This window comes from Equus quagga, chromosome 13 (genome assembly GCF_021613505.1).
Source record: "Equus quagga isolate Etosha38 chromosome 13, UCLA_HA_Equagga_1.0, whole genome shotgun sequence".
NCBI classification, from domain to species: domain Eukaryota; kingdom Metazoa; phylum Chordata; class Mammalia; order Perissodactyla; family Equidae; genus Equus; species Equus quagga.
The window spans coordinates 86626769-86698857 of record NC_060279.1 but is presented as its reverse complement, the minus strand read 5'-3'; the positions used below and the strand labels follow the sequence as shown (position 1 = coordinate 86698857).

The following is a 72089-nucleotide window of genomic DNA, read 5'->3' as shown; positions in this document are numbered from 1 at the left end:
GATTTCTTAAGCTTAGTGTTCTCCAGCTCTGACATGAAGTTACTCTGTTTGTGGCATCCATCTGGACCTCTTTGCATGGCCCCTGTGTGGCTTGTGAGAGCAATTAGAAGAGATGTGAACGGGAAACTCTTGCTGCCTGTTCTGTGATCAATAACAGTATTTTTTGTCTTACTCCCAGGACTTTCATGTTTTCTAGAGCACCCATGAAACTGGCAGGCTAACTTGTTGGTTTGCAAAGGGAGACTATTTTATAGCCCTTGCATTTCTCATTTGGCACTGAGGATGGGATAGTGACTCAGCTGCCTAATCAATAGCCTTTGTGCATTGTCCTAATTTCAGATGGAAGCTAATTTGATGAGGTAGTGGGGGCCTTTTGGAAGAAATAATGTCCTATTGTGGTTTCAATATCAAAATATAATATGAATTGTTGTGTTATATGCTTATAGTTTACCACCCCATATGTGCCAGAGGTGAATATTTCAATCAGGGTAAGGTGCAAGTAAAGATGTTTTAGTGGAACAATCTACCCTTTGATCTGTGTGCCACCAGTGAGTGGGTGAGAATTGGAGTCAAGTGCCACTAATCTGTGATGTACAAAGTTTTTATTCTGTAAGTGATATTCTCTTTGTTGATACATCAGAGGCCTCAGTCTCAATAGCCCTGTCTAAAATGTCACCATCTCTCTGCCAGTAGGGCTGGCTGAGAAAACCTGACCAAATTCAGAGTCCTGTTTTCCAGTGAAACTTTATTGGAACTCTATGGGCATATATACAATCCTCGATCCTTCTAGCAGTGAAGGAAAACGACTGTCTCTTTGGCTCATCACTATCTACAAAAAGGCCCAGATCTAACTAAACTCCTGGGGTATGGAAGACAGCACAAGTCTCTGTGACTCATTTAGAATCTCTGGCAAAAGGAGGCAACATCTACCTAAAAGCCTCCCTTGGCGTATGAACTTGGGGCCCCCAATGCAACCAACAGGTACACTCTTTGATAGCAGTAATTAGCTTGCTAGTGAACTCTCCTCAAAACTGAAGCCTGACTCTTAGAAACCTTGTGAGTCTCTGGATCGATTGTTTAATTTAATTTGGGTATAAGTCATCTTGGACTCCCCTACTAACAAGGTAGGAAGAATCCCAAAAGTCCTGAGTCTCAAGAAAAATGTGTATTCAAGAATGAAGGCAGACTGGCCCTAATGATATTTTGGCTTGGCAAGAATAGGTGGTACCTATTTGTTTGGAGGAAATTTTAAGCTGTCTTCTGCAGCCAAAGGCGCTGGCACTAGGGAACCTCAATCCTCTGAGCCTCCCCTAAATGCGTGGCCCTGTTTCAATGATGGTTTAGGTAAACTGAAACCTCTTCTTTATCCAGTCATGGGTCAATGGGCTCTTAGATTGTTTCCATGTCTTGGTTATTGTGCATAGTGCTGCAATGAACATAGGGGTACATATGTTACTTTGGATTGTTGCTTTCAATTTGTTTGGGTAGATACCTAGTAGTGGGATAGCTGGATCATATGGTGTTTCTACTTTTAGTTTTTTGAGGAATCTCCATACTGTTTTCCATTGTGGCTGCACCAGTTTGCAATCCCACCAGCAGCGTATGAGCATTCTCTTTTCTCCATGTCCTCTTCAACATTGGTTGTTTTTGATCTTGGGAATTACAGCCATTCTGACTGGTGTAAGGTAACATCTCATTGTAGTTTTGATTTGCATTTCCTTAATGATTAGTGATGTTGAGCATCTTTTCTTGTGCCTGTTGGCCTTCTGTATATCTTCCTTGGAAAATGTATGTTCATATCTTCTGCCCATTTTTTGATCGGGTTGTTTTGTTGTTGTTGTTGTTGAGTGTGTGAGTTCTTTGTATACTTTGGATATCAACCCCTTGTCTGATAAATGATTTGTAAATATGTCTACCACTTGGTGGGTTGTCTTTTCATTTTGTTAATGGTTTCTTTTGCTTTGCAGAAGCTTTCTAGTCTGATGTAGTCCCATTTGTTAACTTTTTATTTTGTTTCCCTTACCCAAGTAGACATGGTATTTGAAAAGATATGACTAAGACCAATGTCAAAGAGAGTACGTCCTATATTTTCTTCTAGGAGTTTTATGGTTCCAGTCCTTACATTCAAATCTCTAATGCATTTGGAGTTAATTTTTGTGTATGGTGTAAGATAATGGTCTACTTTCATCCTTTTGCATGTAGCTGTCCAGGTTTCCCAACTATTTATTGAAGAGACTTTCCTTTCTCCATCGTATGTTCTTGGCTCCTTTGACAAAGATTAACTGTCCATAGATGTGTAGCTTTATTTCTGGGCTTTCAATTCTGATCCATGCATCCATTTGTGTGTTTTTGTGCCAGTACCATGCTATTTTGATTAGTATAGCTTTGTAGTATGTTTTGAAGTCAGGGATTGTGATGCCTCAAGCTTTGTGCTTTTTTCTCAGGGTTGCTTTGGTTATTTTGGGTCTTTCGTTGTTCCATACAAGTTTTTGGAGTCTTTGTTCTATTTCTGTGAAGAATGTCATTGGGATTCTGATTGGGATTGCACTGACTCTGTAGATTGCTTTAGGTAATATGGGCATTCTGATTATGTTTATTCTTCTAACCCATGAACATGGAATATCTTTCCATTTATTTATGTCTTCCTCAATTTCTTTCAGTAATGACATAGTTTCCAGTGTACAGGTCTTTCACCTCTTTGGTTAAGTTTATTCCTAGGTATTTTATTCTTTTTGTTTCGATTGTAAATGGGATTACATTCTTGATTTCTTTTTCTGCTAGTTCACTGTTAGCCTAGAGGAATGCAACTGATTTTTTAAAATTGATTTTGTACCCTGCAACTTTGCTGTAGTTGTAGATTATTTTTAGTAGTTTTCTGGCAGATTCTTTAGGATTTTCTATAAATAGAATCATATCATCTGCAAACAGAAAAACTTTCACTTCTTCCTTTCTAATTTAGATTCCTTTATTTCTGTTTCTTGCCTAATTGCTCTGGCCAATACCTCCAGTAGTATGTTGAATAGGAGTGGTGAGAGTGGACACCCTTGTCTTGTTCCTGTTCTCAGAGATGTGGCTTTCTTTTTTTCACCATTAAGTATGATGTTGGCTGTGAGTTTGTCGTATATGGCCTTTATTAGGTTGAGGTACTTTTCTTCAATACCCATTTTATTGAGAGTTTTTTTTTTTATCATAAATGGATGTTGGATCTTCTCAAATGCTTTCTCTGCATCTATTAAGAGATCATGTGATCTTTATTCCTCATTTTGTTAATGTGTTATATCATATTGATTTATGGATGTTGAGCCATCCCTGCATTCCTGGAGTGAATCCCACTTGATCGTAGTGTACACTTCTTTTATGGTATTGCTGTATTCGGTTTGCCAATATTTTGTTGAGGATTTCTGCACCTAAGTTCATCAGTGATATTGGCCTGTAGTTTTCCTTCTTCGTGTTGTCCTTCTCTGGTTTTGGTATCAGGGTAATGTTGGCCTTATAGAATGTGTTAGGAAGTATTCTATCTGCTTCAATTTTTCAGAATAGTTTGAGAAGAACAGGTACTAAATCTTCTTTGAATGTTTGGTAGAATTCTCTAGAGAAGCCATCTGGTCCTGGACTTTTGTTTTTTGGAGGATTTTTTATTACTGTTTCAATCTCTTTACTTGTGATTGGCCTATTCAGATTCTATATTTCTTCTTGATTTAGTTTTGGGATGTTGTAGGAGTCCAAGAATTTATCCATTTAGTCTAGATTGTCCAGTTTGTGGGCATACAGTTTTTCATAGTATTCTCTTATAGTCTTTTGTATTTTGTGATATCTGTTGTGATCTATGTTCCTTCATTTCTAGCTTTATTTGTTTGCACCTTCTTTCTTTCTTTCATAGTGAGTCTGGCTAAGGATTTGTCAATTTTGTTTATCTTCTCAAAGAACAAGCTCTTGGTTTCATTGATCCTTTTACAGTTTTTTGTGTTTCAATTTCATTTATTTCTGCTCTAATTTTTATTATTTCTCAACTTCTGCTGAGTTTGGGCTTTGTTTGTTCTTTTTCTAATTCTGCTAGGTGTATTTTAAGATTGGTTTTTTGACCTTTGTCTTGTTTGTTAACGTGGGCCTGTATTGCTATAAATTTACCTCTTAGGACTGATTTTGCTACATCTCATATGAGTTGGGATGGTGTGTGTTTGTTCTCATTCGTCTCCAGATGTCTTTTGATTTCTCCTTAACTTCTTCATTGGTTGTTCAGTAGCATGTTGTTTATTCTCCAGATTTTTGTTCCTTTCCCAGCTTTTTTCTTGTAGTTAATTTCTAGTTTCACAGCATTATTGTGAGAAAATATGCTATATATGATTTCAATCTTCTTAAATTTATTGAAGTTTGCCTTGTTTCCCAATATATGGTCTATCCTTGAGAATGTTCCATGCGCGCTTGAGAAGAATGTGTATTCTGCTGTTTTGGGATGGAGTGTTCTACATATACCTATTAAGTCCATCTGTTCCAGTTCTTCATTTAATGCCACTATTTCTTTGTTGACTTTTTGTATGATCTACCCATTGTTTTAAGTGGGGTATTGAGGTCCCCTACTATAATTGTGTTGTTATTAATATCTTCTTTTGGGTTTGTTAATAGTTGCTTTATATACTTTGATGCTCCTGTCTTGGGTGCATAAATGTTTATAAGTGTTATCTCTTCTTGGTGGAGTGTCCCTTTTACCATTATATACTGCCCTGCCCTTCTTTGTCTCTCTTTACCTATTTTATCTTGAAATCTCCTTTGTCTGATGTAAATATGGTGACACTTGCTTTCTTTTGTTTGCCATTAACTTGGAGTATCATCTTCCATCCCTTCACTCTGAGCCTGTGTTTGTCTTTGTAGCTGAGATGTGTTTCCTGGAGGCAGCATAATGTTGGGTCTTGTTCTTTAATCCACATTTCCAATCTGTGTCTTTTGCTTGGAGAATTCAATACATTTACATTAGACTGATTATTGATATGTGAGGGTTTAATGTTACCAGCTTATCACTAGTTTTCTGGTTCTTCTGCATTTCTTTAGTTTCTCGTCCCTTGCATTTCAAATTACTAATTTGCATAGGTAGTTTTCTATGGTAGTTTTCTTAGTTTTCTCCTTGTTTTTCATTTGTGTCTATGTTCTAATAGTTTGTTTAGTGATTACCATTAGGTCTGTACAAAGAGATCTCATAGACGAGATAGTCCATTTGTGACATCCTCTTATTTCCTTAGACTAAGCCAATTCCATCTCTTTCCTCTTCCCCTTCTAAGTTGTTATTGTCATAACTTATTCCATCTTGTTTGTGAGTTTCTGCTTAAAATGGCAAGATTACTTTGGTGTTTTCTTTCCCTTTATTTTTAATGTTATAGTTAAGTGTTTACTAACCTGATCTGACAGAGAGAAAAAAAAAAAAGAATCTCTTCACTGTATGATAGGACACAATTGGAAACATTGGTTGTATTACCAAGGCTTTGACTGGGATGTCATATTTGAGAAGAAGATGGATAGACTCAGCTCATGCATAGCTTAAAGCTCAAAGAGCTTTAAGGAACAAAGATTGACTTTATGAAATAAAGCCACTTGGAAATTGGCCTGGTACCTTGTTTACAGGGATCCCAGCCTTTGAACTTATGTAAATAACCATATTGCCGTGAAAGTAAGACTACTAACTTGCTAAGAGTTTCCAAATTCTAGAGGGATCAGCTAGAGAGAAAAAAATAAATGTTTCAATTCTGCTTACTGAGGTATAATTTACCAAATTGCTATAAGTCACAGTTAGCTTAAGATAAAAGAGAAGAATGTTTCCTTAAATCTGGAAAAAACAAAACATTAAAAAAATGAGCAATATTTCCAAGTCATAAAAATTATAATCATTCTCATCAGTTCATTCAGTCTCATGTAATCAACTCTTGATCTTGATCTTCTGTTAGCAGTTTCACAGTCATTAGTTTCTCCATTTGCACTTTGTAACTTCTTACCCAGTTCAATTTTATGATCTGAAAGTTTATCAGAAACCTGTGTTTTAGAGTGTTAGAGTACTCTCCATGTGTCAGAGCCCTTTCCATGAAGCTCTCTGAAGATGAAACCTTTGCAAAAGCATCAGAGTAAAACAATAACTGTCTGTAAATGACAAAAGACTTAAAAATGGCAATTGACAAAGAAACTTGGCTATTTCTGTCACATATAAAATTTTAAGAGAATAATTGGAATTATAACTGATAACCAGGACAGATCAGAATTTTATATAATTTTTAAAACATTTATATCACTAATATTAACCCACACAATATAACTTAAGAAGGTTTATCACCACTTATTTGTCAATGCTTCCATGTAATTTAACATACTAAATAAGCTTAATTAGTTTAATATTGCCCTCTTTATAGAAAGAGAGAATAAATTCTTTGAGAAGTCCCAGGCCTCACTGGAAATTCTCAAAAAAAGAAAGACTTTACTTAGAATTTGAATTTTGGGGAAGTTTGTCAAAAATATCAAATGGTTTAAAAACACTTGGTAAAATAAGAAACAATGCTTAGTTATCTATTTAACCAATGTGACAGCAAAAGATGTTGAAGGAAAACATACCAAGTTAAACAGTTAAAAAACAAACACACCAGTTTTCTTAATAGAGACACCTCAGGTTTTTGAACACAGGACATTATTTTGACCAAGCATTGATTCTGTCTTTTATGTAGACTTACTCCAAAATAAAGAAAAATATTTTATAATCTCTTTCTCAAGAGGAAACTGAAAGTCCAGGAAAATTATCCCTTTATGAGATAGAAAAAAAACTCAATTTTGCATCAGCTTACTTTTGATATTAAAACTTACTCATTTAACTGAATTCATTTTAGTCTTAGCCAACTTGACCATGCACAAAGCTTTTCTTGGAGTTTTACTTCCATAAACCTTCTGTCACTTGCTGTTTACATTAAGAATTTGTCTTATGCCTTCGTTTTTTCTTTCCTAGTACTTCAGGACAAATTTATCTTTCTTAACAAAACAAACAAAAATATTTCAATTCTTTATACCTTCTTTACTGAAAACACACATCTAACTTTCCTTGAATACAAAGATGTTTTCCTTATTAATTTTTAGTAGCTTTAATCCCATATCTCAACTATAATTCTTAACCCTTACAGATCTTAATTTTTAATGAAAACTAAGAAGTAAACAATTATAAACTGTCTTTTAAATTAGTATTCTGTGGCATGGCAAATCTATAAATACTTTTTATAATTTCTAGAAACACACTATATCATAGTACAATTTTTAAATACAATACAAGACATGTTTACTGATAAACCCAAACATCTTTTAGTTTCTCTGTAATAAGAAGCCAAAGGTAGATAAACCTATATTAATAATTAATGTCTAATATTTTTTCTTATTTAGAAATGATCTAGATATTCAACGAATTTTCCATCATTTAATTTAACCAGGCAACACTTCAAAGTTTCAAGTTACCAAAGAGATTATGGGAATTATTTTGAATACATATGCCATAAAATATAATTATTGCTAAAAGTTTATCTATAATCCCTTATTTCACTTACATCTAAATCATTTGCTCCCAATAACTATGTTTAGATTACCCACAAAAACTTCATGAGACATTAGACAAAATTAATTTATCATTTGCTTATTTTTGCTGACAAACTTTGTAACAGAAATAACTTGAGCTTATTTGACCATAAACCCTGCATGTCTGCATCATATTCAATGTTGACAATTTTGAGGACATGCCTATTTCAATCAAACCAACAAACTTAAACAAGTTTTGATTTACCAAAGATTAATTTATATCATTTTAGCTTGAAAAACATTTGGGTTAGTTTCTATTAGATTTAGGAACAATTTATATAAGCACTTACTTTAAGTCAATTAAATAGAGCTCTTAATTTTGGCCATACCCTCTGGAGATAGAAAAACATCTGAGACTTACAACATATACATTTATTGTACACACATACAACTTATACATATATACATATATGAACACACAGGTAGACATAGAGACCCTACAACCTCCAATGTATAAGGTACAATACAAAACTTACCAGTTTATAAAACAATGGGATCCAAATTTCATTTTAGCAACTGGAAGGGTTAAGTTTACCTTTTAAATGGATTTTTCCTTTTTCATTGGCTCATAGCTAAAGTCGCCCCATTTTAGGGAATGCAGCCTAGAGGGCTACAGGCTTCTGTTTCTTTACTGCAAAAAATGAAATTATGCACTGGGGTCAGTGGCACTGAGTCAGGAAAACATCCCAGAAGAGTCCCTGGGTCAGGTGTTCCTGGAAGTTGCTAGACTCATCCACAGGTTCTCCACACTGGCAAAGGGCCAATGAACCATGGATCAAAGGTCCATCTGGACTTCCCTCCTGGATGGTTCACCAAATTGTTGCCAAACCAGGTTCATTTTGCCCGCCACACAATTATGCCAATCACTGAGATGATGAGTTTTCAGCGAGAAAGAGTTTAATCACAAGGCAGCAAAGTGAGGAGTTGGGAAAACCAATCTCAAATCTACCTCTCTAAAAAATGGAGATTAGGGATATTTATGGGATTAAGGGGCAGGGTGGTCTGAAGTGGGAATAGATGGTTGGAGGTAAGGAGAAGTGACGTAACTGATGATCTGTGCAAGCATAGTCAAGCTTCATGGTTCTTCATAGGACACATATTCACAAAATGGCGGCATCACCATGATCTGATGGTGGAGTTTTCAGCTCCTTGACATCAAAGGGTCACTTATTCGTCATCTGCACAAGTCCAGCTGATGACCTAAGTCTTAACCAGCTTAAACTGGACAAGGAGTTGACTCTCAGTTTCTGAAAACTTAAGCACCTGTTACCATAGTGACCCATGTGTCAGAGATATGATCTATACAGTGGGTTTTAGTAATTATCTAACTACTTTTGCAAACAGACAACTAATTGAGTATTGTTAAAGAACTTGACCCCTGGTTTCACGCTCAACCTGTGCCCAAAAATGTTTGGTTTTTTTTTTTTAAATTCTGATTCCCATTAGTCACTATCTTTTACTTAAAACAAAATTTTATTCACCTGATGCCTCACACTGGACCCAGTCCAGCTCAAATAAGACCCAGCCTAACTCCAGACCTAGTCAGATAACCACCAGTAGATCCCCATGTGGAATATGGGGAGAGTGAGGGAGAATTGGGGGAGGGATTCCAGTCAAATGCAGAACCGTGGAAAGCCAATTAGATCAGGAGCTCAATGCAAAGAGAGGAGGGCTCAGAAGTGAGAGGAACTTACCCATCTCCCTGAAAATGGCAAGAAAGGCGGAGAACTCAACAGGGTTCCTTGGTACCACACCTGTCTCCCTCATCCCCAAAGCTATCAAAAGTTTCCTCTGGTCCTGCCACTGCCACTAAATCTGTTAAATAACAAAAACTCAACTGAGTAAAGTTAAAGATTAAATTGGCTTTGTGAATCATGCAGAACACTCTCCAGCAACTAGAGAGGAGCTCCAAAGGGCTATAGAAAAGGAAAGGTTTTTAAAGCCAGAAATGGGGTGGGAAAAAGGAAATTATTAGCAAAGAATGCATTGTTTCAGGCAAGGTCACCATTTGAAAGGGAATAGTATGTGTCTTTCAGGTAGATTACCTCACTAGTGCTGACCAGGTCATTCCAAGTTGACTGGTCAAAGGTTACACTCCAAGAGAGCTTCAAACTGTAATTAGGTCAGGTATTGAGTCTTGATTTGCTGATATGGGGTTTAGCACAAGTGACTCCACTTTGGGTCTGCTGGCTCCTTTTTGACAGGCATGATATTCCAATCTTGCAATGAGTCAACATGGACTCCACTATTAACAACGTCAGAAGGGCCCAAAAAGTCCTGTGTCTCATGGAAAGTGCATATTCAAGAATGAAGGGGGCCAGCCCAGTGGCGTAGTGGTTAAGTTTGTGCACTCTGCTTGGGCAGCCCAGAGTTCGCAGGTTTGGATCCTGGGTGCGGACCTACACACAACTCATCAAGCCATGTTGAGGCAGCATTCCACATACAAAACAGAGGAAGACTGCTACAGATGTTAGCTTAGTGACAATCTTCCTCAAGTGAAAAGAGGAAGACCGGAAACAGATGTTAGCTCAGGGCCAATCTTCCTCACCAAAAAAAAAAAAAAAGAAGAAGAAGAAGAAGAAGAAAAAGAAGAAGAATGAAGGCAGACTGGTCCCAGGGACATCTCAGCTTTACAAGAGTAAGTGGTACCTATCTCTAAGGAAGAAATTTTAAGTTCTACACTGTAGCCAAATCCATGCACTAGGAACCCTCAAGCCTCAAGATTCCCCTAAACGCATGGCCCTGGTTCACTGATGGTTTAGGTCAGCTGAATCCTAATGGTGTCCCCTGGGCCACTGTGGCTGTTTAGTCTCAGTGCCAGCTCTGCAGAACCAAAATGTGATTGCTCCCTTCACTGGCCAGATCTCAGACACCTGGACAGCTGCCAGTGGTCTAGCTGTTTAGTAGGCCACTTAGAAAACTATGCACGGTCAGATTAAGGACACCCCTCTTTTGGGCTGTGGACCATGAAAACAAATTGCAGCGCTAAAATAACTGTCTGGGTCACTCATTTAGATGCCTATGCTAAGGGCCCGTTCTTTGAAAAGACGGACCAGAATGAAGTTGCTGATTATACCTGCCTGATGCAGCGGCTACCTCTGCATGGCACACTCGTGCCTTTTGTTTTGTTTTCTTTCCAGCTTTATTAAGGTATAAATTGACAAAGAAAATTGTAAGATATTTAAAGTGCACCCTTAGTTAAGAAGATCCATAGTCTCAGTGAGCTGGTGGGGTGGGGAAGGACCCTGGATATATGGAGGGCAGGGACTGAAGTATGAAACACCACCACTTCCCACTTTTTTTGAGGGTAAAACTCATAAACCTAACTGGACTGGGCAGAGGCCTTTGGAAAAGATGCTTGGGCTATTCAGACCTGTCCAGGAGTCCTAGCTCAGCCTTGCCCTCCAAGTGGCCCTAAAAACGGGTGCAGAAGCACCCGAGGCTTTCCAATCGCCCATCCCCAACTCCCTCAGTTAAGGTGATCCTAAGATTGCCGGTGGGGGGGCTGTGATGAGTGAGCCTAGGAGCAGAGACTAGTCAGTCCCAATCCTACCCCACTCTGTGAGAAGCGACAGACTCTAACACACGGTCACAGCCTCAGCCCCGAGGATGGGAATTTTGAGAGAGAGATTATGTGGCTCCGGGGCCTTGAGGACCAAGTCTGAAGAAAGGGAGGGAAAGGGAGACATTTCTGTGGAGATCTGACAATTGAATAGGAACTGCTCTCCAAGTAGAAGGTACGTTTTGACTAGTTGGCATGAAAAAGCATGACGTACTGGGGGGTAATCTTCAAGGACTGCTGACGTATAAAAAGGGGAGATGGGAAATGTAACCAGAAAGGGTTCAGGAATCATGATCCACAAAGGCCTTGAATACTAGTCCGAGGGACCTAGGTTTAACCCAGAGAGTAAGGCAAGTCGCCCCCCTTCTCTGGACCTCGGCACAAGGCATAAACCAAGGACTCACTCCCGCCTCCTCCCCCAAACAAAGAGACCTGGCGTCCGCCTACCAGCCAGCGGGCCGCTACCTCACAAGCCAAAACCTGCAGACCTTCTCGGTCTCCAAATGACGTCATACATTCCTACTGACGCATGCGCAGAAACTTGCTCCAGGACTCGCAGAAGGGCAGGCTTCTCCTCCTCCCAATCCTGCCGTTCATTGGCTAGAAACAACTGCTCGTCTTGGCCGTTGCTAGGTATAACGTAGGCGGGTACGACTTTGGTCGCTAAGATACCTCATACTTCCGCTTCCTTCCCCCCAACTCCTTGGCTCCAGCAAGCCTTTCTTGTCCCTTCGACCAATGGCAAATGGGCGGTGGGCGGGACTTCGCTTCTCCGAACCAAAGAAAAGCGGCCTTGCCCTGGCGTAGCGCGGCCAATGACTGTGGAGCTGCCCCTGTAAAGTGGCTCGGGCGCCCCCACGCCCGCCTTTCCTCCCCCCAGCCCTGCCCCTCCCCATCCCGGTTTCAGCACGGCGCTGGCCGCAGTCTGACAGGAACGGACGGAGCCAAGATGGCGGCGGCCGACGGCGATGACTCGCTCTACCCCATCGCGGTGCTCATAGACGAGCTCCGCAACGAGGATGTCCAGGTCCGGAGGCCACGGGGGGACTTGGGGAAGACGGGAAGGAGAACATGGGGTCACGGGCGGCCCTCGCGGAGAAGGCTCCGCGTTCGCTGGGAGTGGTGGAGGGAGGGGGCGGCGGCCAATCAGCGCCCAGCTCTCATCTCTCTGGCTCCCAGGACTCGATGAAACGGTGCCTGGGATTGGGTGTCGGCCCAGCAGAGGGCGGGAGCGAGGCGAGCCCAGAGGGTCCCGGGCCTGCCTAGCGCGCGGCGGCCCCGGGCCTCAGAGGCCGCGGCCAGGGCCGGGGTTGGCCTGGTGGTGGGGGGAGAGGCGAGGGCTCGGTGATTGGCGGCGGTCCTTCAGTGCCCCCTGGGGGATGGAGAGGGCGCGTGGCTTGCTCCGAGTCGGGGAGGGGCCGCCTGCTTGGTCTGGCCCCCGGTAGGTTTTCTCCTTTCTGGGTTTTGGCGGCTGGGCCTCAGCGCTGTGGGTTAAACTCTCTAAATGGGGGAACCGAGAGATGGAGGCTGTTTTTGCAATTCCTTCCCTCCTTCTCTCTCCAGTTTTAGCGTATATCCCCGAAGGGGAGCGGGGGCGTTAGCCAGATTTAGGAGCCAATTACGGTAGAACCCCGCTCCCCTTCTGAGATCCCCCCCATTGACTGGGGTGCGGGCAGTTTACTAAAGGGGCTAACGCGTTTCTGGTGAATGGAATAGAGTGGCTCTGGCTGGCGAGGATTTGAGAAGAGTTAGCGCTCCAAGGTTTAGCCATCCCATCGCCACCTCCCACCGGCCGCCGTGTGACCTTGTGCAAGTTACTTCATCGCTCTGGGCCTCTGTTTTCCATCAAATGTGGGCTAATAATAGTCCTAACCTCACTGGGTGGTTGTGAGGGACTGAACGAGTTAATAATACATGCAAATAAAATAGAACGATGTCTGGCCTGTTGTGAGGGCCCAGTAAATGTTAGCTGTAGTTACTGAGAGTGCTGATTGAAGACGTCCCATCCTTCCTTTGGGCCTCAGTTTCCTTATCTGTAAAATTGAGCGGTTGCACTGGGCCCAGCCTCCCCGGTTCCGTGTATATCACTCTGGTTCTCTAGTCAGACAGGCTGCTGTTGTATTTCTGGCTCTTCCACTTCTTGCTGATTGACATGGGCCAGTTAGTCTCCCTAAGCTTTGGTTTCCTCTTCTCTCAAATGGAGGTAGTTATCCAGTTCATAAGGGCTGTCGTATGAATTCGTTTGTTCGATAAACAGTTGCCACATAGCAGATATGGTGCTGAGGATATAGTGGTGACACCAATTGTTATACAAGAGATAGATGTGAAACAGAGCTGAATTCATTAACACGTGTGAGATGTAGGAAGGAAACCAGAGGACGTTGTGATAGTGAGTCAGTCAGTAAGTATTTTTTGGGCCTCTGCTCTGTGTAGGGCGGGCACTCTTCCAGGCACAGGTACACAACAAGGTTGACACAAACTCCTGGCCTGGTGGAGCTTATGTTGTAGTGAGGGGAAGCAGACAGTAAGTAAAATGTGTACTATGTTAGATGGGGCTGAGGGCTGAGGAGAAAAATGAAGAGGGGTGGGGGATGCAGTTTTATAGAGTGGTTGAGGAAGGCCTTGCTGAAAAGGTGATGTTTGAGCAAAGACTCGAAGGAGGCGAGGGAAGGAGTCATGAGGCTCTCTGGGCAGAGTACACAGCAAGCATGAAGCCGGGTGAGGAAGATCGGTTTTAAGTAGGCTAGTCAAGGAAGGCTTCTCTGAGGATGCAGTTTAAGATGAGACCAGAAGAAGGGGCCTGCCCTGGGTAGAAGGTGGGGAAGAGCCTTCCGAGTAGAGAGAACAGACAGGTAATGGCAGTAGTTCTCAATTAGGGTGATTTTGCCTGCCAAGGGACATTTGGTAAGGTCTGGAGACATTTTTGGGTGTCACAACTGGGGAAGTGCTTTATCTGGTGGATAGACGTCAGGGATGCTGCTAACCCTCCTACAATGCACAGGACAGCCCCCACAGCAAAGAAATATTGGCCCACAATGTCCATAGTGGTGAGATTGAGAGAAGCTGTCTATGAAGCAAATTTAATGGCACCAGTTTATTGTCTTATGGTTCTGGAGGTCATAAGTCTGACATGGGTCTCACGGGGCTAAAATCAAGGTGTCAGTAGGGTTGCATTCCTCTTTGGAGGCTTGAGGGGAAAATCCATTCCCTTGCCTTTTTCAGCTTCTGGAAGCTCCCCTTGTTTCTTGGCTTGTGGCCCATTCCTCCATCCTCAGAGCCAGCGTTGTTGCATCTCTGTGACTATTCTTGTGTACTCACATCTCCCTTTGACTTGCCAGGAAAGGGTTTCTGATTTTAAGTGACTAGATTGGGTCCATCTGGGTAACTCAGGATAATCTCCCCCTCTCGAGGTCCTTACCTTGATCACATCTGCCAAGTCCCTTTTGCCTGTAAGGTAACACACTCACAGGTTCTAGGAATTAGGGTGTGGACATCAACAGCTCAGTCCCTTGGCTCCAGCCACCATCAACAGCTCAGACCTCTTTGGAAGGCCATCATGCTGCCTACCACAGTCCTTCTGATTGAAAGGTGGAGATTGAAGGGGAAAGTGGTAGGGGTTTGAGTGAGGTGGTGGTGAAGTGCCTTTTTAAAAAAAGTTTTTTTACATTTTCAAGTGATTTAATTTTTGTTTATTCTTTTGTTACTTTTATTGCATTGAAGTCTGAGGGGAAGCTAGTCATTCAGCAAATATTTAAGGAGTGCCAGGTGTGTGCTAGGCTTTGATCTGGGTAGTGGGGCAACTGCAGTGAACAAAACAGACAAAAATCTGCCCTCATGGAGCTCATTTTGTTGTGGAGGTAGACAAGGAACAAACAAGTACAATGTAGAGGATGATAGATGGGGTAAGAGCTGTGGAGAAGAATAAAGCAGGGATCGGGGGAAGACAGGAGAGTGTTACGATTTTAGATAGAATAGCTGGAGAAGGCCTTACTGAGAAAGTGGCATTTGAGCAGCGATGTGAAGGGAGGGACCAGGCCCTGTGGATATCTGGGGAATAGCATTCCAGGCAGAGAAAGCAAGTTCAGAGGTCCTCAGCAGGTATATGCAGTGTGTGTTCTGGGAGCTGCAGGAAGGCCGGTGTGGCTGGAGCCAAGGGTCTGAGCTGTTGATGGTGGCTGGAGCCAAGGGTCTGAGCTGTTGATGGTGGCTGGAACCAAGGGACTGAGCTGTTGATGTCAGGAGATGAAGATGAAAAGGGCTATGTCTTAGAAAGACCTTGTGAGCTATCAGTTAAACCAGGGGTTGACAAATAGCCACCCACGGCCCTATGCCTGCTTGCATATATTGAAAACAGATGCACCGATTTATTACATATTGTCTATGGCTGCTTTTGTGCTACACCAGCAGGGTAGAGTTGAGTAATTACAACAGAGACAAACTGGCCCCTTAAAGCCTAAAATATTTACTGCCTGACCCTTTACAGGAAAGAGATTACAAGTAACGTGTGTTATCAGGTCTGTGTCAATCTTGCTCGACATGTGCTGTCCACTGTTGGAGCCCCTAGCCACATGTGGCTATTGACTTGAAATGTGGCTAGTTTGAATTGAGATGTGCTTGTAAATAAGATACACACTAGATTTCAAAGACATACTACAACTGAGAGTAAAACATCTCAGTAAAACTTTTTATATTGATTACATGTTGAAATGATAATATTTTTGACATATTGGGTTAAATAAAATATAGTAAGATTAATCTTCACGTGCCTCTTAGTTTTTTTAATTCTCGAAAATGTAAAATGACCTGATGTCTTGCATTTACAGGCTGCATTATATTTCTATTGGAGTGTGCTGACTCTGGGTTATATTCTGTTCATATATAGAGAAAGAAAGACAAAATGGGCTTTTGTTTTTTTTTTAAACACTAAATATTTTGTTTTGCGGCTTGCTCTTTTCACTTAGTATTTCCTCCAAGCTTTCCATACAGGAACAAACAGATTGGCATTTATAAGGAGTTTGAACATTTCCCCAAGAATCAGAGACATAGAGACACAGAGGTTGTATCTGTGTCTGTGTCTGTGGGCTTTCTGAGGACAGGGCTTGGATCTGCTTCATCCCTAAGGATTCAGTGGCCAGTACAGGCCTGAAAACAGAGACCAGGGGATACAGGAGCTCAGAAAGGGTTGAATAAATAATATTAACAGCTGATATTTTTTGGGTACTTGCTCTGTGCTAGGTGCTATAAAAAGGTGCAGTGCATTTTTGAGCTTACTGAGTTCTCACAACCACCGTTTGAAGTAGGCCCTGTGCTTACCTCCGTCTTCCAGATGAGAAAACTGAAGCACAGTGAAGGTAAATAACTTGGCCACATTCATGCCAGATGGGAAGTGGAGGAGCCAGGACAGTTTCTCAAAGGAAGAGTGAGACTAGAGAGTGGAAGAGAATTTGGGATGGGGCAGACATTTGCTGGCTATATTTGTATGCCAGATACTGTAATTAGTCTTTAATGAGACAGTCTAGGGTACTAGAAAGAACATGGGGTTTGAAATCTTGTAGTCTGTCTTCACTTGTTCGGCACATATTTATTCAACACCTCCTATTTGCCAGACTCTCTTAGGTGCTAGGATACAGCAGAGAGCAAAACAACAAAGCTGCTGCCCTCTAGGGGCTTACATTCTAGTAGAGGAGACAGACAGTAGATCTATAATATGATGTCAGTGGCAGTAATTGCTAATTAGAAAAATAAGGCAGGGACAGGGACTAGAGCAAGTCCAAGGCCACTGTTTTGATAGGGTAGTTAGGGAAACCTTCTCTGAGGAAGTGATGTTGAGCAAGATCTTGAATGAACAGGTCGGGGGAGAACAGTCTGAGCAGTTGGTACAAAGGCCCTGAGGTGGGAGCATGCTCAGTGTGTTCAAAGAACAGCAGGAAGGCCAGCCTGGCTAAGGCAGAGTGAATGACAAAGTAGTGGGAGGTGACGTCTAGACCTGGACTAGATCTAGTGAAACCTGTGGACCAGGGCAAAGGCTTTGGTGAGATGGGGGGGAGCCATCGCAAGGCTTAGTGTAGAGGAATGACGTGTTCTGACTTAATTCTAAAGGATCTTTCTGCTGCCGAGTAGGGGCTGGGCAGGAGCAGAAAAGCCTGTTGTGATGCTCTTGCACAGCACTCAGGATCAGTGTTCAGTGTAGGTAGAAGAAGTGGTTAGAGTTGGTCTGTTGAGAAGGAGGGCTGTTGGGATTTGTTGATGTCTACGACGTAACGTGGGTAATGTAGGAGGAGTTGTCCAAGAGGACTGAGATTTGAATCCCAGCTCGGCTCGTTTGCTCCCTTTGTGCCCTTGGACCATTGCCTTCTTCATTTTGGGTCCTGATTGATTTCTTATCTGCAAAGGGGACATAATGATGAGGAAGCAACATCTGCCTGGTACTGAAGATGCAGTGGAGTTGGCATGTTAAGTGGCTGCCTCAGAGTACGCATTCAGTAAGCAGTGACCTCATTCAATTGTCACGGTAGCTTATGGTTTTATACTTGGGAAAGTGAGGTGCAAAGAGATTACATCCCTTACCCAAGGCCTCCTCAGCCGGTAAGGGGCAAAGGCTGGGTTGCCATGTTTCTTAAAATGTGGTCCACTGGTTGAGAGGCTGGGTTTCTGTGTTATTGACACTCTCTCTGCCTCAGTTTTCTTATCTGTAAAATGGGAGTGATTTTTTAGTTTAGCAGTTTAGAGGGCTGTTGTGAAGACTAAATAGGTTAGTACATGGAAAATGTTTAGAACGGCACTTGGCATATTGTTGTGTTCAAAAGTGTCGGTTGGCAGTAGTCATGGTGGTGAAGTAATGGGGGCTTTGTCTGTCAAAAGTGAGGTGCTTTAGGCATTAATAAACTGCTCTTTTAATGGTTACTCTAGAGCACTGCTTCCCACCTTGGGGCAGTTTTGTCCCCCAGGGAGATATTTTTGGTTGTCGGGGCTACTGTCATCTAGTAAGGAGAGGCCTGAGAGACTGCTCAACACTCTACAGTGCACAGGATGGCCCCCCACCACAAAGGATGATCCAGCTCCAAAGGTGAATGATGCTGAGGTTTAGAAACCCTGCTCTGTGCCAGACAGTGTGCGTGGTAATTGAATCCTTACAAAAGACATCCGAGATGTGTGCTCATTTTCTTTGCATTAAAAAGATTTTTAATTATCACATTTTAAACATACACCAAAATAGAGAAAATAGTTCCAGACACCCAGATTCAGTATTTTCTGCAAAGTTTGCTAAATTTTTCCACCCATTGCTCACCCCCCCTTTCTTTTTGCTGAAGTATTTTAAAAATAAATCTCAGGCTACAGACATTTTCTCCTACATACTTTGTTATGTACCTCTGTAGCAACAGACATTTTTATAAGCACAATGCCATCATCATACCTCAGTTTGAACAGTGATTCCTTGGTATCGTCTGATACTCAGACCATAACCGGGTTTTCCTGATTGCTTCAGAAGTGTCCCTTTGCAGTTGGCTCGCTTAAGTCAGATTTGTGAATTTGTGGATCTACAGTCTGAAATTCTTCCCATTTAATACATAAAAATACTCGGTCACTGTCACACAATAAGTAGTGAAACTAGCCAAGGGCACTGGGTTTCAAGACAGCACTCTTCACCACCACACTGGAACCCCTTTGGAGACAAAGCCCAGACCTGAAGGTGACACAGAGAAGACACTGCCATGCGTGGAGGCAGACCAGGGTTTTGAATCCTGGTCTGGCCACTTTACAAGTTACTCAACTCTTCTGGCCTTCATTTTCTTGTTAAATGAGAACAATGACAGAAGGCACACCTGGCTGGGTTGTTGTGAGGGTTAAATGAGATGAACTACGTAAAGACACAGCAGTTAGTAGCCATGGTCTAAGACCTTGCAGCTGCATGCCCCCCTGTTCGCATCCTAGAAACAGGATGTTATAGGCTCCAACTTCTTATAGAATGCGTGGGGACTTGGTGAAGCAGAACTTAGAAAGAAGGTTGCCCTCTGGGAGTTTAAACTAAAAAGAGAAGTTGGTGGGATGGTGGTGAAGAATATGGGTTCAGGTTCCAGGCTCTGCCACAAATTCACTGGGTTACCTGCGTTCCCCTCTCTGCACCTTGGTTGCCGCATCTGTTAAATGAATGCAAAGGTGGTGTCTGCCTTATGGGATTGTTATAAGAATTACAAGACAGAGCATGTGCAAAGTACCTGGCTTTGTACCTGTCACATAGTAAACACTCTCTAAGTGGTAGTTGGGCTTTTAAAAACTTAAATTCTTTCTGTTTGTGCTTTTTTGTGTGTCCAGCCCTGTACTAGGTTCAGGAATCACCACTTGGTGACACTCCTGTCCCTTCCTCCTCCCAGAGACACATGACCTTCCAAATAGGGGAACAGCCTGTTGATAATTATAATGCCAGGTGAACTCCTATGGGAAGTATTCGTAGGTGCAGTTTCCAAGGGGGTGAGGAGATTGCTTTTCTCCCCTCCTATTTTAATTTACCATTTTCTTATTGCTGCTCAAGAAATATAAATACACAAGAAATTATGGTAAGAATAACAGCTAACACTTGGGTGCTTGTTACATGCCGGGCTCTGTCTCTGTTTTCCTTATCATCATCCCAGCAATCCTATGAGGCAGGTGTAATTCCCATCTTATAGTGAGGAAACTGCAGCTCTGAGGTGCCCAGGACTCTCCCAGGGACTCTTAGCTAATTGGTGAAGCCAGAATAAGTGCTCATTTGTTATTTTAAAAAAACCAAATGCTACAGAAGTAGATCGTGATGCTCATTTCACTCCTCAGTGAATGCTAAATGATTATCAGGTAGGTGCTCAGTTTTTCACACCTGTCCACCCACACACATTCTGTTCATTTAAAAATGTGAGCTTCATGGAATAAGCAGGGAGGACGTATAGATTTTAGGACTTTATAAGAGGTGAAGAGACTCTTCTGTCTCTCAGTGAGCATTTCCCCAGGCTGAGGCTCCTTGTTAAAGCACAAACGTTACAGACCCCGCTCCCCATCGTCAGCCACCAGCTAGACCAAACCGTAACAGTTTGGAACATATTCCCCCAGATACTCTTTTTTCCCTCTTGCTGTGCTAACATCTGTATTGTATTTATTTCTTAAAAAATCAGTCCAGCAAATATTTATTGGCCTCTTATTCTGTACCAGGCTCTGTCCTAGGTTTTGGGGGCACAGAGTGAAGAAGACAGAGTCCCTGCCCTTGTGAAGCTCACATTCTAGAGAGAAGGAGAAACAGCGAACAAAGAAGTGTATGTGGGGAGTGATAAGAGTTCAGAAATATAGAAAGTGATGGAGTGTGCTCTTTTACTCAGAGTAGTCTAATGATGAGGATTGAGCAGTGACTTGCATGAAGTGAGGAGAGAGCCTGGGAGTGTCTAGGGGAAGGGCGTCTCAGGCTGAGGAAACAGCGAGTCAGCAAGTATGAAGACCTGGGCTGAGAATGGATGTTTGCTTTTTGGTTACTATCAAGGAAGCCATTGTGACAGGAACCCAGGGAGCAAAGGAGGTGGTGGGAGGTGAGAATGGATTGCAAGACTGGCCAGATCATATTGGGCCTTGTAGTCCATAATGAACCCTTTGACTTGTACTCTGATTGTGAAAGGAAGAGGTACTATGTGTGGGATTGTACTGTACATGTTCATATCAGGGAAGCTCCATGGGTTGAATGTCAAGTGGGTCTTAAAAAGTGGGTAGTGTTTCTACAGGTGGATGAGGTGGCAGAAAGGGAGATTTTATTTATTATGGCTCCATGTATTAGGCTGTGTGCTGAGGGCTGCTGGGGACCCAGGCAGTCCCAGGCCAAGGTGGAAAGTGCTGTCATGAAATTATTTATGTGGAGTGTAGTAGGTGCTTCATGGGGATGCACTTGGGGGACGGTACACGGTGAAGTCTTTTATGGCTGTGACATGATCAAGGGACAGTGAAGATTTCTTATTGATGTTGATAGCTGCTCTATGAGGAATATTATAGATGGCCCAACCAGCAGTCATTTAAACAAATAAGGGTTCGTATTTTCCTCGTACAGCAAGTCCAGCAGCTCAAGGATATCACAGAACTGGGTCAGAGTATGCCCTTCTTTTGACCTGCTTCACGTGGTCACAAGCTTCATGCAGGATCTGTTGTTATTTAAGTCCTTGCAGAACCACACTGAAAGCAGAGGCCGACCCAGGACAAATAGGTTCTTCTTGTCCTCCTCCCTTTTATCATGGAGGAAAATCTCTCCTGGAATCTCCTTAACTGACTTGCCCTCATGTCTGTTTGTCCCGAACTAGGTCCTGTGCTGAGTTAGTTGGAATTAAGTTTGACTGAAAGTAATAGGAAATTCTAAATAAATGAGGCTTAAATGAGCTTGAAGTTTATTTCTGACTCATGATTAAAAAGTCTGGTGGCAATCCAAGCTGGTGTGGTACTCTATGGCGTTAGAGTCTTAGGCTCTTACACATTGTACTCTGCTTGTATGTCCTCCATCTGGCCGTCCCCATCTTCAGGTTACCTCAAGGCCCCAAGATGATTGCTAAAGCCCCAGCCATCAAAACCCCATTCCAGACAAGAAGGAGGGAAGAAGGGTGTGACCCCATCTCCCTATAAGGCACTTCATAAAAGTTGCACACACCACTCCCACTTGGATTTCATTGGCCAGACTATAGTCTCATGGTCACATGCAGATGCAAAGGTGTTTCAGATGTGTCTTTGTATGTGTGGGGCGGGAGGTGAGTTGGGGGGGCGGGGAGGTTGTGTGCAAAGTTGAAAACCAGGGGTTGTTAAGCAGCAGTATAGCTCAGTGCAGGAGCTCTTAACCTAGGGCTCATCTGTAATTCTAGGGCAGGTCTATTAAGTTGGATGGGAAAAACAACATCTTTATTTTCACTAACCTTTAACTCAAATTTCACTTTACTTCTATCATGAATTATAGTATAATAGAATATTATGAACCACGTTGGCAAAACCTGTGACAGTCACCAATGGAAATTATGGCTGTTCAGATCTCCTTTCAGCTATTGCAGATACCTCTAGTCTTGTTTATGTTCACCTCTATTTCAAAACTGTGGTCGTTATTAGACCTGCTAAGGGTGGGGAGATCCATGGCACCCACCGCCCTAAATTAAAGAAACAGAAATGTGGAGGGATGGTACTGGTTAAGAACCAGGTGACTGAGGTTCACGTTCCGGCTCTGCCCCCTTGGGCTGTGTGAGGTTATTGAACCTCCCTGTGCCTTTGATCTCTCTGCTATAAAGTGGAGGATCTTGTGTTTACCTCATGAAGTTGTGTGAGGATCACATGAGTTAAAACTTTAAAGCACGGTGCCTGGCACATGGCAAGTACCATGGAAATGTTTGCTATTATTATTCCGTCACTATGGGAGAAGGGAAAAGAGACATTGATGGACAACTAGCCAGCACCACGTGTCCTTCCTGATGCCTGAACGAAATCAAGATGCTGTCCCCCAGGGTGAGGCTGCCACAGCTGCCGTTATTGATCCTGCTCTAGTGCTGGGTGTTCCCAGGCTTATGTCACTTTGTACTCAATAACTTTCTGAGGATACGTATTATAATCCCCATTTCACAGATGAGAAAATTGAGGCTCAGAAAGGTACAAAGAAGTGGCCCAAGGTCCTACAGCTAATATGTAAAGCAGCTTAGCCTTGAACCCAGGCCGTGTGGCTCCAAAGCAGCACCCCGTGCTGCCTATCTGGAGCATTCCAGGTGCCATCTGCGCTGAAGAAACCAGCAGACATTCTTAGCAAAACCAAAACCAGAATCTCCAAGGACAGCAGTAGAAGGAAGGAGTTCTCCATGGTGTCCGAGACAGCCAGTTCTCATGGGGCCTCTTTCCTAAATGACAGTGTGAGGTTGCGGTTGAGGGTTAGAATGCCTGGCTTCTGGTCCCAGATGTGCTGCTTTTCAGCAAGTGACAGCTTCTCTGTGCATCAACATCCTTACCCTTTAAAAGGAGGATTCTAGTAACAGTACCTACCTCAGCACAGCTGTAAGGATTAAATCTGTTAGTTATCCATGTCAAGCACTTGAATGCTTCCAAGCTCATAGTGAGCAATTGATAAATGTTAGCTGCTGTTGTTACTGTCATTATGATTATTCCCTGCCAGCATCTCCTTGTTCTCAGAGATGCCACTCACCTGCTGTGGCCCTGGCACATGTGCACATTTCCCCATAGCCTGACTGAGAGAAGAACACAAAGATCCAACTTGGAGGTGACAGAGAAGAAAGAAACAGGCAACTAAGTCAATACTGCCCTGGTATTTTATTACAGAAAATTTCGGACATACAGAACATTGAAAGATTAGTTCAGGGGACACCAAACTACAGCCTATAGGCCAGATTCCAGCCGTGGCCTGCTTTGCAAATGCAGTTTAGTGGATCACAGCCATGCCCATTTGTTTGCATATCATTGGTTCTCTGGCTGCTTTTGTGTTGCAAGGGGCACAGTTGAGTAGTTGGCACAGAGACCAGGAGGCCCACAAAGCTCAGTGTTTACTTTCTGGCAATTTACAGGAAAAGTTTGCCGCCCTCCAGGCCGGTACCGTGAGCACTTGCATGCTGACTGCTCAGACTCACTGGTAGTGTCTATCATATTTAGTTTTTAATCTGTTGCTATAGGTCTATAGACATTTAATTTTTTGTCTAAAAATAAGATGCAGGCCTTGTAATACTTAATCTCAAGGTCCTTTTACTACCTGGGAGCTGAATGTTTGGACCATCTCAAGCCCGGGTAGTCCAAATACCCAGTGACACTGGATGAAAACTGGTGTGCGTGTCTTTCTGAGGAGAGACCGCCACAGCATGTCTTCAGATTCTCATTACTGTCCATGATCCCGAAGAGATGCTTAAACCCCTTAAACTAGAGAGCTGAACTAATGTAGGGCCTCAGTCATCACAGCCCTCCTTGCAGTGTGTGGGGCCTGGGAAAAGAACAGGCTGAGGGAACCCCTGGTCCCTTCTTGTCCTGCTCTTCCTTCCAGGGAGAAGATTCCCACTTGTGCCTGGCAGTAGCTTACTCATTCACGAGGGCGTTTCCTTCCACTCTCACACACATGATCTCATTGCGTTCTGGCCACAGCCCTGTGAGCAAGGGAGAGGCCCCATGGAGAAACAAGAAGGATGGGTTTCACAGCTGGCCGTGCCATCAGAGCAGCTGGGTTTGGATCCCGGCTCTCTCAGTTCTCACTTAGGCAGGTGTCTCTCCCTCTCTGAGCCTGTCTCCTCAGTGAAGAAAGAGGGTATTCGTTGGTGCTTACTTCCCTAGGACTAAGAGGATCAAACAAGATCCTAACACATCAGTGCTCAGCCTGAGACCTGTTGTGTGTTTGAGCCACATGGGTTATATTCTTAGGGCTGTCACATCATAGCACCACAAATATGGTGGCTAAAACAGCAGAAATTATATTCAGTCAGTTCTGGAGGCTAGAAGTCTGAAATCAAAGTGTCAGCAGTGTTGGTTCCTTCTGGAGGCTCTGAGAAGATACGTTTCATGCCTGTTTCCTAGCTTCTGGTGGCTGCTGGCAGTTCTTGCTGGTCTTTGGCTTGTGGAGGCATCACCCTGATCTTTTCCTCTGTCTTCATATGGTTTTCCCTTCTGTATGTCTCTGTGTCTTCTCCTTTTCTGTCTTTTATAAGGGTACTGTCATTGGATATAGGGCTGTGTAGAGAAAACTCTCTCTTCCTGTATTCCTTCTTTATTCTCACACTACTACCACTCTCAGCACTTCTGACACCAGATGTGTGGGTTTTTTCCCCCACACCAAGCAGTACTCTGCGACACCACCTGGATGTCCTATGATTCAGTTCAGTTCTAACTGTGGCTGGCGCAGACCCCACAGATTAAGGACTCAGTTCTGTGAGACTACCAGCAACTTCAGACGCACATCACAAGTACTAGGTCCCCTAGTTATCCACAGCTTATCCACAACTTCTGTCCAAATCGGAGGTTCCCTGACCCCACTCCTTGGATTCAGTTACTTGCCAGTACAGCTCACAGAGCTTGAGAAACACATTTACCAGTTTATTATATAATAAAGGGTATGATAAAGGATAGGCAGCCCTGGTGGTCTAGTGGTTAAAATTCAGCACCACCGTGGACAGGTTCACTTCCCAGTCAGGGAACCTCACCACCCATCTATCGCTTGTCATACTGTGGCGGCTGCATGTGTCTGTGATGCTGAAAGCTATAAATGGTATTTCACATACCAGCAGGGTCACCTATAGTGAACAGGTTTCAGCGGAGCTTCCAGAATCTGACATTAGAGAAGGACCTTACCATCCACTTTTGAAAATATTGGCCATGAAAACACTATGAATAGCAGCAGAGCATTGTTTGATACAGCGCCAGAAGATGAGAGAATGGTGCAAAACAACCAGGCAAGGTTCTGCTCCACTGTGCACAGGGAGTGAGGGGTCAGAATCAACTTGACAGCACCAGCACCAACAAATGATGAAGGATTCAGATGGATAGCCATGTGAAGAGATACATAGGGTGATATCTGGGAGAATGCCGAGCATGGGAACTTCTGTTCCCCTGAAGTTGGGTGCATCACCCTCCTGGTGTGTGGATGTCTTCACCAACCTGGAAGCTCCCTGAACCCCATACTTTGGGGATTTTTGTGGAGGCTTCCTCACATAGGCGTGATTAATCATTAACTTAATTTCCATCCCCCCTCCGGAGAGTGAGGGATGGGGCTGAAAGTGCCAAGCTTCTAATCTTGGCTTGGTCTTTCTAGTGGCCAGGAGCCCATCAAGAGTCACCTCATTAGAAAAAAGGACAGTGCTATCACCCAGAAAATTCCAAAGGATTTTGGAGCTTGGTGTCGGGGATGGGGTCAGAGACCAAATATTAAAACAAGATACTCCTAGTGTTCTTATCACTTAGAAAATTACAAGGGTTTAAGGAGTCCTGTACCAGGGACTAAGAGCAGAGACCAAAATATATATTTTCTATTTTTCCCAAGGACCCCCTTGAATTCAAGATAATCTCATCTTGAAATGCTTAATTAAATCTGCAAAGACCCTATCTTCACGTTCATGAGTACTGGGGTTAGCACTGGGACATAGTTCTTTGGGGTCACTATTTAACCCATTACACTAGTGGTATTGCTTCTAACAGTACTCCTATTTTAGTAGCAAGGTTGTAATGTTGCTTGTTCTGTTCTCCTTACTGTTAGCTGATAGTCCTGGGTTTCAGTCCCTGCTCCATGCCATCCAAGTGGTATGGCCCTTAGAAGGGACTTTAGCTCCCTGAGCCTGTTTCCTCCTCTATAGAACGGGTCCTATAACCCTCTGACATCAGGGTTGTCATGAGAGTTAAATGAGACGGTGCGTGAGTGCCTAGCCTTGGACCCGGCATAGAATAGTGTGCTGTGAACGTGGCTGCCACTATCAGAATGTGAAGCGTAGCCTGTTAGATGGTGCGGACTACAGGAGGGGCAAAAGCAGAGAGGAGGGTAGCGAGTGTTGGAGAGGCAGGCCGCAGTTTTAGACAGAGTGGTCTTGGAAAGTGCTACTGAGTGGGTCTCGGCTCAGTTAAGACCCAGTGGATGCTTTTGCTGAGGCTGCCGCTACCATTGTAATTTAATGACTTGAGGTCACAGAGTTACTCGGTAGGTGTTTGCCGAGTTATTATTCAGCATCCTGACACATACTTAGCGAAGCTTCTAGGGGCTTGTCCAGATCTGTTGTACTCTGTTAACTGTGGACTTGCTAACGTTCTCCCCTCCTATTCTTCTTCTCTCTCATTAGCTTCGCCTCAACAGCATCAAGAAGCTGTCCACCATCGCCTTGGCCCTCGGGGTGGAAAGGACCCGCAGTGAGCTTCTGCCCTTCCTTACAGGTAATAAAGTGGTCTTCAAGGGCCCAAGTGGACTGGGGGACTATTGGGAGTGGTTCCTGTGAGATAAGAGAGAGGCCTCCTTGTGGATTTAACAGAATATTTGTAAGTGTCTGCCCTCTGCTAGGCACTGTGAGATGGGGGTAGGGTTTATTGAAAGGGGTCTGGAAGTATATAGACCCAAGTTTGAATTGGAGCTCCAGCAGTTAGAAGCTGGTGACTTTAGACAAGTTACTTATCTTCACTGTTGTGTATAGTTTTTAGGTATAAAATGGGGATAATTATCCACTTGGTGTAGTACTGATGTGAGCATTAAATAATCATAATAATAATTGCTAACACGTATTACATGCCTACCGTATAGCAGGCAATATTTCTTGTGAGGATTCAGTTCATTCACATAGAGTCCTGAAAACAATGCCTCTGTTCAGTAAATGTATGTCAATATTGTTATCCGAGTTAATCTCTCAGCAGCTCCTTTTAGTTGGTAAGACCACTGTCCCCATTTTATAGATGAGGCACAGAGAGGTGAAGTAATTTATTTGGTCATATAGTTAGGAGGTGACCTGGAGGGGAGAAAGTCATGCTGGCTCCAAACTTGACAGCATTGGTTAATGACTAATTTCACAGATTTGGGGCCCTGACTGCCTGTGCTCAGATCTAAGCTGTACCATTTTCTAGCTGTGTGACCTTGGGCAGGGTATTTCACATTTGCCTCCCTCCGATTCTTCATGTGTGAAATGGGCGTGATAATATAACCTGCTATGAAGATGAAATAAGATAACGTGTAAAGTGCTCATATCAGTGCCCAGCTTGTGGTGAGGGCTGCCTAGTGTTAGTGATTAGACTATTCCCAAGCACTCCTGTCTGAAGCTGTGTGCACAGCGCTTAGTACAATGTCTGCCACAGACTGGACCACTGATTAAGAGTAAATCCTCTGTTCCCATTATTCTTACTACAGCTTCATACTTTATACTCATTGAGAGTGCAGATAAAAGCTCAGAGTCACACCGTGCTGTGTCACTAATGAAACTCTTTCCTGTCTCATCCTCTCACTTGAACCTAGCTATGATCTTGGGGAGGAAAGAGGCAGAGGTTGTTACTCCTTACTCATCTGACATGGGGAAAATTGAGGCCTAAAGAGACTTGCAGGGACTTGCCCACAGTGACACAGCTGATGACTGAGGAGCACGGTCTGCCCCTGAACGCCACATGAGAAGTAGGTATCTACATATGTGACGCTGAGCAGATGACCCCAAACCAAGTGGCTTCCATCGGTAATGTGTTAGACTTGAAAGCTTTCAAATGCTGAGACAGGGACAACCTCTGGGGCAAGGGATTGTGGCACAGCAGTGTAACGAAGTGTTTAAACAATTGGAAAGAAAATAAAGTGACCAGGGTTTAAAACCCAACTGTGCTGCCAACCTGCTTGACAGACCTGCGTGAGCCATTCCACCTCTTCTTAGCTCAGTGCCCTTAACTGTAAAGGGGTGTAAGTATAGGACCTAATTCAGAGGGTTTTGGGAGGATTAAATGCTCCACACAGAGCCTGGTCCATAGAAAACTCTGCCTTCTGTTGGTAATTCTATAATGAGGTAGTGGAGAAGGCATCCTGGGGAGGGAGATGGGCAGGAGTAAACAGCACATGGAGGCAGGATTGAACATGGTGATTTGCCAGGATGAGGGATGCAAGGAGTGGCGCGGGGGCAGGAGGGTGATAGTGGGTTGGATTTTGCTGGTCTTGAATGCCAGGTGGCAGTCTATGTTTAATCCAGTAGATGAAGGCAGGGCAGCCATTGGAGATAGATGGTAGGGGGCAAGTAGGATGAGATGTAGAGAACTAAACCTGTGCACATGCAGAATTGTGTTGAGAGGGTGGAATGGGCAAAAGAACGGCAGAGGCAGGATGTCGACTTGGGAGACAGTGACGAAGAGCAGAGACCCTGGGGTTAGATCGCCTGAGTTCAGTTCCGGCCTTGGCATGCTTTATTTCCTCATCTGTAAAATGGAAACAATCCTATAATATGTATTAGGGCCATTATGAGGATTCAGAGAATTTAGTATGTAAGTGTTACCTTCGTTCTATTGTGGAGTCACATATAATATAGTATTAATAATCCAGATGAGAGGAACTGTGGGGACAGAGTAGTGTGGGAGCTGTAAGATTGAAGAGGAGCTAGTGATTCAGGTGAGAAATTTCTTTGAGCTGTTGCAGTCTCAAGGAACATCAGGTTTTCTTTGCTTTGGGCTTCCATCCATTGCAAAATGTTCAAATAGCAAATGACAGATAGGCCGTGTCTTTCAGAAATGATGATACTGTTTTAGACAAGCAAAAAGTCTTCTCTGAGCTAATACATATAGAACCAGTATTATAAGGGGAAAATTACCACATGACATCCCTACTGTGTTAAAGAGACCAGTGTTGGTAATTTTTGGCCGTAATTTGTGAGACATCAAGTGGGTTCTAAGTTGAGTCATGTGTATGTCTGTAAAGGGCTGAAAAGTAGGCTGTCATTTAAAGACTCATGCTCAGGTAAATACTAAAGAAAGGTGTGCTCAGGTATCCCAGGTTTGCCCTAAACACACCTCATAGTTTTGTTGTGAAGACCTGAATGCAGGATCCCTGAGACAAGAGATTGGCCTGAGATCTGCCTTTCGTCATGACTTCTGACGTTTGTTCAAGTTCAGGAAAGAGGAGGATTTTCCCTTTAAAAGATCTGGGTTCAGTTAAGCTAATTCACAGTACGTTTAAAAACATTCTTTTTAGATTAGATGTTCCATAAACATCTAATGCCCTCCTACTCTGTGCTGTCAGTCTGAAGATGGAGAACAAATCCAAGTTTCTATCTTCATGGAGCCTCCATTCCAGTTGGGGGGTTAGGTAGTGAGTGCTGAGGCCAGAAAGAGAGACGAAGTGGGAGTAGTGGTAAGCGGGTATTACAGCAGGCGGTCAGGGCAGGTCTTCCTGCGGGTGTGACCTGAATGTAATGGAGGTGCTGGCCATGTACGGGCACCACTTTACAGGTACAGGAATGGGCTCAGAGAAGCAGTCTCACTCCCCCAGTCCCACACCAAGCGAAGGGCAGAAGTAGGACTAGGGTGTTCTGTCATCCGACCTAAGCCTGTGCCTTGGTCTCTGTGCCAGCCCAGGTGGAGGGTGGGGAGACTGCAAGTGCTGACATTTTGGGTTACTGCGGGGCTGGGTTCAGACTTGTGGTGGGACTGTAACGCGGTCTGTCTTGGTCCCACAGACACCATCTACGATGAGGACGAGGTCCTCTTGGCCCTGGCGGAACAGCTGGGAACCTTCACCACTCTCGTGGGAGGCCCCGAGTACGTGCACTGCCTGCTGGTGAGTCTAGAAGGCAGGGAAGTCTCCGTTGTTGCCCTAGAGGGTCAGACCCATGCTCCTGCCAGCCAGGGGCAGGGAGGGGAGAGTGTAGGAGAAGCTGGGGTCACCTTCTCCGAACAGATGGGCCTTGGAAATTCACTTTAATCCAAGAAGTCACTAGGTGTATTTACTACAGCAATACTGAAAATGCACTTGTCTTCCTTACTGTTACCTGGGCACCTCCCTGCCCAGTGCCACACTCCACCTGGCACTCGACATATAAGGCTTTGGGTTTGAAGTCAGGCTGTGTACTACTACTTATTTGCTGTGTGGCTTGTGAGAATTACTTACCCTCTGTGTGCCATACTTTCCTTATCTGTAAATGGAAGTCATTAAAATCTATCTTTATAATCAATTTAAGAAGCCCTTAGCCCAGTACTTGGCATATAGTAAATACTAACAGCTGTTAGTTGCCATTATGTCATATGTTATGAGGTTATTTATGTCCACCCTTTGAGGTAAGGAGGGCTCCCTTTTTATAGAATGAGCTACCTGGAGCGCTGAGTGGTTGAGCATCTTGTCCAAGGTCGTAGGGCTAGTATGTGACAGAGCTGGGATTCCAGGTGTGTCAGTTTGACTCTCCCCCAACCACTGCCTGTGTGTGTGACCTCATGCTGGGTGACTGCTGGGGACACAGAGATGGGTCAGATACTAACAATAATTACTGTTTGCGAGAAGAGAAGGGAGGACTCCTGTTTTCATCCATGGGGTACTCCAGTCCTGTGATCTGGGGAGAAGAGCCTTATAGGTTGCCCAAACCCTTTATTTTTACTGTTCCTGGAGCCCAGGGCCACTGCTGCCATCTGTTTCCCTCCGATAATTCTGTATTTCCTTGTTTCTAAAGACAAATTGTCATACTTGGGCATCTGCACTTGATAATGTTTTATAATTATTGTCCTTTTAGTGATGTATAAAATAATGGTGTTTCTTACAACTGTTGGGATCTTGGATTTGAACAGTTATAGTAATTTGTTTGTATTTTCCCAGACAGCATTAAGTCTAAGGAAATTTAACAATTGCCATTAAATTCTGGTATGTCAGCTTTCATTTGTGTGTATGTGTATAATTTGTTTGTACATACACACAGAAAAGTGTATGTGAATCAGATTATTTCATACATTTTAAATAGAACAGGGCTGCTTAACATGAGGATCGTGATGAGATCCATGAACCAGCCTGAAAGGGGTCCTTTGAACTCCATGGAACTATCTCCAGCCATGGCATTTGTCAGTTTTTCTGAGGAGAGAATTCACAGCTTTCAAGAGCAGAAAACACTGTTAAGAACCCCAGGGCTCGCGGACGGGGTGGGGACTCAGGCTTGCTGTGGAGACAGGACTGGAATCCACGGTCCTTCCCCAGCCAGGTCAGGGTCATCCCACAGAGCATTTTCAGTGAGGGAAACCCCAGTCATCCCACACTTCCTTTTAGGAAGCAGTCACATAAACCTCTGGGACTAGTGTCCATGATGTTCACATCAGCCAGCAGAAACATCCTGAAGCCCTCTAGGCTGGGCAATGCTGGGAACCCAGAAGTGAGTCAGAATAACTGGTGCTCACTCAGCACCCACAGCGTATGTTCCAAGTGCCTTTGGCACAGTAACCCATTGTGTCCCACAGTGATTCTTTGAGACATGTGCTGGTTTTAGCTACAGTTCACAGATGAGGAAACTGAGGCACAAACTGGTTTAAATGAATTCCCTGAGCTGGGAAGAGGCAGAGCCAGGGTTTGAACCCAGACCCCTGACTCTTAACCACTACCACTCCTCTACTATCCTTAGAGGGCTTGTGGTTGTTCCACAGGCTGATCAGAGCTGGAAAACAAGGAGGCCAGGGGCCCTTAGAACCCAGAGGAGGCACCTGGTCTAGATGGAATAGGGGAGCTGTCAAGGAAGGCCTTCTGAAAGAGGTGGCAGTTAACCTGGATTTTGACAAATTATGTGAAGTGGAAAATGGCTGTTGCGCAATTCATTCATTCCACAAACGTGAGCAAGGACTGTGGGCCTTGGAAACCTGGCGGTGTGTCAGACTCGATCCTTCTCTGCAGTGGTGAATTGGAATTACAGTCAGCCCTTTGTGTATCCACAGGTTCTGCATCTGCAGATTCAGACAACCGAGGATCAGACACCCTTGGATTGTGTACTTTACTTTGTTTATGATCTGCGGATGCGGTACCCTCAGTCTGTGGATATTGAGGGATGACTGTAATTTCACAGAGACCCATGTAGCTTCAGCACAAAGATTGTTTCTGTATCAGTAGCTCTTAACGCCTCTCTAATGGTGGATCCTTTTGAGAATCTGACAAAAACTCTAAACCCTCTCATGAAAGTACAGATGATTTTAGGAGGTTCACACTTCTCCCCTTCCCCTGCATGGTCTCTGGGTTTGAGAACCCCGCTCTCTCTTCTTCAGAGAGAGGCCTCAGGGCAGGGGGTCTTCATTGTTCAAAAGCATCCCTTGGAGTCTCCTGAACGTGCGCCTTCCTGGGCCCCGCCCCAGAGAGTCTGATTCTTCAGGTGTGTGCTGGGAGAGGCCTCCTGGGTGATCCAGGCTGTAGGTGGTCTGGAGACCTCACTGCAAGAACCTCCCCCTGTAGTAATCCACTGGGGCAGAGACCCTTGGGCAACATAACTAGTGCTCAGCGTTGGTCCCCAGGCCTCTGTATGACAGATTACTGTAAGTTCCACTTAGAGTCACTTGGTAAATACTGATGAAGAGCCTCCTGTGTGCCAGCCCAGGTAGCAGGAAAACAAGAACCTGGTCCCTGCAGTAGCTCAGTGACTCCACACCTCTAACCACATCCCCGTGGGTCAATCCTGAACCTGAAACCCTATGGCAGAGGCCTCACACTGGCCAGCAAAGCGTTACATTGATTCTGAATCATTACCAACCTTTTGTAAATGAGATTTTAAAAAAATACTTCAATTTCTTTTTAATTACTTTTTTGTGCTAAAATATACATAAAATTTACCATTTTAACCATTTTTAGGAGTACAGTTCTCTGGCAGTAAGTACATTCACATTGTAGTGCACCCGTCACCACCATTCATCTTCACAACTTTCTCGTCTCCCCAAACTGAAACCGTGCACGTTAACCACTGACTTCCCGTACCCCCTCCCCCCAGCCTCTGGCAGCCACCCTTCTATTCTCTGTCTCTATGAATCTGATTACCCAGGTCCCTCATATAAAGGAGTCATATAGTATGTGGACCTTTGTGACTCTCTTATTTCACTGAGCATAATGTCCTCAGGGTTCATCCATGTTGCAGCATGTGTTAAACGAGATTTTTCACATATAAAAACCTGGCCCTTTTGGCTCCTTGTGGAAAGCCAGATTTGCTTTTACCAGCCGTTCCCCATGGTGACAGTTGGTGGAGCTGGAAAGCAGCCATCCACCCTAGGCTACATGGCATAATCTCTCTCTCTCTCTCTTTTGTCCCCACCCCTCACCTTTGCCCATTGCCTCCTTCTGTTACCTGCCTGTGGGCTGGTGGTATTTCCTTTATGATTTCTCTCTGCTTTTTATACCTGTCAAGCCAAGCTGGAGTTCAGACTGTAGACCTCCACACCTTTATTTGAACAGATAGGATAAATTGAGTCTCCCTTCCTTAGGTGAGTGATTACTGAGTTCCTGCCCTGTGTTATGAGCTCTGCTGCACTCTGGGGACTCAGTGGTGAGTCAGTCAAATGTCCCTGAAGGAGCACTACCACTCCTGGCCTCACAGTAACAAACTAGTGAGCAGTCGCGAATCCCAGGATCCGCCAGTAATGTGCGCTCTTGGTGCATTGCCTGTGAGAAACCACAGCTGTACTTTTCAGCCCTTTGAGGGCTCTGGAGCCAGGTGGCCTGGTTTAGAGCCTGGCTTGTCACTGTTATTAGTTTGGGCGAATTGCTGAGCCTATGTGTGCCTCAGTTCCCCCTTTAAAATGAAGACAGTAAGAGGATCTGCTTCATAGGATTCAGTGGGTTGGAACCAGTGCTCCCTGGAGTTCTGCAGTTTAGTGGCCCTGCTTAGAACACATAGTAAGTAGATGTTCCAATCAATGTCAGTGATTGTTATTGCACTTTGAGAAGCTACTGACAGTTGTGGTCCTTTCCTCAGAAAGTAGCACGTATAATTTTAAGGTTCATGGACCCCTCTGGAGCTCCTTCAAGGACCTCTAAATGAAGTTCTTCATTGCGGTTCTTTAGGGAAGGCACGCTGAATGAAGGCTGGATGGAGTGATCAGAGAAGGTTTCTTGGAGGGGTTCTAGGGCGAGGCTCCAGGGCTTGGGGTGGTCAGGAGGGAGCTGTCGAGTGACCTTGTGCTCTGTGCCACAGCCACCCCTGGAGTCACTGGCCACAGTGGAGGAGACAGTGGTGCGGGATAAGGCAGTGGAGTCCTTGCGGGCCATCTCGCACGAGCACTCACCCTCCGACCTCGAGGCCCACTTCGTGCCGCTAGTGAAGCGGCTGGCGGGCGGCGACTGGTTCACCTCCCGTACCTCAGCCTGCGGCCTCTTCTCCGTCTGCTACCCCCGCGTGTCCAGTGCTGTCAAGGCGGAACTTCGACAGTGAGTCTGGCCTTTGACCCCTGAGAAGTCCCAACCTCCCCGCTTAGTGTGGTCCCATTCTCTCAGGCCTCAGTCCCCTTTAGCTCTCCCTAGGGCCCAAAAACCCCTGAACGCTCCCAGGCCCCACTCTTTCCCTCCCATTCCTCAGAGAGGTGGTGTCGCCCAGAGCTGGTCTGTGGACACGGCCACGTTAAATCCAGGTGCTGCCTCTTGCTCATTTAGGAAATGGGATAATAACAATTCCTTCCTCCTGTTGGTGGTTGTGAGGATTTAAAAGAATTATCACATGCAAAGTGCTTAAAGCAGAATCTGGCACATAAAAGCACTCAACAAGTCATGTGTGTTGCCATCTTAGCCCTGCCCATGTCCAGAACCCTCTCATAGACCATCTAGGTGTGGCCACCTTCTCTTCCAGCCTCCTCCCCTTTGGCTTGATACCTCAGGGAATTCCTTGTATGCAAGATTTGCCTTCCAAAAGAATGAAGGAAAATGCTTCTGATTGGATTAAAATTTCCTATTAGTGTATCTTTCTTCCCCTCCCTCTGGACTTCATCCATTCACCAACTCCACAGACTATTGAATAGGAAGCCTCAGCCCTCAGCCGTTACTCGTGCCCGAATACTGGTCTCCAGCTGCCCACACGTGCTTAAAGATCTGCGTTCACGTGCATCTCTAACTGGAGCAGTTGCTTCTGCAAAGTAAAACCTTTGAATGGTCCTGAACCAACATCTTAGCTAAGCAGTTTTATATGCTCATAATATACTCAGCACCTATCATTTGCTATAGATTTATGTGCAGACAGGCTGCTGCATGTCTCACACACATTATCTCATTTAAACCTCACAACAACCCTGTGGGGTAGGTACTGTTATCAGTTCCCTTATATAGGATAGGGAAGACTCAGAGAGGGATCATCACTTTCCCAAGGGCACCCAGGTGAAACCAGGACCCACGTGACTGCAGAGTCTGTGCTCGTTCCTCTCTGCCTGCTGCCTTGGGATCCCAGAGTTTCTTCCTGAACCCCATCCCTGACCCCCAGGTACTTTCGGAACCTGTGCTCAGATGACACCCCTATGGTGCGGCGGGCCGCAGCCTCCAAGCTGGGGGAGTTCGCCAAGGTGCTGGAGCTGGACAACGTCAAGAGTGAGATCATCCCCATGTTCTCCAACCTGGCCTCTGACGAGCAGGTGGGTTCTGCTCTCTGTCTTTCACCGTCCTCACCCTCTGGTGGATCCTGCATCTGAAAGGGAATCTCAGAACTAACGGGGCTCTGCTGCCCTCTGCTTGCTCTGATCCTCTCCTCAGGACTCGGTACGGCTGCTGGCTGTGGAGGCGTGCGTGAACATTGCCCAGCTCCTGCCCCAGGAGGATCTGGAGGCCCTAGTGATGCCCACCCTGCGCCAGGCTGCTGAGGACAAGTCGTGGCGTGTGCGATACATGGTGGCCGACAAGTTCACAGAGGTAGGTGAGGGACCATTGGCAGCGTCTCACAGATGGGGAAACTGAGACTGTCAGTGGGGCCACAGATAGAAGCTGGGGTTTTTAGTTAGGCTCAGTGGAATCATTGCGTGTTTGAGCGGTAAGACCTGTGTGATTATCGAGTTAGTTCTCATTTCACATGCTAACTCTGGTTGATTGATAGTGGCAGGTTGGTACTGTGTTGAGGATTTCGAGGCAGACTGTAGGTTCTGTGGGAGAGAGCACCACAGGAGCAGAGAAGGGTAGCATATGTGTGTTCCTGACCTCATTGGACTTTCTCTCCTTTCATAAAAGGGAAGATGTAGCCTGTATTAGTTTGTTAGGGCTGCCATTGCAAAGTTCTGCTGACTGGGTGGTACTTTATTTCCTTACCATTCTGGAGGCTAGAAGTCTAAAATCAAGGTGTCAGTAAAGGTGGTGTTTCTGAGACTTCTTTCCTTGGTTTGTACACAGCCATCTTTTCCCTGTCTTCACATGGTCTTTGCTGTGTCCATGTCTGTATCCTAGTCTCCCTCTCTTGTAAGTCCTCCAGTTATTTTGGAGTAGGGCCCAGCCTAATGACCTTATTTCACCTTAATTCCCTCTTTAAAGGCCTTATCTTCAAATGAAGTCACATTCTGAGGTGCTGGGCGTTAGGACTTCAACATAGGAATTTGGAGAGGATTCAGATCAGCCCATAACACAGCCCACAAGTTTGACTGGTCAGACTGACCCCACCAGGCAGGCAGGACAGGGACAAGATCCCATGTCTCTGACTCCCAGGACAGTGCTCTTTCCATGGGGGATCCAAATTTGTTTATCCCACCAACATGTTTGTTGTGCACCAGCTCTTTGCTGGGCACTGGGGATATAGTGAATTCAGAACCTTTGAGGCCTTCCAGGAGCAGTCATCCTGCGGGGAAAGTCCATTGAGATAGAGGGAAATTTAATAATAAAGTGGTACAGATGCTGGAACTGACAGACAGATGTATGTGGGGCATAGAGGCCTCAAGGAGAGGAGGTGATGCTACAGCTGGTTCTAGAAGATGAGTGGGTGAGAGCTGGGACAGGAACTGTGGTCTAGCAGAAGGACAGCATTGCAAAGAATCCTGAGAGGCGAGAGCAAGCACAAACAAGAACATTCACTGCTGACTCCTGGGGACCCTACGAGAGGGGAAGCTGGAGAGATGGGCAGCGTCTGATCAGAGAGGCCTTGGGTGCCACTCTGCCTTGTGGCTCCCTTTTCTTGTAATTATACTTATTTCCACTGGTGTTTGCTGGAAGGACTTAGAGCTTCTGGATGACATTTCCCAGGACCATCAGTTTTCCCTGTGAAAATGTTATTAGCACAGCATGGCTGTGTGGACGTGGATGTGCCAGGGAGGCCCAGCACCACGATTAAGGACAGTTCTTCCTGTCCTTGGCTCCTAGACAGCATGAACTGGGTCACACTGGCTTTTAGATAAAAGCTCAGTGAGGGCAAGTTTTAATTTAGACTATTAAAACAGTGCTTGGGGCACTGGCCTGGTGGCGAAGTGGTTAAGTTCACACACTCTGCCTCAGTGGCCTGTGGTTGTGGGTTTGGATGCCAGGCACAGACCTACATACCGTTTGTCAAGCCATGCTGTGGTGGTGTCCCACATACAAAAAAATAGAGAAAGATAGGCACAGACGTTAGCTCAGGGACAGTCTTCCTCAAGCAAAAAGAGGAAGATTGGCAACAGATGTTAGCTCAGGGCCAATCTTCCTCACCAAATAAGTAAATAAATAAATAAATAACAGTGTTTGGTACACATTAGACAGTAAATATTTGTTATGTGAATAACATCATTTGCCCGGTTTAGCATTAGGCTTGTCGTGGCCTGTATGTATTTATTCCCTTCTTGGTAGTGAACTGCCCTGCTTCCTCCCAGGTCTTCAAGGATCAGCTCTGCAGCAGAAATGCACCTTTCCCTGCCTGGTGACATGGGGCAGGCAAGGCGTAGCATGGCCTCTTCCTCTTAATCTTTATGGTTTGATTTTATTTTATTTTTCTTTTGAGGAGTGTTAGCCCTGAGCAAACATCTGCTGCCAAGCTTCCTCTTTTTGCTAAGGAAGATTGGCCCTGAGCTAACATCTGTGCCTGTCTTCTACTTTATATTTGGGATGCCTGCAACAGCATGGCTTGATAAGTGGTGTGTAGGTCCACGCCTGGGATCTGAACTGGCAAACCCTTGACCGCCAAAGCGGAACATGCAAACTTAATCACTATGCCGCTGGGCTGGCCCGTTTTATGGTTTTATTTTACGTACAAAAGTAATACATGCTCTGGTAACCAATCTTAAAAAATACAGAAGTATAAAAATCAAAAAGGAAGTGCCAGCATATCATTAGAATGCTTTTGGGTCAGGAAAACCCAAACACAAAAACAAAACCCAAGCCCAAATAGCCTGAGTCACAGGGAGAACTATTGTTATTTTTAGTGTGGACAACACCACTCTGTGGTAAGTACCATCATGGTCCATACCCTCGTGGTTCTCATTTTGCTTTTGGGGAAACAGGCTCAGAGATGTTAAAGTGATATATCCAAGGTCACACAGATGATAAATAAGAATAAGAATTTGAGCTGGGCAGTTGGACCCCAGACCCATGCTCGTGACTGCTGTGCTACCCAGCCCAACTTAGCACCCCCCTAGTGAGGAAACTGAGGCTCAGAGACCTGCCCAGGTTACCCCATGGCACTGGATTAGATCTCAGCAGTGATTCCAAGGGCCATGCTCTTGCCCCTAATTCTGGTGCCTTTAACTTTGATTTTGGTCTCATTTACCCGGAACACCTGCCCGGCCCTCTCACTCCCCCGACCTTCCCTCTCTGCAGCTCCAGAAAGCAGTGGGGCCTGAGATCACCAAGACGGACCTGGTTCCCGCCTTCCAGAACCTGATGAAAGACTGTGAGGCCGAGGTGAGGGCCGCAGCCTCCCACAAGGTCAAAGGTTGGTGCTGGCGACCAGAACACAGCAAGTGGGTGGGCCTCCGAGGGCTAGAGGCAGAACCAGAACATCAGATCTCACCTCCCCCTGCCTCCCTTCCCCTGCCCACAGAATTCTGTGAAAATCTGTCAGCTGACTGTCGGGAGAATGTAATCATGACCCAGATTTTGCCCTGCATCAAGGTAATGGGGAATTTGGCGGGAGGGTTAAGGCAGGTCTGAACCTACCAAAAAGAAGGGTGGATATTGGATTTTAGGGACTGCCGGCTGCAAACTGAGTTCCCAGCCATCCAGGACCAGGCAGTCTTGGGTTTGAAGTTGCCCTGAGTGCAGGCAAAATATGAGCCCTGGAGCTGAGCTTGGAGGTGGGAGTGCTTCCCCCTAAAAGATCACTGAGTCCCCTCATCCACAGAGCTTTGGGATTGGGATGGCACTGCTGGGAGCAGGGGTCACTGAACTCTAAGCAGGCAGGACAGGTAAGGAGCTGCCATTTCCCTTGTACCCTAAACTGTCCCCTGCTCCAAGAGGAGGGGAGGACAAAGACAAGCAGGCTGTGTCCCGGGGCTCCTTAGGGGTTGGAGTCTGCTTGGCCACTTGCCGCTCTAGGGGTTTCCCTGACCCCATGACTCCCCTTCCTTCTTCCTTCCCAGGAGCTGGTGTCAGATGCCAACCAACACGTCAAGTCGGCTCTGGCCTCCGTCATTATGGGCCTCTCTCCCATCCTGGGCAAAGACAACACCATTGAGCACCTCCTGCCCCTCTTCCTGGCTCAGCTAAAGGATGAGGTAAGGGCACTGGGAATGCTCTGAGCTCTTGGTTTGCAGAAGTGACAGGTGGGTCAGCTGCTTTCTCAGATTGGCCAGGAATCTCCTAGAATCTCAGCAGACACCCTGATCTCTGATGAGTTGAATGTTTGTGGACCCAATGGACTATGCATTCACTCGTTTCGTTTATTAGTCAGTTGTTTCACATGCCCTTACTCTGTGCTAGTCCTTTTCCTGGCTATTAGGGATACCAAAAAAAGAATAAGACAGTTTTGATCCTTAAAGACCTTCAGAGACTGGCAATGGCCAGAGACTGGCAATGGTGAGAGACAGATGGGCAATCTCATGAGTCCATGACCATGTAAGTACTGTTCTGTTTTCATGTTTCTTGGAGTTCAAGCTAAGATGCTATAAGAGAGGCCCCAGAGTACAGTGGCTTAGATAATTGTTTTTCTCTCATAACAGTCCGTAGGTGAGTGGGCCTACAATGAGGGGTTAGCCCTGCTGACTTTAACACTCTCTGGGTCTGAGGTGGCCACTCTGATTTTCATCACCTCCCAGCCAGCATGAAGGGAGAAAGTACCAGACAGCAGTAGCCCTAGTTCTCTTAAGAGCAAGACTCAGAAGAGGGTACCCAGCAGTCTCTTCACACCCCACACACCCCATTGGCTAGAGCCAGTCACATCATCATAACCTGGCTGTTCAGTTGTCCTGGAGTGCAGAGGATGAGGGAGTGTGCTAGGCGATGCCTGGAGAGGTCATCAGGTTACAGCCAGGAAAGGAGTTTGGACTCGAATCTGGGCGAGTGGAGGAGCTGGAACAGATCTGGATGTTAGAAAAGAACCCTGAGGCCAATGACAAAGATCAAAGTGCAGTGGCCGAAAGAGGTGCAGGGAAACCAGACTTCAGGCTGCTGCAGGGGTCTGGGAGAAGTGGGTGAGGCTGAGAGATGTGGAAGGTTTTGAGAGGTGGAAGGAACCATGTTGGGGTGGGGGTAGTTTGCGGGCTCCCTGGTTTCTGCTCTGGTGGTAACTGGGCAGATGGTGACACCATTTGCTGGTGTGTGACCTGTTAGTGTAACTTCTGTGCTCCCCAAAACCTCAGTTTCTCTCTCTCCCTGCCCTCCCCTTACATACACACACACACACACACACACACACACACACACACATACACACACGAGTGTTCTAGGAAGTTAAAGGGAACATTTCAACAGAAAGCATTGCATCAGGTGTGAATCCTCTGCCTCTCCCCCAGAATATCACAGTGTTAAATGCTGCTATGGGGAGATATCTCTCAGCCCCATAATTACTAATCAGCATTTTCTTATACATAGAAAATGTTACACCTTTTTAAGAAAAGCTTAGTAATCTGACTTTTGATCATTTGTTTATATCAGTCCTTACAGGTTGAACCATCATTAATTTTCATAATGACTCAAATTTTATGACCTAAGTGCTTCATGCACACATTTTTTTATAAGCACACTTTTTCTATCTGTAACTTGTTATAAATATAATTCTCATTTTCTTCTGAAGCTTAAATGGGGACACTTTGGCTCGTGGGAGCTCCTCAAGTAGGCTTATATGTGCTTTAAACACCTCTCCAGAGTCAAGGAGAGCCTTTTGCTTTCTGGCATCAAGAAAGGATTCATATTCAGCTTGTATGTGAAGGTGGTGAGCCCACACGTGCTAAAACGGTGCTGGGGCTGGAGCATTTTTCTGCTGTACTTTCACCTTCAGCAAGTGCTACACGGTAATCCTATCTCTACAGCCGCAGTCTGTCCCAAGACAGCTTCTCTTGCAAAGAAGAAAAGAAGAGAAACATCATGGTTTTCCTGGTGTGAGATACTCATTGGCTTATGTCTGGAATTTTTATTTTAGATCTGTAAACTTTGTATTTTACTTTTGACTCTCACCAAGATTTACAAACCCTTTTCTTGGTGTACCTAAACAGAAATCTTTTTGAGTGGGTAAGGCATGTTCTTTGAGGCTTCTCTTCTCATGTGTTCAGGACGCTGAGGCTTATGCACCAGGGCTGGGAGGTGATCTCCCATGAGCCAGGCAAGGGCCAGTCCTGTCTTTGGAGAAATATGCAGGGTTTGGACAACCCAGGCTGGCTGAGTTAACCCTTCACTGCACACACTTGCTCAGTTGGTTCATTGATTCATTTCATTGCCTTTTATTTATTTATTTTTTTTATGACCAGGATAGTTTCAAAAAGAAAATAATTTCTTCTCTCCCCTTTCCCATCCCCAAGGGTAAATGGTGGTTTATGGGAGAGCCCTTATCTGAGAAGGGCTTTTCCTGTTATTCTCTGGCTGACACTCAGGCTCAGAATTGTACCTGACATTTTCGGATGCCCCTCAAGGATTGTTCTGTAGCTGTGATCCAGAGTTTCTCATCAAGGCTTTCTGAGATGGCAGGTGCTCTGTACCAGAGAATGGTTTGCAGCCTGGGAAGTAAGCCTATTGACAGAGGGAGGTTTAGTTTGACTTCTGTGCTGCTTCAGAGCCTGTATCCCAACAGGCAAAGTGATTTACTGGGCACTGAATTCTCTTTCATCTCCTGAGGTGAGACCCCCTGTGTCTGTATGTGGGCATACACAGTATTTTCCCATCTTTAGAATTGTGTCTTGCTAACCTTCTTCTCCTTCAGCGAAAGGAAAGAGGCCCATTCACTGTTGGAAACATTTACACTCACAGTCATGGATATATGATATGTGCTAACTCCTTTAATTCTTTTTTTTTTTTTTTTTTTTTTTGGTGAGGAAGATTGGCCCTGAGCTAACATCTGGTGCCAGTCTTCCTGTATTTGCTTGAGGATGATGGTCCCTGAGCTAACATCCCTGCCAGTGCTCCTCTACTTCATGTATGGGACGCTGCCACAGCATGGTTTGATGGGCAGTGTAGGTCCACGCTTAGGATCTGAACCCAAAAACCCTGGGCCACTGAAGCACAGCATGCAAACTTAGCAACTACACCACTGGCCCAGCGCCTCCTTTAATTCTTCATCACACTTGAGCTGAGTATGGAAGCAGTTCAGGAAGTCCATCAAAATGGTTTTATGTGCACTTCACATGGTTTTTGTACAAATTATGCCTCAATCCACTTAATTTTCAATTTATTCAAGAAAGAAAGCCTTCTCTTTATTATTGGGTATTACAGATGCATTTATTCCATGCTAAGGGAAGAGAGTGTATCTCCCTCCTCTTCCCCTCCCAGCCTCTATCTGACCACATCTTGGTCTGCCCAGTTTATTTGAATCTTCTTTTCATTCTAATGCAACACTTTCATTACATTATCCAGTAGTAGATTCTGACACTTACACATACAAATTAATTCATTTTCCCAGACTGGGATTAAGGTGGTGGACATAGGAGCCAGCCCATGGTGCAGCAGTTAAGGTCATGTGCTCTGTTTCGGTGGCCCGGGGTTCACTGGCCCAGAACCTGGGCGTGAACCTACACACCGCTTATTAAGCCATGATGTGGCAGGTGTCCCACATATAGAGTAGAGGAAGATGGGCACAGATGTTAGCTCAGGGCCAGACTTCTTCAGCAAAAGGAGGAGGATTGGTGGTGCATGTTAGCTCAGGGATAATCTTCCTCAAAAAACAAAAACAAAAACAAAAACGGTGGCAGACATAGGCAGTTCCCACTCCAGAAATCTTTCTTTAGAGAAAGAAAAAATGGGTAAAAAGCTCTTATTTACCTTCATGACAATTGAGGCTTTTGTAAATACAGGATAAAAGGTCCCTTTAAGAAAAGATAAGTAAGCTTAAAGTTGAAGCACGTATCAGTTTATGTAATTTATGTAAACAGTGTTTCACAAATATTTGAAGCAACTCTATGGTAGAAGATTTAAAGGAATGTACCAGAAAAGTGAAACTAACAAGTTGATTAGCACTGGGACAGTTCCTTCCCTCCCTGAGGATCCTTGGCTTTAGGAAGAAATGAATTAATACAGTGTTGGGGGATATTGTGTTGGTTCTGAGATTTCTTTAGCCATTAGGCTAGCAGGAAATTGGCTGTCTTCTCTTCCTAAAGGAGAATCTTACTATTTTTGATAAAGAAAAGAGGTACTCACATGCTTTTCACAAAGGAATTGTTGGGGCCTCCTGGGAAATTTCACTTTGGAGGTACTAGCCGAGGCTGTCTTCTTCTCCTAGCGATTGCCATTACTCTTCTTCATTGCTTGTTGTGTCTGGGTCCCACAGCCATGCTCAGTTTCCATGATTTGCTAGAACAACCCTCAGAACTCAGAAAAGCTGTTCTAATCATGCTGTTGATTACAGTGAAGGAATACAGATTAAAATCAGCACAGGAAAAAGGTGCATCGCAGAGAGACCAGGTGCGAGTTTCCAATTATCTTCTCCCATTATGCGTACAGCACTCATCGTCCCAGCAAAGATGTGTGACAGCGCCTGTGGAGTTCGCCAACAAGGAAGCTTACATAGCCTTGGCTCCCAGGGATTTTCTTGGGAATTGGTCACAGAGGCATGGAGGTGCCCCACCTGCATGGCTGACCTAAGTTACTCTGTCTCCACCCCTTCCAGAGGTCAAATTGTTGCAACGTGCTGCAAGGCATCCCCCATAAGTCACTTTATTAGGGTAGACTATCTGGCGTGGCCAAAGGCCCCCGGGTCAACCAGGACACTTTTATCAGGCAGGCTATTCCAGGGGCTTAGAGATCATCTCCTGGAGCCAATCAAGGGCCAGTCCTTTCTTTGGAATGTCGTAAATCTGCTGAGTTAACCCTTTACTGCACACTTACTTACTTGGTTCATTGATTCATTTCAATGCTTGCTCCTTCATCCCACAGCTCCTGGAAGGTGACGTAGAAAGAGTTAACTGGCAGTGTTTGCCATCCAGGAACATGTGCTGTAGGACAAGGATCTAGTAGGCCTTCTGTTTTGATTAACAAGAACTAATTCTGTTTATGTATATTTGCATACAAGTTGCTTTACATGTCTTAAGTTAATGGGGTACATGTATATGTCTGTAAATCATAATTCCTAATATTGGTAGTCAACAAGCAGTTCAAAAATATTTTTTATTCCTTCGTCCTTTCAGCAGAAATATATTGAGCACCTACTGTGGGCCAGAGACTACTGGGTACTGGAGACATAGGAATGAGACTTGCTCCTTGGAGAGCTCAAAAACTTAGCAGAGAGAATAAAGTAATAGAAATGCTAGTAATAATAAGCCCTCGCACGTCAAGCCCCTCATGGATCAGACACTGACAGGCACCTTGATAGCTTCAGCCACCCTTTGAGGCTACATAGATGTTCTCCTGTCACAGATTGATATCCAAAAAGGTTAAGTTCCAAGGGCTCCCAGCTCATAAATAGTAGAGTGGGATTGTTATCATCTGTTCTTTCCAGGATACCATATATTTGCATTGTGATTCCTACAGATTTTTCAAAATAGCTAAACATTTCTTGTGCTGCTATTATGAGATTTAAAAAGCCGCTTCACTTAATTAGCCATGTTCCTTGGCTTTGAGTGTGCTTTTAATGCATCCCCAATGCCAGGAGCTGGGCCGGGCGGTAGTAGGCCCTCAGGAGATGTTTGTTATATAAAGTTGATGTGGTCCAGCTCTTTTTCACCCAGTCCTGGGGTTGCTGGTGCAGTGCATTTCCTCAGAACCCTCCTGTCCCCTCCTCAGTGCCCAGAGGTGCGGCTGAACATCATCTCCAACCTGGACTGCGTAAATGAGGTGATCGGCATCCGGCAGCTGTCCCAGTCCCTGCTCCCCGCCATTGTGGAGCTGGCTGAGGATGCCAAGTGGAGAGTGCGGCTGGCCATCATTGAGTACATGCCCCTGCTGGCTGGACAGCTGGTGAGTAAGGAGGCCTAGAGGCCAGGCATACTGCCCCAGGGGAGGTACTCTCAGAGTCTAGTCATGGTGCAGTGGGTCCAGGGCTGTGATGGGGTAACTGGGAGCCTTAGGGACTCAGTGAAGGGTATGAGGACTGTCCGGGGAGTTCAGAAGGGGCACAGGAAATAAGGCCTTGAAGGATGAACAGAATTCAGTTAGAAAGAGAAGGGGAAGGAGCTTAAAGGTGAAAGTGAGAAGTCTCTGTCTGTTTGGGTGGGTGTGGATTCCCTGGGGGTGTTGCTAGAACCTCAACTCAGTCTCCCTTGATCCCATACCTCCTTTTGTCCCACAGGGGGTAGAGTTCTTTGATGAGAAACTCAACTCCTTATGCATGGCCTGGCTCGTGGATCACGGTGAGTGCCTCCAGTAGGATGGAGAAGGATATTGGGACTCCAGGAAGGATGGAAGACAGATTGGTTGGGGCCAGTGGGGAGAGTGTAAAGGAGGCTGGAGTCACTCTCCCATGCTGTCAGATGCTCACCTGGACCAATTCACTTGGTTTTCAGAATCCTGGAGAAGTGCAGGGTAGGGGGAGGACGTAACAGATCACCCAGGAGCTGCCTGGTAATGGGGCGGATTCAAGGGCCAACAAGCAGGCAGCCCTGGGTTTTGAATCCTCCCTCCTGACTGTTGAAGTTTAGGCAGGTCAATTACTGTCTTTCACCCACGCTCATTCTGTGAAACATGGGACTTTTCATCCCAGTCTTTCAGAGCCATTGTGAGAATTGCTCATTGTTTTCACTAAGAGTGGTGAAAATAAAACATTTGTCTATATTAGGCATTGTTCCAAGTACTAAGTACTAAATAATTTGCTGGGGCAAATCACTTCTTGTAGCCTCAGTTTGCCCATCTGAAAATGAGGCCAATAGTGGAACCTGTGTCTTGGAGCTATTGAGAAGATACTACGTGTAAAGAAAACCCTACATTTAGCGTGTAGTAATCGCTTTCTTCCTCTGGGAGTTTATGGATTCACCTGTGGCCTGGTACCTGGGGGCTGCTCAGTAGGCAGCAGTGAGTGTGACTGTCCCTTCCCTCCCATGTCAGTCCTCAGTCCTTCACCTTCTGAATCACCACTCTCTCGCCCTCGTCCTTCTGCAGTATATGCCATCCGTGAGGCGGCCACCAGCAACCTGAAAAAGCTGGTGGAGAAGTTTGGAAAGGAGTGGGCCCATGCCACCATCATCCCTAAGGTCTTGGCCATGTCTGGGGACCCCAACTACCTGCACCGCATGACTACACTCTTCTGCATCAATGTGAGTACCTCCACCCCCCCACCAGCCTGTTTCTGGGGAACTGAGAGTACCTGGGAGAAGAGATGGTGGAGGATCCTCAAGGGAGACACCTGGCTTGAGAGTGGGGACGTGGTGGGACTCTTAGGTCACAGGGATGAGTCCCTGGGAAATGGCAGGCCAGACAGTGGGGCTCCCCGAGTCAGAGTCACAGGGCCTCTGGGCGGTAGGGACCTGCATGGTAGGAGACCCACGACTCGTGAGACTGGGACTTTTGGAACAGTGATTGCCAAATCTTTCTGAGCACCCCTCTCCTTCCCCATGAAATACATTGATTTGTGATATATTCATTTATCATATAATGGTTAAATGTGCAAGCTCTAGAATCAGACCTGGTTTTTAATTCTAGATCTGCCATATATTAGCTCTAGACTTTGAGAAAATGAACTAATAACGGCTTAGTGCTTTAGTTTTCTCACCTGTAAAGGATTCATACTGGTAATCACAGTACCTAACTCTTCAGGTTCTGAAGGTTAATCTGGTTATACATGCAAAGGACTTAGAATACTTAGTTGTGTATAGGAAGTGCTCATTTCTATTCTTTTAAATAAACCATACACATAACTAGAAATTAGAGGATAACGTTTAAAAGCAACTATAACTTAAGTGTTCTGATCATTTCTTCCCTTGCTCACTTTGGAGACTGCTGCACTAAGGCGGGGTTCCTGGGGGTTAGGAATTAAGACCCATCCCCAGGGGATGAAGAGATATCTGAGGACAGGGAAATGGACTGGGACATTCTGGCTGGGAGTTTCCAGGGCAGGAGACAGTGGTGTTAGGAGGGTGTTAGGGGAGATAGGAACTTTAGGAGAGTAAATTTGCCCCAGGGTGTGTGAACCTGGGCTCAGAGTCCCATATATTGATCAGCTTCATCCTCAGACTTGATGATCACCGAGGTGGCCTGGTCAGAGGAAGGGGAAATGGGAATTAGCCGTGAACTTTGGATAATCACCCCTTTGCCACTCGCTGACCCCCAGGTACTATCTGAGGTTTGTGGGCAGGACATCACCACCAAGCACATGCTGCCCACGGTCCTGCGTATGGCTGGGGACCCCGTTGCCAACGTCCGCTTCAACGTGGCCAAGTCCCTCCAGAAAATAGGACCCATCCTGGACAACAGGTAAGGGCTGGACCTTCCCTTACACAGCAGTGAGGCTGTTCTGGGCATCTTGATCTTTGAGCTTTGAAGATAGAGCCTAAAGTTTGAGTCCCAGCACTGCTGTTCCCCTGCTATGTGACTTTGGTCTGTCTCTTCCCCTTCCCAAGGTCTTAGTTTCCTCAAATGTAGAAGGAGAATTCACATGGCCTACCTCACATAGTGGGAGGGGCTGAGAGGGTGGTAGTTCTTTGTATTAGCAACAGATCGTTAGAAAATTAAAGTGACGTGTGTGTGTGAGATTTATAATTGTACCAAAAACATCAAATACCCAGGAATAAATTTAATGAAAGTTATGTGATACCACTAGTGAAAACAATAAAATATTGCTTTGAGAAATTAAAGAAGACCTACATAATATTCATGAATGTGGTGATTCCCCAAATTCGTCTATAGATTTAGTATAAGCTCAGTCTCTTAGCAGTTTCTTTAATGAAAAATTGGCACGAAAGTGCAAAGATCTGAAATAACCAAGGCAATCCTAAAGAAGAACAAAGTTGAAGACTGAAATGCCAAGACTTAACACAGTAATGCTTGGTAAGACTCGCCAAGCAATTATCACAATAGTTAGAAGATGAGGTGTTGGTGCAACAGTATTCAAATAGCTCATTAGAACAGAATCAAGGCACGGAAGCAGACCTACGTGTGTATAACAGAGTGTGCCACTACAGTTTTGGGGGATGTAGGTATTTTCCATAAATGGCTGGGTCGGTTGGATATCCATATGGGCAAAAACCTCTTACCTCAATGCATAAACAAATTAGAGATAACAGACCAGAATCAGAAAGATAAAAAAAAAAATAAAGATTCTAGAAGAAAATGTAGGAAAATATCTTCAAGACTTGTGGAAGGCACAGATTTATTAAACTGCTCACCAGAGGAAAAGATTCAGAAGTTGACCTTTGGTAAAATGGGAACGTCATCAAAAGACAGCATTTTGAGAGTAAAATGGCAAGGCACGATTAGGAGGAGTTATCTGCAGTACATATTTCTGACAGAAGACTGACTCATCCAGAATACTTGCCTGCAAAGCAATAAGACAAAGCCCAAGAAAGAGATGGGCAAAAAAAGAGTCGAATGGGCACTTTCAAAAGGAGATCTCCAAATAGCCAGTAAGCATATGACAGTGTGCTCAACACGGTCAGCCATCAGGAAATGGGAGTGAAAACACACCCAGAATGGCTAAACTTAAAAAAGGTCAAGGGTGCAAGTGTTGGTGAAGAACGTTTAGGCGTTGGTAGAGCAGCTGGAGTGCTCATACCTTGCAAGTGGGGGCGGGACTGGTAAATGCGTACAGTCACTCTGAAAACTGGTAGAATCTAGTGAAGCTAATTAGATGTGAGCCACACTTCCGCTCCCGCGTGTATATCCAGGAGAAATGAATGCTTATTTCTGTCAAAAGAATGTGGTAGCTTTATTCATATTAGCCATGAAATGGAAACAACCTAAATGCCCATCAGCAGTACAGTGGATGAGTTGTGATTTATTCATACAATGGGAGATTGTGTTCAGCAGTGAAAAAAGAATCCTGCTCTATGCAGTAACGTAGGCACCTCTCACAGACTTCTTGTTGACTGAGAAAGCCAGACCCAAGAAAACATATCTGTGATTCCATTTATATCAAGTTCAAGAATAGATGAAAGAGATCTAGATGATAGAAGTGACAATAGTGGTTATATGGGGGAAGGGGAGCTATCTGTCAACTTGAAGGGGACACATGAAGGCTGCACCTCTGATTTCTGTGTGCCGGTTCCAGGACCCAACTTCACACCTTTCGTTTCTCTCTGAAGTCAACCTTCATTTCCCAAACAGTTGACTTTCAGTGCAGACAGGTTTCCCTGGGCCCCTTACCTGAGAGTGGATGCCTCCTCTTGGCTCCAGTTGAGCCAAGGATTTCCCCTTGGGCACGTCCCACTTTTCTGTTACTTATCATCAGGTTGGTCTTTGTCTTCCTCCTAGCCCAAGCTCTGTGAGGGCAACAATCAGCAGTGTTAGATTTACCACTGTGCTCACACCTGAAATGCAGCAGGCCTCAGTAAATGTGTTAAAGAAATGAAAGCCATCCATTTTCCAACCCTTGGAGACTTGTGGGTTTTATGATTCTGTGTCTTAGTTTGTTAGACTTCCAACTTTAAAAGTAATTATATCTCTGGCCTCAGAGACTTTGAATTCACATCTGTCTGTATCTGTGTACACCTCCTTACTTGGGAGCCCTCTGCCTGCCTTGTGCCCCCAGCCCAGCCTTGCTCACTCTTCCCCTTCTTCCAGCACACTCCAGAGTGAAGTCAAGCCCATCCTAGAGAAGCTGACCCAGGACCAGGATGTAGATGTCAAGTACTTTGCCCAGGAGGCTCTGACTGGTAAGGCATTCAAAACTCGGAGACCCCGGGGGAGAGTGGTCTGCAGGGACAGGCAGTAGGCCTGGGAGCAGCAGCTCCTGGGAGGGGCAGATGCAGGAGCGGTTGTGAGCAGAGGGCTAGCTGTGGTTCTGACTCCCACCTATTTCTGTTTCCTCAGTTCTGTCTCTCGCCTGATGCTGGAAGAGGAGCCAATGCCGGCCTCTGGTGTCCTTCCACCCCAATTCCCTCCCTCAGGGAGACAGTGGGGGGCCTTTGGCTGTCACTCCCTGTGCATGGTCTGACCCCATGCCCCTTCCCCCAGCACGGTTCTTTCTCTTCCCAGCCTGGGAATCCGACTTCTCACTGTCCACCTCCCAAGGGGCTGGGGGAGCACAAGGTGGGACAGGGCAGTGACCCTGGGAGGAAGGGGCCACTCCTGCCCACGTCGGGGGAGAGATGTGAGCGTCCCAGGTCACTGGCTCCTGCTGCTGTAATGGGGACCCCCTCCCCCATTGACTTCTCCACCTCCCTTTCTCCCTTCTTCCCCCTCAGTGGTTTTTTGTGTCACTGTGCCATTTTTATTTTATTCCTTTTTTTTCCCCTTTTCACAGAGAAATAAAGGTCTAGAAATAGCTGGTCCTTTGGTGTTAGTCACTAGTATGGAGGAGGGGGCACCACATCAGGGCCATGGTCTCTCTGCCCTCTCTGGGGAAGACCTAATTAGTGGGCTTGCCACACCCATGTGTCCCAAGAATGGGGAGGATTCTCTGGGGAGCACCAGGAGTGCAGCTAGCCTGTGTGGTAGAGAGTCCACAGGGTGTCTCTGGCCAGCAGTCCTGTGTGCAGTTTAGTTTCGCAGATATTGACCGAGTATGCAGTGGGTAAGAGCAGGTGCCTTGGAGCCAGACTGCCTGGCTCCAGATCCCAGCTCCTACACTTAATAGCTGTGTCATCTTGAGTAGGTTACCAGGTCTCTCTGAACTCAGTTTTGAACTGTGTTAGATGGGGATAGCAGTAGAATCTAAATCAAAGGGCCAGTTGTGCAGACTAAATAAGTTCATACATATAAAATGTGAAACAGTGCATGGCACGTGAGAAGCAGTCAGTCAGGGTTAGCCGTAACTTGCCAGAGAACCCCGTGTGGGTCAGGCCATGTCCCTCAGGAGGTCTCAGGATAATCAGGGCTATAACACAGCAGAAGGGGCCTGTGGTAAGACAGAACCAGTTGTCCTTCAGTTTCTGTTTGCCCATTTCTTTACTTAGATAGACACTCTCATTTTTAACTGTGCACACGACTGCCTGGATTCAAGGTATTTTTCCAGTGTCTCTTAAAATTTGGTGTGGCATTGTGAGTAAATTCTGGCTAATAATGCGTGAACATAATGGGTATGTGCAACTTCTAGGAAGTGTTCTCAAAGGAGGAGAGATGCACCCCCTTGTTTCTTCCTTCCTGTGCTCTGGAATGTAGACCAGATGACCAGAGTGGGAGCAGTCATCTCAGACCAGGAAGTTATCTTAAGAGTATAGGCCAAGCAAGGCGGCAGAACAAGAGAGAAGGAGCCTGGGTTCCTGATGCAGTGAAGACTCAGGCCAGTATCCAAGTATCTGTCACGTGGGAGAGTTAAACTGTTTAAGTGACTGTTTGGGGGTTCATTACTTGAAGGTCACCCAAATTCTAACTGATGCAGGGGCCAAAGAGCTCTGGAGAGAGGAGCAGGAGACTTAGTGGATGCTGTTGCATGTAAGGTTTCAAGGAGGACGTGATACTTAAGTGAAATTTGCCTTAGCAGAATGGAAGGGAAATTGGCTTTGGGTAGCAAGGTGATTTCACCAGCTCAGCCCTCGTGTTGCCAAGTCCTTAGTGTTTATTAGACCCACTTGGGTCCTTGGGGATGAGGGTAAAGGAGACCTTGTTCCTCCCATTATTAGCTTATGGTTAGTTTCATAAGGGCAGGGCCTGTGGTTTAAACTCAGCCCACCTACCCCTGACACAAATTACCTTTCCTAGGATATAAATATTTGAAGGACTGAATGAGTGAAGAATTGATGAGATTGGGAGCTGGGGCAATAGGATCACTGAGCATGATGTTGAATGTTCTAGCTTAGTAGGCAACCTACCAATAATTGTTGAAGGAACATTCAAATGAATGATCCATGTTGTTCCAGTTATATTTTGCTGCATAACAACCCACCCCCAAAACTTAGTGACTTAAAACAATAAAAACATGGTTCCTCATAATCTGCAGTCTCTAGGCTCTGCTCAGTTGGCAGGTTCATCTGCTCCTTGGGGTGTGTACTGGGGTGGAACGATCAAGATGACTTCTTCACTCCTATGTCTGGCACCTCAGCTAAGGCCTGGTACAGTGACCGCTCCAGGGTGGCTGGACCTCTTTATCTGACAGCTTCCAGCTCCACAGAAGTTTCCAAGAGAACAAGTTCCAGATTACAACTGTTTTCCAAGCCTCTGCTTGCATCACAAGCCAAAACAAGTCGCATAGCCAAGCCCAGAGTCATTGTGGTAGGGAGCCACGTAAGATGTGAAACCTGCAGGTGTGGTTTATTGGGCGTGCCACTGTAACAGTCTACTGCCTGTGGTCCAGAGACAAAATTTTTAGTTCCAACTTAGCTCTGCTACTAACGTGTGGGGGCATCAACAGTATAAGGAGATGAGGCTGATTCCAGAGTGTATACAGCAGCTGGGAGCAAGCTGAAGATTTAAACTTCATTCTGGAAGGCACAAGCAGCCACAGGGGTTTTTGGCAAAGGAGTGACAGCATTAGAATCGAAGGAGGAGGCCTGAGGCTGGGAGCCCCGGGAGGATTCTGGTATGAGACAGGAGTTTTAACTGGAGGCGGTAATGCATAGTTAGGGAGATTTTGGGTAAAAAAGGAAATGGAAAGATTGCCGAGGAGACAGATTGGGCCTTGGTGACACCTGGATTAGGGGAGTAAAGGGAAGGATGCAGTCACCTTGGCAACCAGGATTCCAGTCTTCCTAGCCTCACCACCCACTCCTCCCTGGGAAACATTCTTGGTTCCTGCAAACCCACACATGCTTCAACATCTCCAGCCTTTTGCTTATAATGTGAACCTCTACATTGGAAGCTTTCCCTGCTCCTTACTCTTCATGGAAACAGAAGTAATTTGGCATGGAGAGTGGGGAAAGTGAAATGGAGTGACACAGGTGAACATGGAGAAGTATGTAGGGGCCAGATCCCAAAAAGATCCAGATAGCAGGGTGAAGGGCTTGGACTTGCCTTGAGGGAGAGGGTCCAGTAAGACTTGAGGAGAGCCTTCTGGGGTCAAACAAATCTAGCAGACCAGGGAGGAGGCTGAGATGATGGTCCTGGAGGGTGAGGACAAGGCTTCAGTGGGGGCTTTGGCTGAGGAAAGAGGGCAGAGAAATTGAGGAAGTGGACTTGATGCCACTTCTCTTTTTCAAACCCTAAGAACTTACACAAGAGGCAGCCGGAAGGAAGGCCCTGTACCTCTCCTCTTCTCAGTTCTAATCAAAACATCTGAAGTTGAAACACATTCCTTGTCATCAGCCTCCTGCCTGGAGGAAATCCCCACTCCCTTTAGTCCTTCCCTGTCCATCTGTGTTTTCCAGATGGGGGAACAGACCCAGACTGTTTTGACTTTGATGTGGGGTCTTAGGACTGACCAGACCAGAACTTGACAAATCTCTCCCAGAAGGGAAAAATCCCTTAATTTCCTCTAGTAGCTTATGGTACTCAGTGCCCAGCCAAAGAGGGAAGCTGGCCCTACAAGCTAGACAAGAAGATGCAGGGCATGGCCAGCTTAGTAGCACTGTAGGAAAGATGGCTCCTGATTTCTTAGCCATGATGCAGAATGCAGAAATCTCTGGTAGGCTTTTGAATGAGTCATTGGTGACAAAAGCTGATCTGACCTGAACTGCTGTAGTAACAAAACCTCACTTAGACTGCTATTTAGTGTTTTATCCCTCTCATATGGAATGTAAATCACATAAGAAATGTTCGTGTGTTAGGATTATAGGGAATATATTGAATTAGTAATCAAAAAACTGTCCACAAAGAAAAGCGCAAGCCTGGATGGCTTCACTGAATTCTACCAAAATATTTAACAAATTAATACCAATTCTTCACAAACTCTTCCAAAAAGTAGAAAGGGAGGAAACATTTCCCAACACATTCTGAGGCCAGCATTATGCTGATAACCAAAAGGAGACAAAGACACAAAGTGAAAAAAGTCTACAGACCATTGTCTCTCAGGAACAGGTACAAAAATGCTCAACACAATAGTAACAACCCAAATCCAGCAACACATAAAGAGAATTGTACACCATGACCAAGTGGAATTTATCGTAAGCATTCAAGGTTAGTGTAACATCAGAAAAATCAATGAAATACTCCATATCAATAGAATAAAAAAAAAAACCATGTGATCCTCGCAATTGAAGAAAAAGGATTTGACAAAATAAAACACCCTTTTGTGATTAAAAACACTCAACAAACTAGGAATAGAAGGGAACTTCCTTAACCTGATAAAAGACATCTACAAAAAACCCACAGCTGACATAATACTTAGTGAAAGACAGTGCTTTCCACAGAAGATAAGGAACAAGACAAGAATGTCCACCCTCACCACTTCTATTTAGCATGATACTGGAAGTTCCAGCCAGAGTAATTAGGCAAGAAAAAAGTAAAAGGGCATGCAGATTGGAAAGGAAGAACTGAAAATTCTCTCTGCAGATGACATGATTTTGTATATAGGAAATCCTAAAGAATCCAGTAAAAAAAATTTGAGCTAATAAACGAGTTCATCAAGGTTGCAGGATACAAGATCAACATGCAAAACTAATTTGTATTATTGCAAATAACAAGTGTCTCATGAGGATGTGGAGATAATGGAACCCTCGTACACTGCTGGTAGGAATGTAAAATGGTGCAGCCACTTTGGAAAACATTGTTAGTCCCACTAAGTTACCATTTTACCCAGAAATTTTACTCCTAGGTATGTTCCCCGTAAGAACTGAAAACACACAGCCACACAAGAACTTGCTCACAAATATTTGTAACAGCATTGTTTGCAATAGTCAACATGTGGAAATCACCCAAATGTCAATCAACTGAGGAATGGACAAACAAAACGTGGTGTGTCCATGTAATGAACATGACCCATAAAAATGAGTGAAACATTGATAGTGCTACAACATGGATGAACACGGAAAGCATTATGCTAAGTGAAAGAAGCCAGACACAAAAGGCAACATATTGTATGATTCCATTTATATGAAATGTCCAGAATAGGCAAATCTATAGAGACAAAGTACGTTAGTGGCTGGGGTTGAACGTGGGGGTTGGGTGGTGGAAGGGTGGGTGGACAGTGGAAAGTGATTGCTTAATGTGTATGGGATTTCTTTTTGGGATAATGAAATGTCCTGGAATTGGTGGAGATGGTTGTACAACTTTGTAAAAACCACTGAATTGTATACTAAAAGGGTGAACTTTATGGTATGTGAATTACATCTCAAAGAAAACAATCACCACCAAGCCCCATCCCACCCCTCAAAAAGAGATCCCCTGGCTGTAGTTTGCCAACCCCTGGTCTAGGTAAGTAGGCTTGTAAGAACAAAGAATTTTCTTCTGTCCTCTCCACAAAGTGATATATACTATTTGTTTCAAGTGCTGTTTAGAAGACGATTTTCTAACTTATGTTTGCCATCAATTTCTATCTTCTTTGCATTATAATTAGAGAATATATTTTTTTGTTTTTTGTTTTTAATTTTATGGGGGTTTCTTTTTGGGGTTTTTTTGGTGAAGAAGTTTGGCCCTGAGCTAATATCTGTTGCCAATCTTCCTCTTTTTGCTTGAGGAAGATTGTCACTGCGCTAACATCTGTGCCAATCTTCCTCTATTTTGTACATGGGACACCACCACCATATGGCTTGATGAGCAGTATGTAGGTCCATGCCAAGGATCCAAATCCGCGAACCCTGGGCTGCTGAAGCAGAGTGCACAAATTTAACCACTACTCCACCAGGCCAGCCCCATATTTGGTATTATGAAAATCCTTTGATAACAACCGAGACTTACCTTATGCACCCAGTATGTGGTCCAATTTTGTAAATCCCTTTGTTTCATTGAGTAGAATGTGTAGTCTGCAGATGTTGTGAGCAACATTCTACGTATTTCCAAAAACCAAGTTTATTATTTGTCTAGGAAGACCTATTTCTAAATTAATTCTGCTTTTTAAAAATTAATATTAAGGAAATTGTGCTGAACTCCCACTTTAGTGTGGAATTGCCTGCTTTTAGTTCTGTAAACTTTTGCTTTATATGTTTTAAAGTCATGATTATTGAGGCATCAAATGAAGATTTTTTATATCTTGGTGAATTCAGTCTTTCATCATTATGAAATAAATTACCTTCTTTACATTGAGGAAGACCTTTTTTTCCTTTGGGCTCCTTTCTCTGATATCGATAAAGATTTATCAGCTATCTTTTGATTAGTATTTGCATGGTATACTTTTCCCATCCTATTACTATCAAACTTTCTGCATCCTGAAGTTTTATTTGTAAATGGCATATTTTTGAAAATCCAGTCTAACAATCTTTGCTTTTAACCAATAGTTATTCCAATTATATTTAATGAACTAATAGACTTGGGCTTAAATCTGCTGCCTCCCATTATGCTTTCTATTTCTTCTGCCCTTCTCTGTGCCTTTTTCTCATTGTTCTTTGTGGATTGACTTTGGATTGATTTTATCAGTCCATTTCTCCTCTCTTCCTCGTTTGGAATCCACAGACTCTGTTTTTATTCCTTTAGTGGTTCCCCTGGAACAGTGTTTCTGAACCTCGGCACTGTTGGTATGTTTAGCTGGATAATTCCTTGGCAGGGCTATGCTATAGGAAGTTTATCAGCACCCCTGGCCTCCACTCACTAGATAGCAGTAACACCTCTCCACCCCCTCCATGGCCAGAAATGTCTCCAGACATTGCTTGTATGCACTGGAGGCAAAGTCTATCCCAGCTGAGACACTGCCCTAGAAATCACAACATGCGTAACCGACATATCAAAGTCTAACAGTAATCAGAACTACCCTCCTTGTGCTTAATGTAAGGACCTTAGAATCTTGATACTCAGAATGCAGTCAGTGGACCAGCAGCCTCAGCACCCTCTGGGAGCTTGTGAGAAATGCAGAATGTCTAACCCTACCGAGACTTGTTCGATTTTATCTTTATGCTTCTTTTGTCTTTAATGCCAAAAATCTTAGTTTTCTGTTTTTTTGTGAGGAAGATTGGCCCTGAGCTAACATCTATTGCCATTCTTTCTCTTTTTGCTTGAGGAAGACTGTCACTAAGCTAACATCTGTGCCAATCTTCCTCTATTTTGCATGTGGGATTGCCACTATAGCGTGTCTTGACAAGCGGTGCTGGATCTGCACCTGTGATCCAAACCTGTGAATCCTGGGCAGCCGAAGTGGAGTGCGTGAACTTAACCACTATGCCACCAGGCTGGCCTCTGAAAATCTTAGGTTTTAGTGACATTGACATAATAATTTATTTGTTTTATCCATATTTTAGGATTGTATATAATTACATGATATCTATAATTTTAGGACATTTGGAAACATTGCCTATTAAATAAATTCTATCAAATATATAATGTATCATATAAATAGAGTATATGTTATACAATTATACATTCTATATATTAGGAAAACATAAAATCATTTGTAATAGTTCCAAAATGACTAACAGGTTTACTAATAATCAGTTTACTGAGTATAGCTTAATCTTTCTTTATGGTTCTTTTTGTTTTGAAGAAAGTTCCTGTGTATGGAACCTGCAGTCAGTCACACAGCCCTTTTCTTCCTTTTGAGAAGTGCTTCAGCCATGGATATGTGGAAAGGATTGCTGGTCTCAGGGTCCCATCCTCTGAGATCTCCAGTCGTGGCTTTTCCACCTAGAGGGTAACTCAGCTTCTGTGACCTTTCAGTTGGGAGAATCAAATAAAATGATGATTGTTTAATTTTATTAAGTATATTGTTAGGAGCAGTTACTAATCACCCCATCCTGCAGGCTTTGCTTGCTCTATAAGCCTGACCCTTTCTTTAACAGCTGAAGTTTGCTGTTCTAAACCCTTGAACCTGCGGCTAGGTCAGGGTGAAGAGACGGGTGGAGCCGAGATGAGCTACACTGCCCTCATTTCTCTTCCCCGGCAGGCCTAAACCAGCAGTGGTGCATTGGTTGTCTCTCCTGACTTCTTTCATGACATCATCCATGAGAACTCACACAGTAATATCGTCTCCCTTTTTGATGACTCCATTTCTTTGGCTGAATTTGTTGTTTTTACCTGTTGCTCCTCCATTCAGTGCTTCAACCTAGAAGACCTTGATGTAGATGAATTTGTGGAGCCATTTGATGCTTCTGGCTGCCTTAGCTTCAGTGGTCTGAGTAGAGGTTAGCACACACTCTTAGAATCATTGTGCCCTCAGTGCCAGGAACAGGATCCACCTGTGGTGCATGAACTGCAGGTGTCCCTGGAGTAGAATTACCATGGGTCCCTGAGCAGCTAAGAATTACAAGGTGGCACCTCATCCCCAATGAGTAAACTGTTCACCCCACGGATAATATCTTGCACATTGTGATAAAGTATAGATGGAAGGAAGGCACCAAGTTTCATCTCCCCAAATGAATGATGACAGGCCTGAAAACATCCCTCAGATGTCATGTCTGTGCTCAAAGACAAATTCCATGCACAGTTCTGCAGAGATGCACCAACATGGTCTAGAGTTCCCTACTGAGCCACAAGGACGTGGGACTCAGATCAGTTTTTGTCTGTCTGGGTGTGTAGTCAAGATGGAGATAAGGGTATTTCCATTCATTCCCACCAGCTCGTTATTTTCCCTCCATCATTCATTTCCCATTCATTTTACCCCAACCTCTTTCTCACTCTCTGCCTCATTTTTCTAAGGCAACATGTGGTTACCTCATGAACTCTCCCACCATTACCAGAGGATTCCTTTGCACTGTGGTGAGGTAGGAGCCAGTCCTTCAGGCATCTCCCAGAGAAGTTGGGACTTTGGACAGGTGGTCAACTCTTTCCCTCCCCAGGGAGAAGCTGGGATCTAGGATTTTTCTCCTGCTCACCCTGTGCTTAGCTGGGGTAGGGGCTACAGCAGCTGTGTGTGTGCTTGCTGAAAACCTCTGTCTGTTCTCGCCAGGCTTCAGGTATCTAGAGTATGCCAGGTTCCATCAGTGCTCCAAGACAGACACGACAAACCAATCCCTTGGGCAGCCCCAGAAAAGTTGGAACTTTGAATGTGTGATCCAGCTCTTTCTTTCCTCAGGGAGAAGCTGGGAGCTGGCATGTTCCTTCTGATCAAATGGAGCTGGGTTAGGGGTAGGGATTTTGGCAAGAAGGTGTCTGGAGTTTTCCTAGTGGCTTTGATGTGGCTGGTTTCTGTCTCACCCAGGGTTCAGGAACCTCTTAACTAGTTTCAGAATTTCTCACAAAAGCAATTCAACTGCGTATTGTTGAATCAATGTGTCTGTGAGGGAAAAGGAGGATTCTGGGCTTCCTGTTCTGCCATGACCCTCTCAGGCATATATCCTTTTTGTTTCAGCAGCCTTTGGCTGTTTGCAGCCCAATGACATGAATATATAATGTTTTTGATTTTCTCAAAGTTCTATGTCGGTGTTGATAATCCCTTGACTCTTCCTCCTTCTGCCAGGAGAATGAAAAACAAAGCACAATCAAGTTACTTGTTTCAGTCCTACCTCTCACTCTTCAGCCTCATTAACAGGTAGGACAGTGCAGGGCCCTTAGTTCTACTTTCCCCAGCATGTGGGTGACAGAATTTTCTACTTGTCCTAGGAAGACTTCTCGTATCCACTAACCAGGACCATGAAGGGTCTTTGCAATTTACTCTTTGAGAAAGTCATGTCTCTCTCAGCATCCCATCCTCATCATCAAGACTGTCAAGAAATGTGAAGAAATGGCTTAGAATTTACCCTATTTGCAAGATAATAAATTAATCTTGTCAGTTTCATGGATGCTGACAGAAGGCATGAGACTCCTCAGATTGAGATAAAAGATTTTTTATTCATGACACAGCAGCAAGATCTTCATTTTTGCATTTGTTCCCCTTGTCTACCTCAAGTCCTTCTGAGGTGATACAAAGAGACCCAGGTGGATGCCGCACATGTAGTAGGCTTGTGTCACAACTGAGCAATCCCAGTCTTTTAAAGTTGGTCACAAAAAAACCTGCCCAAATTTTGCCTCAGAGGGAGGCATTATCTTTATCATATTGGTTAAAATTAATTCACACTTTTCCCTGGAGAGAGATGCTACCTACATGACCTAAGGCTTACTGTTATTCAAAAGATTCTTTAAAAGATAATTCAAGACAGAAGCTGATATAAGCTGTGAAAAAAACTTGAGACTAATGGAGAATTGTCTCAACATGGTGCACATTCCCTTTAGAGCTAGGGAATAATCAATTCTCTAAACAAAAAGGTCCACTGAAGATTTTTGACACCATGGCTAACCTTGATTGGTGGCACACTGAAGTTGTAAAGATTGAAGGAGACAAGAAGAGAGAGAATTTCCAGTAGACTTGACAGAATGTCAGCTCCAAGGGTGAGATTATGTTAAAGTAGGTGAGGCAATGACAGGTGACAACAAATGACAAGAAAGCCAAATACATTTCAGAATAAATTGAAATATGTTATTCTGATGAAAAAAAAAAAGACTTAAATCACTACCTATACCTGTAACAAATTGATTTTGAATGGATTGATGATGTAAATTTAAAAGTATAAAATGATATTTTTAGAAGAAAATAGACTATTTCTGAGATCTCATAATAAGAAAAGACTGCGTAAACAGAACAAAAATATTAACTTTAAAGGAGGACATGACAAGTCATATTGTATTAAAATTAAGAGCTTCTGCTCATCAAGACACCAAGATAGAATTAGAGATAGAGAGAGACAGAGAGAGCCAAGAAAGGCCTCCTATCCAGTGTATATAAAGGACTTTTTAAAATTCAGTAAAAAAAAAAAAAAAAAAAGGCAGAAAACACAATGGGAAAATGAACAAAATAAAGCAACAGACACTTCAAGATAAAAGTACCCAATGTCTAAAAAACAAGAAAAATGATCAACTTCCTAAGTAAATAAAGGGACTGCAAATAAAGCTATTACCTGGTTACCGTCACACACCAGCCACAAAGCTAAAATGAAAATGACAGAAAATACTAAGTGTGAATAAAGATATGTATAAATTAGGCATCTCATACACTGTTGGTGGGTGTGAAATTTGTACAAACATTTTGGAAAACTGCAAGTATCTCAAAAAGCTGAGTAGATGTAAACCTGTGACCCAGCAATTCTTCTACAACATATGTATTGAACAGAAATACATACATGTATCACCAGACCACACTTAGAATTTATATACCAGTGCTCATCATCACAGCTCCAACATAAACCCACTCACATATGCATTAAGAAAAGAATGATTAAATTAATTCTTTGATACTCACATAATGGAATTCCATCACCAATGGCATGAAAAAATAGAGATAAATTAACAAACATATGGAACTTTAAAGGCCAAGTACCAAAGAGTCCTTGCTGTGTGATCCCATCCATGAAAATTACAAAGAGGTGAAATTGATGTATGCAGTTATATCACAATAATGATACTCTTGGGGATAATGACTGGGGCACAAGGAGGCATCTGTGAAGCTGTCAGTGTTTTCTTTTTCAGATAGGAGCTGCACACGGAGATGTGTTCAGTTTTTGAAATTTAATTGAAAGTCCATTCATGGCCTGTGCATAAACATTTTTAAAAGACATATCAGCAATTAAAATAAGTTGTAAGAAGGTAAGTACATTAATATGTGACGACCTTATGTTGTGAAGGTGGAAGTTAAAAGTATTACTAACATTAATTGTGATTAGTTTTTAAAAGCATTCTGCAAATTCTGGTTGGAATCTAAGAGATACTAAGTCTATAGCACCCAAAAAAAAGAGGGGGGGTAAAATGTAGAATTTTAAAATAAATTAACACAGAAGAAATCAACATAGAAAGAATAAGAAAATAGAACAAGTGTCATGAAGACCACATAGTTGGTAAATGCTTCCCAAATTTGTCCGTTATTATATTAAACATAAAAGACTAATTAATCCTGTTAAAGTAAAATATTATTTGACTATATTCACTTGAATATTTTTATCAAGAGATATAGCTAAGACAAGAACTAAAGTTAATAAATGATAAATACATCCCAAGTACGTTAAGGAGATAATCAACTAGAATGGCAAGATAAATATTAGAGACTCCGCTGCCTCCTCATTTGCCTCAGACTCTGCCACTGCCACCAACCAATCGCCCCAACACCACCCCCAGCCCTGGTACAGGGACACATGCTCTACTGCAAGACAGTGTGAAGATGAGTCAACTGTGAATTTAAATGAGGCCTGCAGGATGCATGCCCTCCAGGCAGGCATGGTGGAGAAACTGACAGAGTCCATGGTACCAGCTTTCTCAGGTAGAAACATCTCCAGTGTCACCACCTTTGTGCTCAACTACTTGGCCTTCAACACATCCCACCAGGTCCTGGGCCAGCTGAATACTAGCAGAAGGGTAAAGAAGGAGGTTGGTGTCAAGATAGTGGTGTAGGCGTACTCTGAACTCACTTCCTCCCATGGACACAACAATTTACAACTATTCTTGGAACAATTACCCCTGAGAGAACTGAAAACTGGACAAAAAGAACCTCTGCAACCAAAGACAGTCCTGACTGAGGTGGAAGAGGCAGAAATTCCTTTCTGGAGAGAAAAAGCCACCTTCCTAAGTGTTAGTGCTTTATGGCTGGCCAGGAGCAATCCTAAGGTACACAGCCTTCCCTGGAGGAGTAGGGGACCTGAGCAGGGGAGCACTACTGCTATAAGCATCCTTTGGACTCAGCATAACCTAGATGAGTGTCATAATATCTGGCTTTGCTGGTTACTGACAACAACAGGGAATACTCCTATAAAAGCTATTGAACATAAGGGGAAAAAGCTGGCTCTTAAAAGGCATATGCACAAATTCCCCTGTTTCAGAAAGCAACCTAAAATCACCAGAAAGAAAGGTTAACAGTCCTTTTGTGAAAAGAAACTCATCTAATATGCTCTGGGTGCATCTCATTGAGAGGTGAGACCTCTGGGACTGAGACATTGGTGGCAGCCATTATTGTGACCTTGTACAACCATGCTGACAGACACTGATGGGCACTATTGGAGTTCTTCCCCTGGCCTATTGGCCCAAGGTCTGTCACACCCACTAAAGCATTGATTTAATCCAGCTCAGCCAGGGCAGTCAGCCCACCCTAGCAACTGGCCTGACCCAACAGCAAGCCCTTGGGCAACTTATGGGCCTGCATAGGCTGGGTGCCTGGATCCTCTTCATCTGGGCAAGTGGGTCCAACTCTGTGGGGCAGGGTGTGTGTGAAGAGCAGGTGGAGTGTGTGGGACATTGGTAGAGTGTGTGGGGCCTCTCCAGTGGGGTGATTGTGTCCACTTCAGGGGGTCAGGACATGCACATGCGACAGGACTGTGTTGGCAGTGTGTGTGGCCCTGTGGGTAGTGGGGCTTGTCAGTGGCAGAAAAATGTGCTTCTCACACAGGCACATAGAGTATCAGCCCCACCTTCCAAAGGATGAAACAATTGGGTGCTCACATGCCTGGGTTCAGCCCCACTCACCTGCAATCCAGAGAGAACTGACAAGAGCCTTGCAGTCCAGAAGCCAACAGCAATTGTAAGTCCCTTAGCCTGGCAACCTGCCATGCTGGAGGCCTACTGACTTAACAGAAAAACTGCAACAGGAATGTGCTATTAGACCTTGCACCCAGCTGTGCTTGGGCTGCCCACACGCAATAAAGTGACTGAAGAGTCCACAGCAGCCACACACAGCTGAACCTTACAACCAGCCAGCCAGGGGGACAGCCTAGCCTCCCTGGACACCTGCAGCAAGAGCAGCCCTGCCACAGCAGAAGGACACATAGCCCACACAGTGCACACCCCTGGAATATTTGGAAATGGTGACAAGAGGGAAGCACACTGCTGGGCCTCAAAAGGCATGTCTTACATAATGCCCCAGCTCCAAGATCAGAAGATGTAGCCAACCTACCTAGTACATCAACATAAACACAGAGAAAGAGGCAAAATGAGGAGACAAAGGAATACATTCCAAGTAAGTGAATAGGACAAAACCCCAGGGGGAAAAAAAAATGAAACAAACAAGCTACCTGAGAAAGAGTTCAAGCAAAAAGTCATAAGGATGCTCACTGATCTTTGGAAAAGAATGGATAAACTCAATGAGAACTTGAACAAAGAATTGGAAAATAGAAAATAGAACAAATTGGAAATGAAGAATACAATACCGAAAATGAAAAATTCGCTGGAGGCACTCAATAGCAAAGTAGATGATATAGAAGAATGATTCAGTGAGCAGAACGAAAGACTAGAGGAAATCCACCCAAGCTGAACAGATAAAAGAATTAAAAATAACAGGAACAGTTTAAGGGACCTCTGGGGCAACATCAAGCACACTAACATTAGTATTATAGGTGTTGCAGAAGGAGAAGAGAAAGATAAAGGGGTAGAAAATCTATTCAAAGAAATAATAGCTGTAAATTTTCCTAACCTAAGGAAGGAAATACATCCAAATACAAGAAGCACAGAGAGCACCTAACAAGATAAACCCAAAGAGGCCCACAGCAAGAGACATTATAATTAAAATGTCAAGAATTAAAGATAAAGAGAGAATCTTAAAATCTGCAAGAGAAAGGCAACAAGTTACATACAAAGGAAACCCCATAAGGCTATCAGCTGACCTCACAGGAGAAACCTTACAGAAGTAGCATGATGTATTTAAACTGCTGAAAGGGAAAAACGTACAGCCAAGAATACTCTACCTGGTAAGGCTATCATTCAGAATGGAAGGAGAGGTAAAGAGTTTCCCAGACATGTAAAATTTAAAGGAGTTCATCAACAAGAAACAAGTTTTATAACAAATGCTAAAGGGACTTATTTAAGTGGGAAAGAGAAGACCACAAATAGGAAGAAAATTATTTTCTAAAAGTCAATAAAATCACTGGTAAAAGTAAGGTAGCAGATCAACTATATATGAAGATAATATGAAGATCAAAAGATAAAAGTACTAAAATTACCTATTTCCATGATAAGAGGATAGAAATACACACACACACACACACACAAAGAGGTTCGATATGATGTCAAAAACGTAAAATGTGGGAAGAGAGGAGTAAAAGAGAAGAGTTTGTAGAAAGAGGTCCAACTAAAGAGACCATCAACTTCATATAGATTGCTATATATGTATGTCATTATATATGAATCTCATGGTAGTCACAAACAAGAAACCTATGACAAATACACAAAAAATTAAGAGAAAGGAACCCAAACCTAATACTAAAGAAAGCTATCAAATCACAAGGGAAGAGAGCAAGAGAAGAAGAAAGAAACAGAACTACTAAAAACACCCGGAGAAAAAAGTAACAAAATGGCAATAGGTACATATTTATCAATAGCTACTTTAAGTGTCAATGGACTAAATGCTCCAATCAAAAGGCATAGGGTGGCTGATTGGATTAAAAAAAAAAACAAACCAAGATCCATATATATGCTGCATAAAAGAGACACTTCAGATCTAAAGACACTCCCAAACTGAAAGTGAAGGGATGGAAAAAGATACTCCATGCAAATGACAATGAAAAGAAACATAGGGTAGCAATACTTATATGAGACAAAATAGACTTTAAAACAAAAACTGTAACATGAGATAAAGAAGGGCACTACATAATGATAAAGGGAACAATGCAACAAGGGGATATAACACTTGTAAATATCTATAAACGCAACACAGAAGCAACTAAATATGTAAAGCAATTACTAATAGAAATAAAATGGGAAATAGAACACAATACTAGTAGGTGACTTTTAACACTCCACTTACACCAATTGATGCATCATCTGAACAGAAGACCAATAAGGAAGACCAGAAGACCAGATGGACTTAGAAGATACCTAGAGAATTTTCCAACCAAAAATCGCAGAATATGCATTCTTTTCAAATGCACATGTAACATTCTCCAGGAGAGATCACATATTAGGCCACAAAACAAGTTTTAGTAAATTTAAGAAGACTGAAATTATACCAAGCATCTTTTCTGACCACAGCAATATGAAACTAGAAATCAACTACAGGAAGAAAATTAGAAAAGACACAAATATGTGGAGATTAAATAAAATGCTACTGAACAATGCTCAGGTCACGAAATCAAAGGAGAAATCAGAAAATACCTGGAGACAAATGTGAATTAAAATACTACATGCCAAAATTTATGGGATAGAGCAAAAGTGGTTCTAAGAGGGAAGTACATTAAAAAGATCATACTACATGATCAGGTAGGATGTGTTCCAGGGATGCAGGGATAGTTCAACATCTGCAAATCAAGCTATTTAATACACCACATTAACAACATGAAGAATAAAAATCACATGATCATCTCAATAGACATAGAGAAAGCATTTGACAAGATAGATCATCCATTTATGACAACTCTGAATAAAATGGGTATAGAAGGAAAGTACCTCAACATAATAAAGGCCATATGTGACAAACCCACAGCTAATGTTCTCAATGGAGAAAAATTGAAAGCTATCCCTGTAAGAAGAGGAACCAGACAAGGATGCCCACTTTCACCACTCTCATTTAACATGGTATTGGAAGTCCTACCCAGAGTAATCAGGCAAGAAAAAGAAATAAAAAGGATCCAAATTGTAAAGGAAGAAGTGAAACTGTCAATATTTGCAGGTGACATGATTTTGTATATAGAAAACTCTAAAGAATCCACGAAAAATCTTTTACAATTAAATGAATATGGTAAAGTTGATGGATACAACATCAGCATACAAAAATCAGTTGTGTTTCTATACACTAACAGTGAAATAGCAGAAATAGAAATTAAGAATACAATCCAGTTTACAATTTCAACAAAAAGAATAAAATATCAAGAAATAAACTTAACCAAAAAGCTGAAAGATCTGTACACTGAAAACTGTAGAACATTGTTGAAAGAAATTGAAGAGGACACAAAGAAATGGAAAGATATTCCATGCTCTTGGGTTGGAATAATTAGTATTGTTAAAATGTCCATAGTACCTAAAGCAATATACAGATTCAGTGCAATCTCTATCAAAGTTCCAACAACATTTTCTACAGAAATGGGAAAAAGAATAATAAAATTTATATAGAACAAGAGACCCAGAATAGCCAAAGGAGTCATGAGAAACAAAGAACAAAGGTGGAGGTATCACACTCCCTGATTTCAAAATATACTACAAATCTATAGTAACCAAAACAGCATGATGCTGGCATAAAAACAGACATACAGATCAATAGAATAGAATTGAGAGCCCAGAAATAAACCCACAAATCTATAGACAGCTAATTTTCTACAAGGGGGCCAAGAACAGACAATAGAGAAAAGAAAGTCTCTTCAAGAAATGATGTTGGGAAAACTGGACAGCCACATGCAAAAGAGTGAAAGTAGACCATTATCTTACACCATACATAAAAACTAAGTCAAAATGGGTTAAAGACTTGAATATAAGACCTGAAACCATTAGACATCTAGAAGAACACATATGCTGTACACTCTTTGATATCTGTCTTAGCAGCATATTTTCAAGTACCATGTCTGACCCAGCAAGGGGAACAATAGAAAAAATAAACAAATGGGACTACATCAAAGTACAAAGCTTCTGCACAGCAAAGGATACCATCAACAAAATGAAAAGACAACATAGCAATCGGGAGAAGATATTTGCAAACCATATATGAGATAATGGGTTAATATCCAAAATATATAAAGAACTCATACATTTCAACAACAAAAAAACTAACAACCCAATTAAAAAGTGAGCAAAAGATCTGAACAGATATGTCTCTGAAGAAGTTATACAGATGGCCAACAGGCACATGAAACGATGTTCAACATCATTAGCAGGGAAATGCAAATCAAATCTACAATGAGATATCACCTCACTCTGGTCAGAATGGCTATAATTAGCAGGACAGGAAACAACAAATGTTGGAGAGGATGTGGAGAGAAGGAAACCCTCATGCAGTACTGGTGGGAGGGCAAACTGCTGCAGCCACTATGGAAAACAATATGGAGATTCTTAGAAAAATTGAGAATAGAACTGCTATATGATCCATCTATTCCACTGCTGGATATTTATCCAAAGATCATGAAAACACAAATGCACAAAGATGCATACACCCCTATGTCCATTGCAGCATTACAGTACCATCACAGTAGCAAATACTTTGAAGAAACCTAAGTATCTATTAAATGACGAATAGACAAAGAAGAGGTGGTATATATACACAATGGAATATTAAGCCATAAGCAATGATGAAATCTGGCCATTTATGACAATATGGATGGACCTTTAGGGTATTATGCTATGTGAAATAAGTCAGAGAGAGAAAATCATATACCATATGATTTCAATCATAAGTAGAAGACAAAAACAGCAACAAACAGCCACATAGAGAGAGAGATTGGATGGTGGTTACCAGCAGGGAAGGAGGTAGGGGAGTGGGTGAAAGGGGTGACTAGGCACATGTGTGTGGTGATGGATTGTAATTAGTCTTGGGGTGGTGAACATGATGTCATCTGCAAAGAAATAGAAATATAATGATGTACACTGGAAATTTATATAATCTTGTAAGCCGCTGTTACTGCAATAAAATAAATAAATAAATAAAGATTAATAAAGAAAAAAAGACTTTATGTTCAAGCAATTTATTATTGTAATTAATATTATTTTAAATTCTAAATTTTACATCCTTATGTAAAATTTTCCAATATTATTTCCTGATGATTAATAACCATAATATGATTTATATGCATACACACATGAGCATGCACACACATACACTTATAATATGCATGTGCGTATTATAATATGCATGTGCATATAATATGCAATATTATATAATATAATATAATGTGTGTGTGTGTGTACCACCACTCTTTTGTAATATGACTGCCTCAGATGATTCTGTGGTGGATGAATGAATAAACTGAACATTGTGCAAAAACACAATTTTCATTTTTCTCCTAGATGAGGAAATTTTGTATTCCTTATTCAGGCAAAGCAGAGCCTGGATACCCTGGAGTCACAGCTCGTGAGCCGAAAGGGACTGACAGTTGGGAAACACAGAGTGACTATGGCAGAGGTGTTCACCAGGAACAAATTAGGATTGTTAAAAAGAGCCAACCACACTGGAAAGATGGAGGAAAGAGTGTAAAAATAGACAAAGGTGCTCACCCAGAATAAGAATGGTTTTCATAGCTCTCGACTCGGGAGGATCTGGAGGAGACGTTGGTCCTATGGATGTGTTGGACCCTCCTTTTTTGCCTGTGCAGGATGAAAACCATGGAGCCACTGGCCCAGACCATGAGCCCCAAATAGAAAATGTCAGGGAATGATGCAATGCTGCAGAGAGTGAGTCTCTGGTTTTGTCATAATGAACAGTATTCAAAATCTTTGTTGTTTGTGATGTTTATGTTTCTCCACTTTCCAGTCACATACATAGGAAAAATCGTGTCTACTAGTATGTGGAGGATCCAGCACAGGAATTTGCTGGTGCTCGTATATTTGAGAGCTTTCAATTTTAGCTCTGTCCAGCTGTAATTCCTGAGGCTGGTGGTGATGGCCTGGAAGATACTCAAGAAGCAGCTGCTACCAATGGACATAACCTCTGCCCACTCTGTGAACATAGAAAAGAAATTTGCATCCAAAACTACTGAGGAAATGTCTCAACCCAAAAGCTGCCATTGTCTGGGGGGCTCCTTTATAGAGAATAAACAAGGAGTTGGCTGCAATCAAGTGCTCAAGAATCAAATCTATGGACCTCGACCCGCACCCACTGAAGTAAAGGAAAATAGAATGGTGAAGAGAGAAATTGCCCAGGATTCCAATGATAGCCTGTGTTAAGAAGGTCGTTCCCATTGCCAGATCCCTCGTGGCCATCTTGTCAGCTCCCAGTCACTGATACTTGTCTTCTGAGGTAGATGTTCCTGAATGGGCACAGGTTATACATATAGCATCAACTGAAATCCAATATTCTGCACTTAGCATTAGTTTCACTAAGAAATACTTAATGTTCTTTCTGTACTAAGAGGTTTTCAAGGGTTGAATGTATAACTTTTAAAGAGCACTTATAATGTGAAATCACTCCTGGAAAGGCAGTACATATGGCAACTTCTTCATTCTTCAGAAATCTGTGAGGCAGACACTTCTGTGATTTTAATTATAAGGTGAGGAGAATGTACACATAGAGAGGCTAAGTATTTGTCAAAATCTGCTGCTTAAGGAAGAATGGGGACTTGAAACCGGTTGGGCTCCGTCAAAAATCCAGAAATAGCAAAATTCAAACCACCAAATCAATAAATAATATTTAGTAAGAGTTTATTGTGCATCGAAGATCAGTTCGCAAACTGAGAGTTTTTAAATTCAAAGATTGATATGAAGCTTAGGGACGTGACCATGTTACAGGATGGCTAACAAAGTAAAGATGAGTGAGTTGTTTAACTTTATTACAATGGAGGTTTCCGGACAGCAGGGGACTGGTTAAAAGTGATTATCTTGCACCATTTTTAGGAAGATGGCTTGTTTCTTTTACAATTATCAGAGGCATTTAAAAGAAATAACTTAAGTTTGGCTTATGTTTATGAAATAAGCTAGATTTATTTTTGCTTACATGTCTTATATGGTTTTGTCTGCTCAGGGAATTTTCAACACTGGTCTGTATTTTGTATTTAATTTTAATAGCTGGTATCAAAGACAAAGCATTGAACTACTGTGCTGTATTAAAAATCTAGTTAGCTGTGTTCATGAAATAATCCAGATCTATATTTAGTTTTAATTTGACAGTTTGTCATTTGATTTTAGACTGGTGGTATTTTACAATTTCATTATAACAAGATTACATTTATTTGTAAAGATTTATTCTATATGCCAATATCAACTATGTGTAAAGCTTTAGATATCTTAGTGACATTTGATGCACTGCTGGCAGCAGAATGCTGCAGGAAGCTGACCCATGAAAAGCTACATGTAATAAATATAAGAATGGCTTGACATTAGGAGGGTCATGGAAAGACTCATTTGCATTTATGTCAAGAACACAAGTATAGTGGC

The 72089-nt window shown here is 43.6% G+C and overlaps 1 protein-coding gene and 1 pseudogene across 1 annotated transcript; one reads left to right on the top strand and one right to left on the bottom strand.

Moving 5' to 3' along the window:
* The first annotated feature begins 12017 nt into the window (after positions 1-12017).
* PPP2R1A (protein phosphatase 2 scaffold subunit Aalpha) lies at positions 12018-51444 on the top strand. The gene is made up of 15 exons (XM_046684400.1): positions 12018-12176; positions 26929-27019; positions 30268-30368; positions 34726-34958; positions 35998-36145; positions 36264-36419; positions 39273-39387; positions 39496-39566; positions 40034-40168; positions 45816-45989; positions 46321-46381; positions 47127-47281; positions 48295-48437; positions 50742-50833; positions 50991-51444. The coding sequence occupies exons 1-15, from the start codon at positions 12099-12101 to the stop codon at positions 51005-51007; spliced, it is 1770 nt and encodes a 589-aa protein (XP_046540356.1). The 5' UTR covers positions 12018-12098; the 3' UTR covers positions 51008-51444.
* An 18587-nt stretch (positions 51445-70031) lies between these two features.
* LOC124250308 (vomeronasal type-1 receptor 4-like) lies at positions 70032-70919 on the bottom strand (annotated as a pseudogene).
* Positions 70920-72089: the final 1170 nt, after the last annotated feature.

What these genes read in the sequence shown, in the direction of transcription:
- PPP2R1A (XM_046684400.1), top strand. Translation starts at nt 12,099, where the DNA reads ATGGCGGCGGCCGACGGCGATGACTCGCTCTACCCCATCGCGGTGCTC. An exon ending in GCTTCTGCCCTTCCTTACAG is followed by an intron (nt 27,020 to 30,267) that starts GTAATAAAGTGG and finishes TTGGTCCCACAG; the next exon opens with ACACCATCTACGATGAGGAC. An exon ending in GGACCCATCCTGGACAACAG is followed by an intron (nt 48,438 to 50,741) that starts GTAAGGGCTGGA and finishes CCCTTCTTCCAG; the next exon opens with CACACTCCAGAGTGAAGTCA.